The sequence below is a fragment of the Hyperolius riggenbachi genome, chromosome 4 (genome assembly GCF_040937935.1).
Source record: "Hyperolius riggenbachi isolate aHypRig1 chromosome 4, aHypRig1.pri, whole genome shotgun sequence".
NCBI lineage: Eukaryota > Metazoa > Chordata > Amphibia > Anura > Hyperoliidae > Hyperolius > Hyperolius riggenbachi.
In genome coordinates this window covers 13,108,725-13,179,073 of record NC_090649.1, presented here as the reverse complement: position 1 = coordinate 13,179,073, position 70,349 = coordinate 13,108,725, and the positions used below count along the sequence as shown (strand labels likewise).

The following is a 70,349-nucleotide window of genomic DNA, read 5'->3' as shown; positions in this document are numbered from 1 at the left end:
CTATAGCAACCATAGCGTTGCTATGAGGCCCGGATCCCTTCGCTTCAACTGGGGGGCCCGTCTGTCCTGCAGCCTATTTTTGTTTTGTGCTTTTTTTTTGTTTAATCATGGGCCCAGGGCCCATTCAGGATTGCTGGAGTGAGCACCCTCGCCCCCCCCCCCCCCCCCCCCCCTTGCAGCATTGCAAAGAGGCTGGCAGGTGAAATGGGACTATTTTCCACCTGCCGCCTCTCTGCATATCCCTCCGACTGCCGACACTTACTTTATAGTTCCGGCCTGGCCGGAACACAGAAGAGCAGCGCTGGCCATAGCTCCGCCCCTCCCGCGAGTAGCTCCGCCCCTCCCGCGAGTAGCTCTGCCCCCTTCCTGTCTGCCCGGTCACAGCATCGGAAGACTGCATGAAAGGACTGTCAAGTCAAGTGGCACTGTAACTGTGTGTGTGTGTATGGTGTGTGTGTGTATGCATGGTGTGTGTGTGTGTGTGTGTGTGTGTGTGTGTGTGTGTGTGTGTGTGTGTGTGTGTGTGTGTGCATGGTGTGTGTGTGTATGCATGGTGTGTGTGTGTGTGTGTGTGTGTGTGTGTGTGTGTGTGTGTGCATGGTGTGTGTGTGTATGCATGGTGTGTGTGTGTGTGTGTGTGTGTGTGTACAGTGTGTGTGTGTGTGTGTGTGTGTGTGTGTGTGTGTGTGTGTGTGTGTGTGTGTGTGTGTGTGTGTGTGTGTGTATATGCATGGTGTGTGGCATGTGTGTGTATGCATGGTGTGTGTATGTGTGCATGGTGTGTGTGTATGTATGGTGTGTGTGTGTGCAGGGGTGCCGCCAGGGGCCTCACGTTTTTAGGGGCCTCAGAGGCTCCTTGACATCATCGTGACGTCACACTGTTGCCCGCAGGCCCCGCACTGATGCTGCGCCAGCCAGTTCACAGAGCAGGGCTACGGGAAGATGGCTGCCGCCGAAGCCCTGCTCTGGAGACTATTTGTGTCTCCAGTACAGGGCTTCGGGGCGTCATCTTCCCGTAGCCCTGCTCTGCCTGACTGCCAGTGCGGGTCCGTGGGAGACTGCAGGAGGAGGAGGAGGAGCAAGATCTCCGGGGGAGCTGCTAGTTGCACTCCAGAAGCCGGCTGGAAGAGAAGACTTCTGTCAGGTGAGTACATTCTTTTTTTTTTTTTTTTTGGCTGAAATGTGGCCCAAACTGCGTTTATTATCTGATGAAATGTCGCCTGAACTGCGTTTATTATCTGATGAAATGACGCCTGAACTGCGTTTATTATCTGATGAAATGACGCCTGAACTGCGTTTATTATCTGATGAAATGTCGCCTGAACTGCGTTTATTATCTGATGAAATGTCGCCTGAACTGCGTTTATTATCTGATGAAATGTGGCCCGAACTGCGTTTTATTATCTGATGAAATGTCGCCCGAACTGCGTTTATTATCTGATGAAATGTCGCCTGAACTGCGTTTATTATCTGATGAAATGTCGCCCGAACTGCGTTTATTATCTGATGAAATGTCGCCTGAATCGTGTTTATTATCTGATGAAATGTTGCCTGAATTGCGTTTGTTTTCTGCTGAAATGAGGCTCAAATTGCGTTTGTTTACTGTTGAAATGTCGCCCGAATTGCGTTTGTTTTCTGCTGAAATGTGGGCCGAATTGCGTTTATTTTCTGCTGAAATGTGGGCCGAATTGCGTTTATTTTCTGGTGTCTGGGGTAACTGTTGCTGCATTTATTATTTAATGGTCATAGTTGGCTATATTTGCTGCTTTGGGGTTATGGACGGTTACGCTCCACCCATACAATGTCATGGCCACACCAGTTTTTCAGCGTGGCCCCACGCCAATTTTTTGATGCGCTAACTCCCCTCCCCAATCTGTAACCTACTTTGTGTTTTTATCTTGCTGTGTGTGTGTAGAAGAGGGAAGAGTGTAAATTACTGTGTGAGGAGAAGGGGTGTGTGTGCGTGTGTGCATAGTATAATGTTGCAAGACGGAAGTGATTTTTAAAATTAAAAAAGGATACTTACCTATGGAGAGGGAAGGCTCTGGGACCTATAGAGCCTCCCCGTTCCTCTTACAGTCCCCTTGTTCCAGCGCTGTAACCCCATTTAAGGCCATGGAAGTCTTCGGGAGCATGAGTGCTCCCGAAGACGGATGGCTCTGTACTGCACTTGTGCGCAGGAGAGCGTGCTCACACATGCGCAGTACAGAGCCGCCCATCTTCGGGAACACTCAGGCTACTGAACACTTCCATAGCCTCAAACGGGGGTGACAGCGCTGGAACGAGGGGACTGTAAGAGGAACGGGGAGGCTCTATAGGTCCCAGAGCCTTCCCTCACCATAGGTAAGTATCTGGTTTTTTTATTCACTTCAAGGGCAACTGAAGTGAGAGAGATGTGGAGGCTGCCATATTTATTTACTTTTAAGCAATACCAGTTGCCTGGCTGTCTTGCTGATCCTCTGCCTCTAATACTTTTAGCCATAGACCCCGAACAAGCATGCAGCAGATCAGATGTTTCTGACATTATTGTCAGATCTGACAACTTTAGCTGCATGCTTGTTTCTGGTGTGATTCAGACACTGTTGTAGCCAAATAGATCAGCAGGACAGCCGGGCAACTGGTATTGTTTAAAAGGAGAGAAATATGGCAGCCACCATATACCTCTCACTTCAGTTCCCTTTTTCAGTATTGCTTGAAGGAAATATTAATGTGTCCACTTACTTACCTGATGCTTCTTTCAGCCCTTGAAGTCCTCCTGCTCCCTCGCCACCATTCCACGCTGCTTTATTCCTCCGCTGTCCCGCTCTGAAATCTGGGTGACTCAGCCAGTCGCCGTCTACGTGGCCGTACACCCCTTTTATCCTCCCCTTGTTGCCGGGACCATTCAGAGCATGTGCAGTTGCAATTTTTTACTTGCGTAAAAGCAGAATACCCCTGGCCAAGGGGGCCAGGCATGCGACAGTTGGAGGGGGACAACAAGGGAATAGAGCAGAGCAGTATGACAGTGTGGGCCCAGGAGGACTTCAGGGGGCAGGAAGAAGCCCCAGGTAAGTAACTGGCCACAACAATATTCCCGTAATATTTCCTGTAATGTGTTTGTGTTGGGGGAGGGAGAATTTACCCCGGGGGTGAGGGGGGCCCATGAAAAAAAATTGCTATGGGGCCCAGTGATTTCTAGCTACGCCCCTGGACTGAATTTCATCATAATTAGCCGGGATGTACAGGAATATTTACTGGAACACACACTGACTCCCTAACTTCATTCTCACTGTACCCAGAATTCTGTGTGGCAGTCAAACTAGCTTGTAACTCCAAAACTGCAGAAAAACAGGTGAGTATAGTGGCAATACCTAGACAAGCCTCTAGGGACACTGCAGGGGATTCTAAGCAAGGCCACATTGACTCATCCAGAGTACAGGGTGCAGAATCAGCACTTCCCTCAGAGCAAGAAAGGGGCTCACAAACGTCAGTGTGAAAGGAAAACATGTTTTCATTCATGGTACAGGGCAGGTTTAGAGAAAGCGTCTCTGAACAAGGCAAAGAAGCTTCAGCATCAGATTCGCAAAACCGAAGCGCTGTCTCACTCTTAGATTCGGCTAACAATGTCAAATCCGAGGAGTCAGAGCGCAAAACCTGCGAATCAAAAATCACTTTAGGTTGTGAAACTGGCGCTTCCATAGTGCAAACCTCCGCGATCTGCGGAGCAGACTGCAAGGCATCTAGGACTGAAACACTGGAGCAACTGTCTCCAGGCAACGGGCCCTTACAGGTGTGAACAGGGTGAGACAGAGACTCATTTGCAGAAGAAATAGCGACATCAACAGGATAAACTTTATTAGGCATAATAATTTTACTTTTGACGCTGCATAGTCGAGAAATTTTCCCCATAGCAGGGTCACAGACGGAAGATCTCAAAGATCTGTTTCTAATGAAAAAGGATCCCACACATCCTTGAGGAAACCAGCAGACTCATGCCGATCACAATCTGCAGGAACATCCGAGAAACAGGCATCAGATCGCACAGATTCAAACTGCACACTGTCAGGAGCGAATCCTTCAGGATTCACACAGGAATCAACCACAGTGGCATACTCATTCATTTCAGATTGCACAAAGTCAAGACTCTCATGCTTTACCCCAGAAAGGCAGGAACAATCATCCGACAACGATGTCTCTTTATTGGAATCAATTGGTTGGTGTGTGTGCAACTCATCCAAAATCGTTTGCCATACATAGATCACCAGATCCACATCATCCTTGTCACATTCATCGGAATCAATCAGAAGGTACATAGAATCGAGACAAGCATTCAAGACATCTTCGCTTTTTGCGATGTAAAAATCGCAAAAGGCTTTCCAATCAAAATCAAATTCCTCCAATAAGGCCCCGACATCCCAGGAAGCAAATGGAGGTTCAAACAAGCCAGTATCTAGATAATCTCCATAGGAGTGGAGATCATAAACAAGAACAGATTTTTTAACTGCTGTAATATAGTGTGCGATCCTACCTATAATAGGATCCGCATAAGCTTTGGATTGGGGCAACGAAACCTGAGACTGAGAAGTCTCTCTGAAATCATCACATTCAAGTGCTTTCCCTACTTCAGAGTTTACAAAACTAATTTCTTTATTTGTAGTTGCTATGGGCAACGGATTTCTCCGCTGGGAAGTCTTCCTAGATCTTTTACGTTTAGACTTAGCAGCTCTGGATGGCTGCTTTTTGGATGCAAGAGTAGATGGAACAGCTGATTGAGCTGCTGACAACAACTCATTAAGGGGGTATGGTAATTGAGGTCATCTTAGCCAATTGTGAATTATAAAGGCCAAGAATTCCAGGGGTCTTTGACTCAGGGTGGTATGATCTAACACATCATAAGCCCACATTGACATTTCGCCCCCCAACAGAATGTAGACCATTTGGGGGGCCCAGGTAGACACTGGGGTGCATTGGAATTCAGGGTTCGCTAACAGTTTCGTGCACTCAGACAAAAACTCGTCTGCTGATTCAGGTTCAAGATTTTTAAATCTCTTAAAGGTACAAGAGCCATATTCGACAAAATCGTCAAATCGGAAATTCCGTCTACACTGGGGTTTTGGGTTGGGCTGGTCATACTGTAACAATTGTGGAACTTCCTCCGTGATCAGCGCACAACGCGTGCGCAGATACGGCGGAAATCCTCCACAAGCGTATGATTGCAGGAACCCAGCAAAAGGTGCTACGCACCCGTAGAGGGAAATTCCTGTCGGCAGATGGCGTTGTGGAGCGCAGAGGAACCAATCCTCTGTACCTCCACAAATGCCAGACAGGAATTGTACGAAGCGCAGAACGCACTCGCAAGAGAAGCGATTGCGAATGAGAACGAGCAAAGGGACAGGTTGTATGTGTGTGCACCAAACTAGTCGTCAACCCGCGACGGTGCACACACCACAGCAGATAAGAAGTAGGAACGCGATCGCGAGAGGTGCGATCGCCAGATGTGACACAAGGTTATAGCAAGGCAGAGCACGAGAGTAGCAAAGGCACAGCAAATCATACAATGAGGAGATACGGAAAATAACAAACGCTAGCTAAACGCGAACACCGCACTCATTCGCAACAGTGCACGCATTTATGCGCAGCCTCCACGTGATAAGCACAATAGAGACAAGCACGCCTAACTAACCATCGACAGACAAACATGAAACAGAGGACGCGAACGCTTGCTTAACGGTTACCTCACCGAGCCTCCAGCAAGCGTTCGTAGCAGACAAGACAGACACACGAAAACAGGGACAAGCGAGAGATAGGATCCACAGCACTAGCGAAAGTGGCTAGCGCGATCCAGGAGGACAGAACAGAAGGATCCACAGCACTAGCGCAGGATGCCAGTGCGATCCAGGTAGACAGAACAGAGTAGCAGACCAGAAGGATCCACAGCACTAGCGCAAGGCGAGTGCGATCCAGGAAGGCAGAACAGAAGGATCCACAGCACTAGCACAAGGCGAGTGCGATCCAGGAAGACAGAACAGAAGGATCCACAGCACTAGCACAAGGCGAGTGCGATCCAGGAAGACAGAACAGAAGGATCCACAGCACTAGCGCAGGATGCTAGTGCGATCCAGGTACAGATCAGAAGGGGCTACCAGTAACAACCGCTGTTCCGGTTAGCACCCAGACACACAGAACGATTTCCTGTCGACCACCGCTGGGACAGGACAATCGCAACAGACAAACAAAACAGATAAGCAATCCTAACTGCACAAAGGAAACATGCCCAGTGCAGTTTCCAGGGATAACTCTAAGCTGATCTTCAAACAAAGAGCAAGGCTGACACTCCTCCAGGAGTGTTACACAGGACTAAATCCTTATGACCAGCCAAGCATTGTGGGAAACACATAGTACTTATAGTACACGCCTCCAATGAATGTGGCCAGGCAATTTGCATGACAACGTATGCAAATTCCTCAGCAAGCACAAGCTGCAAAACTGACAGAAGCTCTCCTTTCCAGAGTCCTGCAGCATGCAAACCCAAACAATGGTCAAAAAGCTGCCTGCCTGCACAGGCAGCTGAGCAAATCATTACAATAGCGGAGATGCCGCCGCATGGGCAAGTGGCAGGGCGGCCATCTCCGTGTTCCAGCCGGCGGGTTCTGCCGCGCAGCTACATGCTGCTGGTTCACCTGGTCCTTCTAGTGCACACAGATTAAGAGCTACGCGCGTGCCAGGCGACAGGACCTTTATGCAAGTAGAAGGGGAGTCAGCTGATCAGGCCGATCAGCTGACTCCAGCTATGCTCCGGATTGGCTGAGTGACTGGGGTTGTGCTGTGGAGCACTCTGGGTATTTATAGGGCTTGCCTGTCAGTTGCAAGTTGTCTGCTGTTGCGAATGCTAACGTGTGGGTGCTCAGACCCTAGTCAGATCTTACAGTGTGTTAGAACCAGCCGGAGCTGGGAATTCACACTTAGTCAGATTCTGTAGATAGCTTTAAGTACTATTATATTGTTAGACTTGTGTACCATTCTTTAGTCTAGTTCCCAGGTGTAGAAACCAAGAATTTCACACCTAGACTAGGTTATTGCTATATCGCTATTGTACATCTGTTAGTCTAGTTCCCAGGTGTTGAAACCAAGGACTTCACACCTAGACTAGGATTGCTATATTACTACTGTATTATCTGTTATGATCTCTCACTCTCCTGACTACTCTCTTGGTTGCTCGGTACTTCTACCTATCTGTATACTGTTGCGAACTCTGCCTGTACCTGGATACTGAATCAGTCTTCCGCCTCTGTACTGTATCTGTCCGTTCGTTGCTGACCTTGCTTGTCTGACCTTTCTATCCCCACTAGTGGGTCTACCACTAGTAAGGGAAATCTTAAGCGCTGTCACCTAACCCTTAGGTGATCAATCTTACTGTACTATCTGTGACACTTGTTCCTCAGGTGTCTCATAGTTGCAAATAGTGTCTGTTGATCACCTGCCCCTCAAGAGATCATCTTGCAGCACAGTCAGTGGTCCCTGCTCCTCTGGGGTCCACTGGCTGCAGTACAGTCTGGTTCCCTGCGCCTCAGGGAATCCTTGGCTGCAGTACAGTCTTAATCACTCATTCCACCTGTGACCTCACTTGCAGCAGAGTCAGTAGTCCCTGCTCCTCAGGTGTCCACTGGCTGCAGTACTATCTGAATTCCCTGCTCCTCAGGGAATTCTTGGCTGCAGTATAGTCTGTATTCCCTGCTCCTCAGGGAATCCTAGGCTATTGTTTAGTCTTGGTCACCTGCCCTTCAGGTGATCATACTCTCTATCACCGCCAGTGGTCCCTGCTGCTCAGGCGTCCACTGGCTGCAGTGCAGTCTGGATCCCCTGCCCCTCAGGGGATCCTTGGCTGCAATATTGTCTGTGTCTCCCGCTCCTCGGGAGATAACTTCTCTTATTACTGTTGCACCAAACACAATACCACATTAGGTGTCCTGTGTCTAGCTATACTTGTATTATTGGTGATTCTGCAGATCACCACATAACCAGGTATAGCATCTGTATTATTGGTGATACTGCAGATCACCAATAATCAGAAAAATCTGTGTTGCTGACACCAATCGTTACAAATTAACTTTAAATCCTTTAACGAGAATCTGTTATGGAGGACAAGTCTGATGGTGTCTTCCTTGCGATTCACCAGGTTGGTCTCCTCCTCAAGGAGGCGAGTATCTTTTATGGAGAGCAAGTCTGCCATTGTGAGTGATCACAGGTAACGGCTGGGGAATCCTGGTTGTATTCCGGTCCGGAGTTGGAGCCTAAGAAATGGCTACCACCACACATCCAGGCAAGGAAGGCAGCAGGCATGGCATGTCCACCCCGAGGTAGTGACTAGTGTTGGGCGAACACCTAGATGTTCGGGTTCGCGAACGTTCGCCGAACATCGCCGCGATGTTCGGGTGTTCGCGCCGAACTCCGAACATAATGGAAGTCAATGGGGACCCGAACTTTCGTGCTTTGTAAAGCTTCCTTACATGCTACATACCCCAAATTTACAGGGTATGTGCACCTTGGGAGTGGGTACAAGAGGGAAAAAAATATTTGAAAAAGAGTTTATAGTTTTTGAGAAAATTGATTGTAAAGTTTCAAAGGAAAAACTGTCTTTTAAATGTGGAAAATGTCATGTTTCTTTGCACAGGTAACATGCTTTTTGCCGCCATGCAGTCATAAATGTAATACAGAGAAGAGGTTCCAGGAAAAGGGACCGGTAACGCTAACCCAGCACCAGCAGCAGCCCACGTGATGGAACAGGAGGAGGCGCAGGAGGAGAAGGCCACGCTTTCAGGCGCAACTCAGGCCTTGCATGAGGACAAAAAAAATGCGTGCGCAAAGCAATGCAATGAGTAGTTTTCAGGACACAATGGGCTATTCGGAGGAGCTATTCCCACCCCCACAATCTTCTACCTTTGAAAGGTCAATGGAACAGCCACAAATGTTGTGCCCGGATTCACAACCTTTTTCTGTGGAAAATGCACCTCGCACTGAAATGCAAGGCGAGGCCGAGGATGAACATGACGTCAACAACTCAACATGACGCAAAATGGGGGCGGAACAGAAAGCTGCTTTCAATGTTTTGAAGGCCTTAATTGCCTCCGGTGGCCAGTTAGATGCATCATTCATCACACCCAAATCCCAGAGCAATGTGTGCAGGAATTTGAATCGCAGGAGGTGTACCGAGATCATCTGGACAAGTGACCAAGTGACCAAGTGACAAGTGACCAAGTAACAAGTGACAAAGTGAAAAGTGACAAAGTGAAAAGTGACAAAGTGACCAGTGACAAAGTGACAAAGTGACAAAGTGACTGACAAAGTGACAAAATGACAAAGTGACAAGTGACAAGTGACAAAGTGACAAGTGACAAGTGACAAAGTGACAAGTGACAAAGTGACAAGTGACAAAGTGACAAAATGACAAAGTGACAAAGTGACCAGTGACAAAGTGACAAGTGAGAGGTTGTTCTGGGGAGCTCTACTCCACTGCACACAGTCACATATGAGGAGAGGTCTCGTCGGGACTGCTGATCCTCCTCAGCTTGCTCAAAGCCTTGAGGGTTCCTGAAGATCCTCTGCTTGGAGTTCGCCGGGGTTCAGCTTGGTGTCGGGCTCGGCGGCGTCCTCCTCACTCCAACGTGGCAGATCTTCTGTTGAAGGAAAAAAAACAAAACATTTTTTAAAGTCCAGTACCGCTTCTGAAGGACTCACCAAGAGAGGCAGGAGCGCTTCAATCTAGCGCACCATCGCTCGCTGGGTGATGTCCCTCCCTACGCCCTGGAATTCTACGCTGCACATGCTAGCACGCTTTTGCGCAGTGCCGAGGTGCATTCCAGCAGCTAGCTACCAAGCTTCTGTGGATCTGATTGGGCCACCATGTTGGATCTCTGCCAAGTCCTCCAAAATTTTGAGCAATCCACGTTGCTTGTGACTGAGCAGTGACAATTCTACAGTCAGCATTACAATACCACTGCTGTGTTTACTGAAGAAATCAATGTTGAAGATGGAAACCGCTGGCATGATGCAAGTGGGGGAATCTGAAGATGAAAACGATCAGCGTGATGATACCAACATCAGGCAACCTGCCTCAGGAAACGCTGGTCCCAGCTATGACAAAGAACAGGACGAGGAACAGCTGGAGTTGGAGCAGGAATTGGATGCCCCCACTGCCGAGGGACAGAGCGGTGCACGTTGGACTTCCACAATTTAGCGGGAATGGACAGCAGAAGAGGAAGAAAGTGATGCTGGTGACGAATATGGTGCATCACAACAATCACAACGCTCACAAGAACATGAAGACAGAGGAGTCTGGCAGGACTCTCTGGCACACATGGCTCAATTCATGCTAGACTGCATTGAACGCGGCCCGCGCATTATTCACTATTCATTATTATTCATTATTCTGGACAACACCAATTACTGGGTTTATACCCAGTTTATACCAACACAATGTTAAAAAACTGATTGAAGAAAGTGTCAGACAGGTCAAAAATGGAACAATTCCAGCAGGCCCTTGAGGATGGAGACTTTAGAGAGGAGATTGACATCCTCCTCCTTCTCTAGCCAGTTGTACGCCGACAGACTGACTTCAGCAAACCCAGGAGGACCAGGAGGGCAGCAAAGAACACAAGCTGCTGCTAGTGCCGAAAAGGGAATGGTATTGGCAGTGTCCTTGGAGTGGGAACATTTTCTGACACCCATGCAGCAGCCCACAGAACAGCAATCGGGCAGTTCCACGTCCTCCAACACCAATCGCCTGGAGAAGATGGTCAAGGACTACATGTCACATGGCGTAGCTGTGTTGAACAATCCATCTGCAGACAGACGGTGAGTGTGACAGCACAGAAGGACCATGGCAACTCACTCATAGTACCACAGTTTGATAGTGCTGCCCAAAAAATTATATGGATCCGTGGACCCGGGCAGTACTGGGAAGTGGGAACGCAGATTTTAGTACCTAAACACACGATACAACATGTTTTCCGGGGTCGGACTCTGAGGCACATACAGATGGTCCCGGTCATCATCCTCATCATACAACTCTTCTCCTGAGTCTGACCCACCCACCACCTCTGCCACCCCAACATCCCCAGACACAGACCCCTCATCGTCCTCAACATTAACTTGGGATGCTGGCCTGAGCCCGACCTCCTCCTCCACATCAGGCCCCATCATCTCCTCAATGGCAGCCCTCAATAATCGCTCTGGCGCCGGACCGATGGACACAACGTTCTCCTCCGGGGAGGGCTGCTGCTGACCACTGGCTGCTGGGGTGGATGTTATAGCTTGCGTGGGGCGTTGGCTGTTGCTGTTGTTGGGAGTGCTGCTCACAGCGGAGGTCTCTGAGGAACTCATGGTGAGCTCATATAGTGGTTGACGTTGAGTGGAGTATTACTGATCCCAGCAATATACACACTGACTGGCAGAGTACACAATGCTATATAGTGTGCTGGGTGAGCGGTGTACACAGAGTGGCAGTAAACACAATGCTATATTGTGTGGCTGAGCGAGCGGTGTACTACTGTTCCCAGCAGACACAGATTTGCAGTAAACACAATGCTATATAGTGTGCTGGGTGAGCGGTGTACACAGAGTGGCAGTAAACACAATGCTATATAGTGTGGCTGAGCGAGCGGTGTACTACTGTTCCCAGCAGACACAGAGTGGCAGTAAACACAATGCTATATAGTGTGCTGGGTGAGCAGTGTACACAGAGTGGCAGTAAACACAATGCTATATAGTGTGGCTGAGCGAGCGGTGTACTACTGTTCCCAGCAGACACAGAGTGGCAGTAAACACAATGCTATATAGAGTGCTGGGTGAGCGGTGTACACAGAGTGGCAGTAAACACAATGCTATATAGTGTGGCTGAGCGAGCGGTGTACTACTGTCCCCAGCAGACACAGAGTGGCAGTAAACACAATGCTATATAGTGTGGCTGAGCGAGCGGTGTACTACTATTCCCAGCAGACACAAAGTGTCAGTAAACACAATAATGCTATATAGTGTGGCTGAGCGAGGTACACAGAGTGGCAGTAAACAGAATGCTATATAGTGTGGCTGAGCGAGCGGTGTACTACTATTCCCAGCAGACACAGAGTGGCAGTAAACACAATAATGCTATATAGTGTGGCTGAGCGAGGTACACAGAGTGGCAGTAAACAGAATGCTATATAGTGTGGCTGAGCGAGCGGTGTAATACTTTTCCCAGCAGACACAGAGTGGCAGTAAACAGAATGCTATATAGTGTGGCTGAGCGAGCGGTGTACTACTATTCCCAGCAGACACAGAGTGGCAGTAAACACAATAATGCTATATAGTGTGGCTGAGCGAGGTACACAGAGTGGCAGTAAACAAAATGCTATATAGTGTGGCTGAGCGAGCGGTGTACTACTATTCCCAGCAGACACAGAGTGGCAGTAAACACAATAATGCTATATAGTGTGGCTGAGTGAGGTACACAGAAGGCAGTAAACAAAATGCTATATAGTGTGGCTGAGCGAGCGGTGTACTACGATTCCCAGCAGACACAGAGTAGCAGTAAACAGAATGCTATATAGTGTGGCTGAGCGAGCGGTGTACTACTATTCCCAGCAGACACAGAGTGGCAGTAAACACAATAATTCTATATAGTGTGGCTGAGCGAGGTACACAGAGTGGCAGTAAACAGAATGCTATATAGTGTGGCTGAGCGAGCGGTGTACTACTATTCCCAGCAGACACAGAGTGGCAGTAAACACAATAATGCTATATAGTGTGGCTGAGCGAGGTACACAGAGTGGCAGTAAACAGAATGCTATATAGTGTGGCTGAGCGAGCGGTGTACTACTATTCCCAGCAGTGACACAATGACTGGGGGGACCCTGGCTAGCGTGGCTGGAGCGCGAACTACCCTGCCTGCCTATCCAAAGCTAAACCCACAGACAAATGGCGGAGATATGACGTGGTTCGGGTATTTATTTACCCGAACCACGTGACAGTTCGGCCAATCAGAGCGCGTTCGGGTCCGAACCACGTGACCCGTTCGGCCAATCACAGCGCTAGCTGAACGTTCGGGGAACGTTCGGCCATGCGCTCTTAGTTCGGCCATGTGGCCGAACGGTTTGGCCGAACACCATCAGGTGTTCGGCCGAACTCGAACATCACCCGAACAGGGTGATGTTCTGCAGAACCCGAACAGTGGTGAACACTGTTCGCCCAACACTAGTAGTGACCAAAAATAACAATACGGGAGGACTTTCGAGATCCTGCTGCTTTTTAAATGAATTCACTTTAAATCCTTTAACGAGAATCTGTTATGGCGGACAAAGATGACACCACTTGCCTTTCACGAGAATCTGTTCTGGAGGGCAAGTCTGCCATCCATTCAAGTGAAAGGTATGCACTGACTGTCAGGTATAATACAATGTGCAGTCACAGATGCAGTGACACTGCACACTGTATGAATTAAAAAAGCTGTCTATACAACACAAGTGCAGTAATAATGGGTATTACACAATGTGCAGCTGATACAGTTAGTCACTGTATGTGGTGGGCCTGGCTGGCAGTGACACTGCACACTGTATGAATTAAAAAAGCTGTCTATACAACACAAGTGCAGTAATAATGGGTATTACACAATGTGCAGCTGATACAGTTAGTCACTGAATGTGCTGAGCCTGGCTGGCAGTGACACTGCACACAATATGAATTACAAAATCTGCCGCCGCAACCCAAGTGCAGTAATAATGGGTATTGCACAATGTGCAGCTGACACAGGTGTGTGATTGTGATTGGCCAGGGCTGGCACTGGCAGTGGCACACAGTATGAATTATAAAAGCTGTCTATACAACACAAGTGTAGTGACACGCTGTTGCTGGGTGCTATTATAGCAATAACATTCAGCCAGTAGCAAGCTAACAAGCCAAGAGCCTAACTAATCTTTCCCTAGGAGAAACAGTCTGCAGCAGCTCGTCCTAGTCTCACTATTGCAGGCACACGAATGAGTGTAATGGCTGGCGGAGCCTGCCTTATATACAGGGGAGGAGTGGCTCCAGGAGAGAGTATAGCCTAATTGGCTACAATGTGCCTGCTGACTGTGATGTAAAGGGTCAAAGTTGACCCTAATGGAGCATTATGGGGCAAATTGAACTTCCGGGAAAGTCCGCCTTCGCTTGCGAAGGCGAACCAGCCAAAGTTCGCCTGGAACCGTTCGCTGGTGAACCGTTCGGCCCATCTCTAATAATGGTTAGGATAGCAGCCTACCAAACAGTAGGCTTGGCTTTGATTCCTGGCCAATGTATGTGAGTTGGCTTTTGACATCCTACAAATACCTAAGCAAGCTCATTTTTCTCTTGGATATATCATAATGGTACATGCTAAGCTGGCTTCAGCATGTAGCATTGTAGTGTGCTGTGTTGGTGGTATAATGGTTAGGATAGCAGCCTACCAAGCGATAGGCCTGGCTTCGATTCCTGGCCAATATATGTGAGTTGGCTTTTGACATCCTACAAATCCCTAAGCAAGCTCATTTTTCTCTTGGATATATCATAATGGTACATGCTAGGCTGGCTTCAGCATGTAGCATCGTAGTGTGTTGTGTTGGTGGTATAATGGTTAGGATAGCAACCTACCAAGCGATAGGCCTGGTTTTGATTCCCGGCCAATATAAGTGAGTTGGCTTTTGACATCCTACAAATCCCTAAGGAAGCTAATTTTTCTCTTGGATATATCATAATGGTACATGCTAGGCTGGCTTCAGCATGCAGCATTGTAGTGTGTTGTGTTGGTGGTATAATGGTTAGGATAGCAGCCTTCCAAGCGATAGGCCTGGGTTCGATTCCTGTCCAATGTATGTGAGTTGGCTTTTGACATCCTACAAATCCCTAAGGAAGCTATTTTTTCTCTTGGATATATCATAGTGGTACATGCTAGGCTGGCTTCAGCATGTAGCATTGTAGTAATTTGTGTTGGTGGTATAATGGTTAGGATAGCAGCCTACCAAGCTGTAGGCCTGGGTTCGATTCCTAGCCAATGTATGTGAGTTGGCTTTTGACATCCTACAAATTCCTAAGCAAGCTCATTTTTCTCTTGGATATATCATAATGGTACATGCTAGGCTGGCTTCAGCATGTAGCATCGTAGTGTGTTGTGTTGGTGGTATAATGGTTAGGCTAGCAGCCTACCAAACAGTAGGCCTGGTTTCGATTCCTGGCCAATGTATGTGAGTTGGCTTTTGACATCCTACAAATCCCTAAGCAAGCTCATTTTTCTCTTGGATATATCATAATGGTACATGCTAGGCTGGCTTCAGCATGTAGCATTGTAGTGTGTAGTGTTGGTGGTATAATGGTTAGGATAGCAGCCTACAGAGCGGTAAGCCTGGGTTCGATTCCTGGGCAATGTATGTGAGTTGGCTTTTGACAGCCTACAATCCCTAAGCAAGCTCAGTTTTCTCTTGGATATATCATAATGGTACATGCTAGGCTGGCTTCAGCATGTAGTGTTGCTGGTGGTATAGCAGTGAGGAGAGCTGTCTAAGTACCAAGCACAAGACTTGGGTTCGATTCCCAGCCAATGTATGCAAGATGTCTTTTGAAATCCTACAATTCCTTGGAAGACAAGACCCTCCTCCTCTGGAGAAGGAGGAAGAGAAAAAGGACCGAGGGAACAGTCAATAGGCTCTATGGGCTACCATTTAGCATAAAGAAGGTTCCATTTGTGGTTAGTTTATTTTTTCCGCTAGAATCTGGAATTCTGCGGAATTTCTCAAAAATCCAGCGGAATTTTCATAGCGACAGAATTATGCGCTGGCGGAATCCACAAATTCCGGTGGAACGGAATTTGCTCTTTCCGATCATCCCTATATTAGACGGTGGTTTTGCCATCGAATAGTCCCTAGTGGCGATCACCGCCGTGAGACTGATGACGGAGTTACGCTCTGTCATTCAAGCGGGGATGCGCGCGCATTGGTGCGCGGTCCCTTTCTATCCCTATTCCCAGCCACTCTCGCCAATCGGCATGGAGCAGTCGTTAGGCAGTTAAAAGGTAAGAATCACCTACCTCAAATATGACACAAAAATAATTCATTTGGAATAAAAAATATATTTTTTTTTGTCATACTGTTTGTGAGGTAAGTGATTTTTACCCTTTAGACTGATTTTAATATTTGTATAAATTTTGGGGAGCCCCCTCTAACTTCAGTTTACCACGGACTCCCAAGGGTTATTGTGTACTACTTTCTAAATCTCCAACTTTTTCTTGATAATCGCAAATTTACGATGACACAAAAATTTGCATACATTCTCGCAATTATGGCCATATATAATTACGATTTAGACATCAAATGATTTAGTGCAATCCATTTGTAATTTTGTGTAATTTTTGTGTAATTTTGTGCAATTTTGTACCAATTTAAGCAGTTAACAACAATGCCCCCATACACGCTATTGCCACCAAAATTGCTATGTTAAGGAGAATGGTGGGAATAAATGAAAAAAAATAACTAAATAAAAAAGGCTTTGTAGTTTTGTACTTTTTAAAAAAATCGATTATAAAAATGCAAAGGAAAAAGGAGTTTTAAAAGCATTTTTCCTTTGCATTTTTAAAATTGATTTTCTCAAAAACTACAAGGTCTTTTTGACTCGTTCCCACTCTTCTCCATAACAAACGTAGTAATTTTCGGAACAATTGCATATATGGGGGGTTTTGCTATTAACCGCTAAAGTCAGCCCAAAATGACATGAAATTGCAAAATTACGGTTCCTGTTTACATTTACAAACCAAATTAATGACGATTTACCCAAATTTTGCATTCGAATTTTGCATCGAAATTGTGAGTTACGATGCAAAAATTGCAAAATTACCATTACGCTAAATTTGTGCTCATCACTATTGGAAAGCGGCAGAACCAGAGGAAACCTGCACACTCCAGAAGGTGGTTGGACCTGCCACACTGAAAGCTTTTTACTATGGATGCCATTCTACAACCCGGGTGTGGAAGTTTCACACTCATCTGTTAATACACCCTTTCCATGGACTTATTGTACCATGAGTAGAGATGGCCCGAACGGTTCGCTGGCGAACGGTTCCAGGCGAACTTTGGGTGGTCCACGATCGCATGCGAATGCGAACTTTCCCAGAAGTTTAGTTCGCCCCCATAGTGCACCATTATGGTCAACTTTTACCCTCTACATCACAGGCAGCAGGCCCATTGTAGCCAATCAGGCTGCACTATCTCCTGGAGCCACCCCACCCCTTATATAAGGCAGGCAGCACCGGCCATTATAGTCGTTCGTGTCCCTGTAGTAATTAGTGAAGGGAAAGCTGCTGGCAGACTCTCATAGGGAAAGATTAGTTATGCTCTTGTAAGCTTGTTAGCTGGCTGAGTTTTATTCCTAAAATAGCACCCCACAACAGCTCTTTTGAGAGCTAATCTTGTTCTTATGGGTTTTTTTTTCCCCTGCACCTTCCTCCTCCTCCCTCCTCGTCTTTTCTTCCAGGGATTTGTAGGATGTGAAAAGCCAGCTTACATACATTGGCCAGGAATCTGACCCAGGTCAACTGCTTTAAAGGCAGCTATGCTCACCACTATACCACCAACACTACCTGCTGAAGCCAGTCTAGCATGTACCATTGTGATATACCCAAGAGAAAAATGAGCTTGCTTAGAAATTTGTAGGATGTCAAAAGCAACCTCACATACATTGGCCAGGAATCAAACACAGGTCAACTGCTTTGAAGGCAGCTATGTTCACCACTATACCACCAACACTACATGCTGAAGCTAGCCTAGCATGTACCATTGTGATATACCCAAGAGAAAAATGAGCTTGCTTAGGGATTTGTAGGATGTCAAAAGCAACCTCACATACATTGGCCAGGAATCAAGCCCGGGTCAACTGCTTTTAAGGCAGCTATGCTCACCACTATACCACCAACTCTACATGCTGAGACTTCTTGGAGCAGACTTACTTCCTCCCTCCAAAAGACGCACATACATCCCCATAAAATAATTCAACAGCATCTGCATGCACAGTCTCTGTGGCACAATCAGCTGTTAACTGAAAGGTTGGTAGCTCAAGCCCACCCAGGGACAGCCTCGCCTTTTGCATTCAACAGTTGTCCAAAGAGAACCACAAATAGCCATGCAGAATCATCTCTTTATCTCTCTGGGCTTGAACCACCAACCTTTTGGTTAACAGCCGAACACGCTAACTGATTGCACCACAGGGACTGTGCACACAGTTGTTGCTAAATGATTTTATGTGGATGCATGTGTGTCTTGTAGAGGGAGGTAAAAAGTCTGCTCCAAGAAGTATAACGACACTTTAAACAAAAACCATATATATCAAATTTCTACGGTTTCCACAGCCCTGTAAGAGAAAGTGTAATAAGGGCCCTGCCGTAACATAGATATTACGGTAGCTAATGTATGTGAGTTGGCTTTTGACATCCTACAAATCCCTAATCAAGCTCACTTTTCTCTTGGGTATATCACAATGGTACATGCTAGGCTGGCTTCAGCATGTAGTGTTGGTGGTATAGTGGTGAGCATAGCTGCCTTCAAAGCAGTTGACCTGGGTTTTATTCCCGGCCAATGTATGTGAGGTTGCTTTTGGCACCCTACAATTCCATGGAAGACAAGACAAGAGGAGGAGGAGGGATTATACTGCCTGATTGATGTATACACATGCAAGATGTGTGAAAGCACTTAAGGCCTGCAATTTAGCATTCAATGTGATTTCTGCCCTTAAAACGCTGCTTTGCTTTGAATTTTCACCAGGACTTTTAGCATGTATTCCACTCCGCCATGCCCCCCTCCAGGTGTTAGACCCCTTGATACATCTTTTCCATCACTTTTGTGGCTAGTATAATTTTTTCTAGTTTTCCAAGTTTGCCTCCCCATTGAAGTCTATTGCGGCTCGCGACAGTTCGCGCGAACCAAGTTCGCAAACCGAAAATCGGAGGTTCGGGCCATATCTAACCATGGGGGCTTCCTGTTCTCTTCTGCATTTTTACATATTCTGAAGAATCTGTTGACTTTCCAGACCTCCGTGGGGGGGATTATGCATATGATTCTGTCGGCGTACTCTGCCGCAGTGTCACATGATGGGGATTTTGGGCAGTGCAATGCTGTGGGGGCGGGGCATCAGACTGCCAATAGACATCTCAAGTGTAAAACTGGTTGCATCTGAAAGAAGCCAATAGGAGCCAGACTTGAGTCAGAACACCGGATCTGCAATATTGTTCTGGGTCTGTGTTTCACACAGAGGATCAACATAGTAGATAGTCCAACAGCCTTTTTACAGGATTTATGATGGCTGCCTGCAGTTCCCTCTAATTACATTCCCTCAACACTTTGTGAAGGCATTTACCAGCCTGCTAATTGTCTACTTTCCTGCACATAGTCTGGTCAAGTACTTAAAGGATACCCGAAGTGACATGTAACATAATGAGATAGACTTGTGTATGTACAGTGCCTAGCACACAAATAACTATGCTGTGTTCCTTTTTTCTTTCTCTGCATGAAAGAGTTAAATATCAGGTATGTATTCACAATTACAAAAAAGATGGCTCCAAATACTCTTGTTTTGAAAAGTGGAAGAAACAGTGCCAAAAAGGGGAGGGGTAGGGAGAGGGGTGGGAATGGTTTTAGGGTTAAACGGGAGGGGGTTAAAGGGGTGCTGTTAAGGTGGGAGGGTAGGGATGTTTTTCGTAGATTACAACTGGCAAAGTAACCTGTTTTATGTGTGCAGCGGATGTGATTTTCAAATAACCTCTGTAACTATTTTATATCGTTAAGAATATTGTACCACACATAATTTTGATCTCAAGCAAAAACAAGTGAGCTGTACGTCATGTAAAATTCAAAATGCTGTAATCGTATGAAAACTTTTAAAACCAAATAAAACATTTAAAAAAAATATATATCAGGTATGTAAGTGGCTGACTCAGTCCTGACTCAGACAGGAAGTGACTACAGTGTGACCCTCATTGATAGAAAATTCCAACTATAAATCACTTTCCTAGCAGAAAATGGCTTCTGAGAGCAAAAAAGAGGTAAAAAGAGGAATTTCTTATCAGTGAGGGTCACACTGCAGTGTTGCTTGCGAAAATTTGCCTAAGTCATTTTCGCATCGAACATTCCGTTTTCGAATTCGGTGAATTTTTGCGAAAATCTTCAGAAATATTTGCGTTTTCAACCAGCATCAAAAATTGTATGCGGACGCTTATGCGGAAAAATGTCTGCAATAATCCGCATGTAAATTCATTCTATGCGGACGCTTATGCCTTTATGCGGAAAAATGTCCACAATAATACGCAAGAAACTTCTCTGTATGCGGACGCTAATGCCCTTATGTGGAAAAAAATGTCCGCAATAATACACAAGTAGTGTGAAAATAACGGGCATTAGGCGAAAATTAACGCAAAAAAATTCAAAGGAAAATTTGCCTGTCGAAACGAAATTAGGCGAAAATTTAGCAAAAATTCAGCAAAACAAATTTTTTGCATTTTCGCTCATCACTGTCACACTGTAGTCACTTCCTGTCTGAGTCAGGACTGAGACAGCCACTTACATACCTGATATTTAACTCTTTCAGGCAGAAAAAAAAAGGAACACAGCATAGCTATTTGTGTGCTTGGCACTGTACATACCATTGTCTATCTCATCATATCACATGTCACCTCAGGTATCCTTTAAATTCAACCAGCTGAAGGTAGAGGTAGTAGAGGAGCCATCCTTGAAATGACAATATTTATCCGGCTAAAACATTAATACAAATTGTACGTTTCTATCCGAAGCAGAAAAGCACACTCACATTGGTGATAGTGAGGGAGAAGTCAGTGCGGACTCGGAGGTTGATCACCGTTTCGCTCAGTCAAGCATTTCATCAGGACATTGGACCAGACTATGTGAACTAAATAAGGTACTGCAATGTCTGACGAGCACTAACTCTAGTAAAGACTAGTTAGAGTCAGAACAAACCACGATTTCCTGTCTCATTCTAACTTATTATTTTGTTGAACATGCTGCAATTACTTGGTACAAAGATGTACTTTTTAATTTAAAAGTCTATGTAAACTAGCATGGGATTGTGCATTTTGTTTTTTACTTTAGAGTTTGCTTCACCTGTTCTTGCGTCATCAAATTAGACTTAATGTTCAGTTCTGGTCTCAGGAGAATGATGTAACATTTGGGGATGAAGATGCAGCCCAGGAGTCCAGCACTGGAGGCCAAGATGGAGAAGACCTCCACAGCCACCATGTACTTCCCTTTGGTGCTGAGGTAGGCTGGGATGAAGGAGATCCAAACACTGCAGAAGACCAGCATGCCGAAGGTGATGTACTGAGCTTCATTGAAGGCGTCCGGAAGTTTCCTGGCCAAATATGCTACAATAAAGCTCAACACAGCTAAACATCCCATGTAGCCGATCACAGCATAGAAAGCAGTAACAGAGGCCTCGTTACACTGAAATATCATCTTTCCAATTTCTACCTCGGTGTTATATTCCAGATACGGTGGAGAGATGGTCAACCAGAAGATGCAGATCATAACCTCCCCAGAAGAACACACCATCAGAAGAGATACAGAAAAATGTCTACCCAGGCATCTCCTTAGTGTCCAGCCTGGTCTGGTAGCTCTAAAAGCCAAGACAACAGTGACTGTTTTAGAGAAAACCGAAGACACTGAAATGGTACAAAGAACCCCCATAGCCACTTGTCGTAAAAGACAAGACTCCTTGGTGGGAAGTCCAATGAACAGCAGAGGACACAAGAAGGACAAGATCAGTGAGAGGAGAAGGACCATACTGACATTTCGATTATTGGCTTTTACAACAGCTGTCTCTTTGTGTTTGGCAAACAGACCAACCACAACACAAGTCAAGAAACATAGAAAAAGTGCAGCAAGAACAAAACACGATCCAAGTGTATCTCCATAAGATAGGAACACAATAGTCCTTGGAACACACGTGTCTCTTCTCTCATTAGACCAGCTGTACTCCGGGCACTTCAAGCATCTCTCCATATCTACAAAACAAAAACTATCAGTAAAAAATAAAGAAAAAATATTCTTGAGAATTAAAGAAGATCAAAGCAGTGTCATGAGAATATTACATGATGTGCTCCTGCTTCCTCATGCATGCCTGAATGTGCTGCTGCAGTGTCTGATGCAACTACTAGCATATTCCTGTATCCACTCTTACCTGTCTGGACTTTACTTCAGTGTCTCCTACTCCCATACTAACTCCTCTCCAGGCCTGCTGTGTGTTGTATTGTGTACCTCAAGGCTCTGTCCTTGGACCTTTCATCTCCATTTACATTCATGGTCTGGGAAAGTTAGTAAGCTCTTTTGGTTTTCAATATCACCCCAAGCTGATGACACCCAAATCTATTTATCAGCTTCTGACCTATCTACAATCAGGGATGCTCATCCGGATTTAGGGTATCTGAACTACCCAGAAAATCCGAACTTTTTCCGCTATCCGAACTCGGATTCGGATCCTGGATAGCTGTGTAAATACGAATAGCACTATCCGAGTTAACTCAGACATCTATCTGAATTCCGGAATCCGGTCGGATACTTAGGTTGGATATCCAAATCCGGATACGGTAACCATGGAGATGACTCCATGACTTAATTGAGCCAATCAGAGGGCTCCCAGCCTAAGCCCTAGCAACCAATCACAGAAGAGAACCCCGCAAGCCCCTCCTGTACAGTATATAAGGAGGGGTGCTACGATGATAAATCTTATCCTTGCTTGTGACTGCTCACTGAGAGACATCTCCAGTGCTGCTGGCCTAGCAAGTGCTGTATACAGAAATAAACCTAACGTTTTGAGTGCTAAACACCTTCACTAGACTATTGTTCTATTGATTTTTAGTTAGCTAGCTTGTGTAATTGTTTGATTTTATTCAGTGACAGTCAGACTCTGTGCAGCAGCAGCTGCTAGTTAGGTCCTGTGTCTGTGTGTGTGCTGCGCACAGGCCAGGCCTGCTGCTGGCCTGATATTAGCCTTAGCTACAGTATAGGTTAGGGAATTGGATTACTGTGTTATTGTGTAGTTAGTACTGCAGTGCTAGTTAGTTGTTAGAATAGTACTGTGTTAGCTTACTACAGAGTACTGCAGTGCTGCTGTGCTGAGCAGTGTCAGTGTGACAGTTAGACAGTTAGTGTGCACTGTCTTCTACTCTGCTGTCTGTCACTCCGTGCTGATTTTCTTTAAAGTCCAACCCCGATTTTAATAAAGTACAAGTACCCCACATCATCTGGTGACATCATCACATATAAGTTGTACTATGTTTACTGGCACAGGCAGCTGAAGGAGGGGCAGCAAGGCCAAGAGGAGAGGGAGCAACATTGTGGTCACCATCAGCAGTTCTGCCACGTCAGTGTCCATTCTGCCGCTACCCACTGGCCATCCAGCTGTTAGGGGGAGTCACGCTGCAGAGACGCAGCAGCGTGTAGTGGCCATTTTCCAGCTGATGGTGGATGAGCAGGCCACCATCAGCTCTACAACTGAGACCTCCACCCCCACCAGCACTCATGTTCGCAGCAAGTTGGCAGTGGTCAGACTCGGAGCACCAGAACCCCCTCTGCCACTCCTGCCGACAATGAGGCCTGTTCAGCCAGCCAGTCCTCAGTGGCCTCCTCTGCTCCCTCCGCCGCTTTCCTTGCAAGGAAAAAACGCTGCCAGAGACTGTTGGGCAAGTCTTTCCCTGTTGTTGGCAAGAGGGGAACATGAAGTGGCTGGGAATCACTATGCCTGCCTTACCACCCTTTACCACCACCACAACCTCCTGGCTCCTCCTGATTGTTAACTATTACTAACTAAGCCGCCTGGTTCAAAAATTTTTTACAGCCGTGGTACCAACGGTAGGTGCCACAGACTTAGTACAATCTCTTGCATGCTCATGGCACATGTTACACCTGCTGCTGCTGCATTGCCCTGCTCCTGCTGCCTGTGCTGCTCCCACCACTGCTGCTGTGCTAATACCACCTATATTTAACCCAAAACACAATTGCTGTGTAATTTTTTTGAGGTGTCTGGGCTGAAAACTGTCATGTCCCAGTTGTGTGGTTGGACTTTGGACACAATGTGAGCTGCATGACCGCTGTCTGGAACCTAGTCCTGATGTTAATTTACAGCCATTTTTTGTTGTATTTTACCTCCCCACATAATCAATTGGTGTTTCTCTTAAAAAAAAAAAAAAAAAAAAAAAAAAACATGATGCTTCATGCATCATTTACTTTAAAAAAACGTTTTGGAAGCAATTCAAAGGCCACTTCCGGTTTTCTATACAGATATCCAAATTAATTTGGGTTTACCCGGATAATGGGTTCGGATATCAGATTCTATTTGGATACCAGAACGTTCAGATTCGGATATCCGATTCAGATCTGGATTTCTAGCTATCCGGATCCGAATCAATTCGGATTTTAAAAAGGGGTATCCGAGCATCCCTGTGTAAAGAATAGCGGAGATGCCGCCGCATGGGCAAGCGGCATCGTGGCCATCTCCACGTTCCAGCCGGCGGCTTCTGCCACACAGCAACATGCTGCTGGTTCGCCTGGTCCTTCTAGTGCACACAGATTGAGAGCTACGCGCGCGTTAGGTGACAGGACCTTTATGCAAGTAAAAGGGGAGCTAATCAAGCCGGTCAGCTGACTCCAGCTATGCTCCGGATTGGCTGAGTGACTGGGGCGGCACTGTGGAGCGCTCTGGGTATTTATAGGACTTGCCTGTCTGTTGCAAGTTGTCTGCTGTTGTGAATGCTTACGTGTGAGCGCTCAGACCCTAGTCAGATCTTACAGTGTGTTAGAACCAGCCGGAGCTGGGAATTCACACTGAGTCAGATTCCGTTGATAGCTTTAAGTACTATTGTATTGTAAGACTTGTGTACAATTCTTTAGTCTAGTTCCCAGGTGTTGAAACCAAGGACTTCACACCTAGACTAGGATATTGCTATATTGCTACTGTTCATCTGTTAGTCTAGTTCCCAGGTGTTGAAACCAAGGACTTCACACCTAGACTAGGATATTGCTATATTGCTACTGTTCATCTGTTTGTCTAGTTCCCAGGTGTTGAAACCAAGGACTTCACACCTAGACTAGGATATTGCTATATTACTACTGTTTATCTGCTATGATATCTCACCTTTCTGACTACTCTCTTGCTTACTGATTCGGTACTTCTGCCTATCTGATAACTGTTGCCAACACTGCCTGTAACTGGATACTGAATCAGTCTTCTGCCTCTGTACTATATCTGTCCGTTCGTTGCTGACCTTGCTTGTCTAACCTTTCTGCCCTCACTAGTGGGTCTTGCCACTAGTGAGGGAATTCTTTAGGGCTGTCACCTCACCCTTAGGTGATCAGCCTTGCTGTACTGTCTGCGACACTTGCTCCTCAGGTGCCTGTTAGCTGCAAGCAAAGTCTGTTGATCACCTGCTCCTCAGGAGATCATCTTGCAGCACAGTCAGTGGCTCCTGCTCCTCCGGAGTCCACTGGCTGCAGTACAGTCCGATTCCCTTGCTCCTCAGGGAATCCTTGCCTGTAGTACAGTCATAATCACTCATTCTATCTGTGACCACCCTTGCAGCACAGTCAGTGGGCCCTGCTCCTCAGGTGTCCACTGGCTGCAGTACAATCTGAATTCCCTGCTCCTCAGGGAATTCTTGGCTGCAGTACAGTCTGTATTCCCTGCTCCTCAGGGGATCCTAGGCTATAGCCTAGTCTTGATCACCTGCTCTTCAGGTGATCATACTCTCAAGCACCGTCAGTGTTCCCTGCTTCTCAGGTGTCCACTGGCTGTAGTGCAGTCTGAATACCCTGCCCCTCAGGGGATCCTTGGCTGCAGTATTGTCTGTATCTCCCGCTCCTCGGGAGATAAGTTCTCCAATTACTGTTGCATCAAACACAATACCACATTAGGTGTCCTGTGTCTAGCTATACTAGTATTATTGGTAATTCTGCAGATCACCACATAATCAGGTATAGCATCTGTATTATTGGTGATACTGCAGATCACCAATAATCAGAAAAATCTGACACCAATCGTTACACCCAGTCTACAAAATTAGCTTGAGTCCCTGACTGTCTATCTGCTGTCTCTACATTCATATCATATTGTTCTCATATCATCTCAAGAACAATTCCAGAATCTATCCCTTCCTTTCACAGGAGGCATCTAAATTCTTGTACATGTTCCAATCATACAGTATCCCTCTGGACTATTGTAGCACCCTACTCTGCAGTATACTAAAACCAGACTGGCCCCTCTCCAGTCCCTACAGTACTCTTCTGCCCTTCTTATCCACTTCTCCTCTCATCCTCTGACGCAGTTCCTTCCTGTAAATCTCTCTCGCTACATATTACCAAAGGATCCAGTTTAATCTCCTCATCCTATCATACAAAACTCTACATAAGTGGTCACCTCCTTACATTTCCACACTAACCTCCAGATACCTCATGCCTGAAACCTTTACTCGTCCCAGGAGACTCTCTTGTCTGCTACTAGCTGCATCACTCATGTCCTCTCACTCCTGCATCTGGTGGGAATCACCTCTCAGGAGCATCACCTCTCCTTTAGAATGCTCTCCCTCAAGGCTGTTGGTCATGCTCCGAGAATGAAAAACTTCAAACACTCTCTCAAAACACACCTGGTCAGACAAGCCTATAATTTGCTATAGGTAGCCTTGGAGGTATACTGCCTCATCCATTAACCCCAAACTTCAAAGGCTGTAGTATGAATCAGGCTTGCACCAATCTCCCTGCTCTGCTGCCTCACATTATATTGCCTGGCCTGGTGCTGCCATTTTGGTGTCTAGCTGCAAGCCTGTCAAATAGGCCTAAAGTTAGGATTCATCGGGGTGTAGACTATCATGAATGAGAGGTTCTACCTCTAAAGGGGCCCATACACCTAACGATTTTAGCAGCAGCTTCACAGATTGTGATCGGTTTCATGCTGAAATTGATTCACAATCTGTTTGCATTAAAGGTGGCCATACAATCCCTCTCTGATCAGATTCGATCAGAGAGGGATCTATATGTTGGTCGATCTGATGGCAAATCGACCAGTGTATGGCTACCTTAAAAGGGACATCAGTGAGCCGTAGGCACTGAGTTACTGTTTATTTCTGTATTTTTGAGGCACCATGTTTAGCTAACCCAACTTTTAGCCTTCTTATCCAAGGTGGCACTGCACCCTCCCCCCTCTCTTGAACAATTTTAACCATAAGGTTATGGATCTAATATTGCCAAGAGCTATATTCAATGTTCTGTTGGAGGTTCCCCAAGACCTGGCAATCAGCAGTTTATCAGAGATGGAGAAATCACGTAGATGTTCATCTCGTTTTTTTTTGTCAAGATTCTGTCAAGAGACATCAGAAGATCAAACTTGTTTTTGTTTTAAATTAGATTATTCCCTGCCTTGTGTAAGCCTTGAGAAAATGGGAAATTTCCTCAAAAGGTGGATTTCATTCATCACCTAGCATCTGCTTTAGACACTAAAGGTCAGGCCCTGATTCATATTACAGGATCCTATAGGCACAGATGTCCTTGCTCCCTAGACTTCACCTTCCATGAACCTACAAACTCCCGCCGCATCGCATGTGTGCTGGCTGTCCCAGCTGTCACTTTTCCCTTACTTCTCTTCCCCAACATAGGTAGCTACAGGTGCCCCTTAATATTAGGTAGCCGGAGGTACCCTCAGTATAAAGTAGCTAGTGGTCCCCCCTACTGAAGGGAGATCTTGTCAGTGAAATCCCAAGAGCTGGGTGAGTAACCTTTCATTCACTCTCTCATAAGGAGTCTGCATAGATAAGGCAGGAGGGAGGCACTTGGGGAGGAGAGTGAGCCACCTTAACATCATCATACGCCTTTAGGTTCATGCCTACAGTGCCTTACGGTAAGGTTTATCTCCACCCTTACTGCTTCCCTGCCAGAGGATTGTGGACACTAAAAGGTATAAGCAGTATGAAGTATGCAGGTACGATATTCCTTCTTTCTGAAGAGCGTTATGAATGAGGTAGACCCGTAGGATTATACAGTGATATTTACGCTCTCACCAGTGGCGTTAGTGATCTCTCCTTCTGGGCACGGGGCACAGTCATAGCAGCACCTGTGGAATCCTTCCTTAGGATTTCTGTGATATCCCGGGAGGCAGCTCACACTGCAAACAGAGCTGGGCGGAGTCTGGCAGGGAATGAAGAACTCGTCATTTATCATTGAAAGCAGCATAACATGGGATCCGTTAAAAAGGGAGCCTGAGCTGCCTGTATGAAAAGGGCACCTCCATAGACATCAATGCTATTTCTGCAAATATGGGCTACAAGGTGGTGAAAAGGGCACCAAAGTTTCGATATAGGTTACAAGTGGGCGCCCCTTTGTAGCCCTTAATTTTTATTCAGCTACAAGGTTTTCGGCTACAAGGTTTTTTATTCTGCTACAAAAGGGCACCCTTTTACAGGCAAGATTTTTGATTTGGTGGTGCAGGGGGGGTTAGCAATAGGCATCACAAGTGGTGGTGGTGGGGGGGGGTCTTATGGTTAGGCACCACTAGGGGGGTAAGGGTTAGGCACCACCGGGGGACATAGGGTTAGGCACCACCAGGGGAGTCTTAGGGTTGGCACCACCAGGGGAGTCTTAGGGTTAGGCGCCACCTGGGGGGTCTTAGGGTTAGGCACCACCTGGGGGGGGTCTTATGGTTAGGCACCACCTGGGGTTCTTAGGGTTAGACACCACCAGCAGAGTGTCAGGAACCCGCCCCGCGGCAAGCCTGAAGATACGGTTCCCAACTGCGGGTTTGACCAGATCGAGAGGGGAGCAGCCTTAGTTAAGCTACAACAAGGCTGTCTCCCCTCAAAGCACTTCTTACTGCCACCACTAGCTGCTGCTAGACACTTCCACTCTGCTGTCAAGTGATCTGCACGCAATCCGTGTTTTCAGCTTTGCGCTTTAGGCCGAATACGGGAACGCAACGCACACACACACAGTACAATCGTACAGTAGCACGGCACAATCAGGCACGGACTTTGTAACGTAAATTACACTTAGTGATGGGCCGAACCTCCGATTTTCGTTTTGCAAACCCTGTTCGTGAACTTCCGCGGAAGGTTCGGTTCGCACGAACTTCCGTAAACCGCAATAGACTTCAATGGGGAGGCAAACTTTGAAAACTAGAAACATTTATGCTGGCCAGAAAAGTGATGGAAAATATGTTCCAAGGTGTCTAACACCTGAGATCTTTCAGTGACTACAAGAGGGGAAAAACATTTTTCAAAAAGACCTTATAGTTTTTGAGAAAATCATTTTAAAATAACTCCTTCTGACCGTGGGAAAATTAAACGCCCGCCGACTTTAGCAGTTAATAGCAAAGCCCCTTTGAAAGCTAGAAACACCAAACTTGTAGGAAATGTTAAAGGGGCACTATGGCGAAAAATTGTAAAATTTAAAATATGTGCAAACATATACAAATAAGAAGTCTGTGTTGCTGTCACAGTAGCTAGTAGAAATGTGACAGAAGCGACAGGTTTTGGACTAGTCCATCTCTTCATGGGGGGATTTTCAGGGATTTATTTATTTTCAAAAGCACTTAGTGAATGGCAGTTGCTCTGTCTAACTGCCAAAAAACTGTGTAGCGAGCAGGGAGGCTGGCCAGCATCATTGTTTAAATCCTTTTTCTGGAATATCTTTACAAAGAATAAAAGCCATGCTGAGAATCCCCTATGAAGAGATCGACTAGTCCAAAACCTGTCGCTTCTGTCACATTTCTACTGCCTACTGTAAGTGACAGCAACATAGGAGAAAAGTAATTTATGGCTCATTTTACTCTGGAAAAAATGTATTTCTTATTTGTCTATGTTTGCACATATTTCAAATTTTACAATTGTTCGCTATACTGCCCCTTTAACAAGAACAGTGGGAACAAAAGGGACATTTTTTTTTTCAAAAAGACCTTATAGTTTTTGAGAAAATCAATTTTAAAGTTTCAATGTAAATTCTCCTTCTGACCGTGGGAAAATATACCCCCGCCGGCTTTAACGGTTAATAGCAAAGCCCCTTTAAAAGCTAGCAACACCAAAATACTGGGAATGTTAAGAAGAACAGTGGGAACAAGAGGAAAACATTTTTTTTTCAAAAAGACCTTATAGTTCTTGAGAAAATCGATTTTAAAGTAAAAAAAGAGTCGGTTCATTAAAAAAGAACCGATTCATTAAAAAGATCTGGCTCATTCCTGAGCCGTTAGTATAGCAGAGAATGCATCTTAGGCAGGACGTGAAGCTGCTGGCTCCCGCTACTGTCTCTCCCCACCTGCCTGCACCTGTCAACCCCCACCTAGGCTGGCACCCACCTTGGGTGAAAAGTAAAATAGGGAGCCCAATGAAAGCGGAAAAGTGAAATAGGGAGCCCGATAAAAGCCTATGGGGGATTTGACCACATTTGCACCCCTGTAATTCTAGTTTGCAGAGATGTAGGGAACCCAACTTTGGAGTAAAAGTATAACAATATGCCTTCTACATGAGACATGTCGTGAGATTCAGACGTTGCTAACGGCCATGGCTGCGATTTATGTTCATCAGAATCTCCACAATTGATATTGCCCAAATAAACAGGTTTTTGTGACCCTAGGCTATGACCTCTTTGGTCTAGGGGCCCGAAACTCACCAGTTATGATCCCCCTAACAGTTCCTACACTGCTAGAAAATGTGCCACTGCTGAGCAATTGCCCTTTGAAATGGTGTGAGATTTTGGAAAGTTAAATAGGAGGCCCAATGAAAGCCTATAGGGGATTTGACCACTTTTGCACCCCGGTTACTCTGGTTTGCAGAGATGTAGGGAACCCAACTTTGGAGTCAAAGTATGCCTTCTACCTGCATGAGACATGTCATGAGATTCAGACGTTTCTAACGGCCATGGCTGCAATTTATCTTCGTCAGAATCTCCACCATTGAAATTGCCCAAAAAACAGGTTTTTGTGACCCTAGGCTATGACCTCTTTGGCCTAGGGGCCCGCAACTCACCAGTTATGATCCCCCTAACAGTTCCTACAATGCTAGAAAATGTGCCACTGCTGAGCCATTGCCCTTTGAAATGGTGTGAGATTTCCCACGCCAATATCCACGGTAAATGATCCAATGAACAATGTATCCTCTTATGTTCCGATCTTCAATTAAGTTGATTGAAGATCTCCGACGCTTCCCACATAGTAGAGAATGCATCCTTTCAGATGCATAGCTGCCGGCTCCTGCTGTTTCTCCCCACCTCCTCACCTGTCACCCTCACCTAGCCTGGCACTCGGTGCACCCATGGGTGCCAGGCTAGGTGAGGGTGACAGGTGCAGGCAGGTGGGGAGATACAGCAGCTGAGCCAGCAGCTTCATGTCCTGCTCAGGACGTATTCTCTGCTATACTAACAGTTCATGAATCATCCGGTTCTTTTTTATGAATCAGTTCTTTTTTATGAATCGGCTCATTTTACTTTGAAACTTTAAAATTGATTTTCTCAAAAAGTATAAGGTCTTTTTGAAAAAAAATGTTTCCTCTTGTTCCCACTATTCCACTTAACATTTCCAACAATTTTGGTGCTTTTACTATGTAAGGGGACTTTGCTATTAACCGCTAAAGTCGGCGGCCATTAAAGTCTATGGGCGAACCGAACTTTGAAAAAAGGTTCCCGGTTCTCTGCGAAGGCGAACCACCCTAAGTTCGCCTGGAACTGTTCGCCGGCGAACCGTTCGGCCCATCTCTAATCACACTGCAGTCTCTCTAGGCTATGAGCGTTAGCTTAGTACAGCAGAAGTCACACTTATTAAATAACAATTTAATATTCCAGAAAAAAAAGTGGAACAATGCAGAAAATAATATATACAAAAGATTTACAAAAACAAAGTAAAAATTACAAAATAAAAATTACAAAGATACACACAAGACAGTTTGCATAAAATAACAGGGACATAAATGTTACCAGCATATACAGAGCGTTGTTTGCAGGAGAACGCAGCTTCTGACCAGTAGTCGGGGCAGCTCTAGCGTCTTTGCTATCTCTATAGGTTACAAGTGGGCGCCCCTTTGTAGCCCTTAATTTTTATTCAGCTACAAGGTTTTCGGCTACAAGGTTTTTTATTCTGCTACAAAAGGGCACCCTTTTACAGGCAAGATTTTTGATTTGGTGGTGCAGGGGGGGTTAGCAATAGGCATCACAAGTGGTGGTGGTGGGGGGGGGGGGGGTCTTAGGGTTAGGCACCACTAGGGGGGTAAGGGTTAGGCACCACCGGGGGACATAGGGTTAGGCACCACCAGGGGAGTCTTAGGGTTGGCACCACCAGGGGAGTCTTAGGGTTAGGCGCCACCTGGGGGGTCTTAGGGTTAGGCACCACCTGGGGGGGGTCTTATGGTTAGGCACCACCTGGGGTTCTTAGGGTTAGACACCACCAGCAGAGTGTCAGGAACCCGCCCCGCGGCAAGCCTGCAGATACGGTTCCCAACTGCGGGTTTGACCAGATCGAGAGGGGAGCAGCCTTAGTTAAGCTACAACAAGGCTGTCTCACCTCAAAGCACTTCTCACTGCCACCACTAGCTGCTGCTAGACACTTCCACTCTGCTGTCAAGTGATCTGCACGCAATCCGTGTTTTTGTAGTCGGGTCAGCTTTGCGCTTTTGGCCGAATACGGGAACGCAACGCACACACACACAGTACAATCGTACAGTAGCACGGCACAATCAGGCACGGACTTTGTAACGTAAATTACACTTAGTGATGGGCCGAACCTCCGATTTTCGTTTTGCAAACCCTGTTCGTGAACTTCCGCGGAAGGTTCGGTTCGCACGAACTTCCGCAAACCGCAATAGACTTCAATGGGGAGGCAAACTTTGAAAACTAGAAACATTTATGCTGGCCAGAAAAGTGATGGAAAATATGTTCCAAGGTGTCTAACACCTGAGATCTTTCAGTGACTACAAGAGGGGAAAAACATTTTTCAAAAAGACCTTATAGTTTTTGAGAAAATCATTTTAAAATAACTCCTTCTGACCGTGGGAAAATTAAACGCCCGCCGACTTTAGCAGTTAATAGCAAAGCCCCTTTGAAAGCTAGAAACACCAAACTTGTAGGAAATGTTAAAGGGGCACTATGGCGAAAAATTGTAAAATTTAAAATATGTGCAAACATATACAAATAAGAAGTCTGTTTTTTTCCATAGTAAAATGAGCCACAAATTACTTTTCTCCTATGTTGCTGTCACAGTAGCTAGTAGAAATGTGACAGAAGCGACAGGTTTTGGACTAGTCCATCTCTTCATGGGGGGATTTTCAGGGATTTATTTATTTTCAAAAGCACTTAGTGAATGGCAGTTGCTCTGTCTAACTGCCAAAAAACTGTGTAGCGAGCAGGGAGGCTGGCCAGCATCATTGTTTAAATCCTTTTTCTGGAATATCTTTACAAAGAATAAAAGCCATGCTGAGAATCCCCTATGAAGAGATCGACTAGTCCAAAACCTGTCGCTTCTGTCACATTTCTACTGCCTACTGTAAGTGACAGCAACATAGGAGAAAAGTAATTTATGGCTCATTTTACTCTGGAAAAAATGTATTTCTTATTTGTCTATGTTTGCACATATTTCAAATTTTACAATTGTTCGCTATACTGCCCCTTTAAGAAGAACAGTGGGAACAAAAGGGAATTTTTTTTTTCAAAAAGACCTTATAGTTTTTGAGAAAATCAATTTTAAAGTTTCAATGTAAATTCTCCTTCTGACCGTGGGAAAATATACCCCCGCCGGCTTTAACGGTTAATAGCAAAGCCCCTTTAAAAGCTAGCAACACCAAAATACTGGGAATGTTAAGAAGAACAGTGGGAACAAGAGGAAAACATTTTTTTTTCAAAAAGACCTTATAGTTCTTGAGAAAATCGATTTTAAAGTAAAAAAAGAGTTAGTTCATTAAAAAAGAACCGATTCATTAAAAAGATCCGGCTCATTCCTGAGCCGTTAGTATAGCAGAGAATGCATCTTAGGCAGGACGTGAAGCTGCTGGCTCCCGCTGCTGTCTCTCCCCACCTGCCTGCACCTGTCAACCCCCACCTAGGCTGGCATCCACCTTCGGTGAAAAGTAAAATAGGGAGCCCAATAAAAGCGGAAAAGTGAAATAGGGAGCCCGATAAAAGCCTATGGGGGATTTGACCACATTTGCACCCCTGTAATTCTAGTTTGCAGAGATGTAGGGAACCCAACTTTGGAGTAAAAGTATAACAATATGCCTTCTACATGAGACATGTCGTGAGATTCAGACGTTGCTAACGGCCATGGCTGCGATTTATGTTCATCAGAATCTCCACAATTGATATTGCCCAAATAAACAGGTTTTTGTGACCCTAGGCTATGACCTCTTTGGTCTAGGGGCCCGAAACTCACCAGTTATGATCCCCCTAACAGTTCCTACACTGCTAGAAAATGTGCCACTGCTGAGCAATTGCCCTTTGAAATGGTGTGAGATTTTGGAAAGTTAAATAGGAGGCCCAATGAAAGCCTATAGGGGATTTGACCACTTTTGCACCCCGGTTACTCTGGTTTGCAGAGATGTAGGGAACCCAACTTTGGAGTAAAAGTATGCCTTCTACCTGCATGAGACATGTCGTGAGATTCAGACGTTTCTAACGGCCATGGCTGCAATTTATCTTCGTCAGAATCTCCACCATTGAAATTGCCCAAAAAACAGGTTTTTGTGACCCTAGGCTATGACCTCTTTGGCCTAGGGGCCCGCAACTCACCAGTTATGATCCCCCTAACAGTTCCTACAATGCTAGAAAATGTGCCACTGCTGAGCCATTGCCCTTTGAAATGGTGTGAGATTTCCCACGCCAATATCCACGGTAAATGATCCAATGAACAATGTATCCTCTTATGTTCCGATCTTCAATTAAGTTGATTGAAGATCTCCGACGCTTCCCACATAGTAGAGAATGCGTCCTTTCAGACGCATAGCTGCCGGCTCCTGCTGTTTCTCCCCACCTCCTCACCTGTCACCCTCACCTAGCCTGGCACTCGGTGCACCCATGGGTGCCAGGCTAGGTGAGGGTGACAGGTGCAGGCAGGTGGGGAGATACAGCAGCTGAGCCAGCAGCTTCATGTCCTGCTCAGGACGTATTCTCTGCTATACTAACAGTTCATGAATCATCCGGTTCTTTTTAATGAATCGGTTCTTTTTTATGAATCGGCTCATTTTACTTTGAAACTTTAAAATTGATTTTCTCAAAAAGTATAAAGTCTTTTTGAAAAAAAATGTTTCCTCTTGTTCCCACTATTCCACTTAACATTTCCAACAATTTTGGTGCTTTTACTATGTAAGGGGACTTTGCTATTAACCGCTAAAGTCGGCGGCCATTAAAGTCTATGGGCGAACCGAACTTTGAAAAAAGGTTCCCGGTTCTCTGCGAAGGCGAACCACCCTAAGTTCGCCTGGAACTGTTTGCCGGCGAACCGTTCGGCCCATCTCTAATCACACTGCAGTCTCTCTAGGCTATGAGCGTTAGCTTAGTACAGCAGAAGTCACACTTATTAAATAACAATTTAATATTCCAGAAAAAAAAGTGGAACAATGCAGAAAATAATATATACAAAAGATTTACAAAAACAAAGTAAAAATTACAAAATAAAAATTACAAAGATACACACAAGACAGTTTGCATAAAATAACAGGGACATAAATGTTACCAGCATATACAGAGCGTTGTTTGCAGGAGAACGCAGCTTCTGACCAGTAGTCGGGGCAGCTCTAGCGTCTTTGCTATCTCCAAGGAGCTACCCGTTGTGACTATCCTAGGCCACTTATATAGTCCGCAGTGTGGCCCGGGGGTATTTAATGTTCAGTCCCAAAACTAATGCAATCTCTCAGATTGTCATATCCTTTCTGTGATATGCAACCTTCAAAGCTTTCCTGTTTTTACACATAGACTTCAAACCACCTCACACATTCCAGTAGGCTGTCATATGTAAACTTCAAACATTCTTGTGTTAGCTTCCACTGTCCAGACTCATTTTAGTCTGGATTGTATTTTGGCTTGTTTACATATACACAAAGTTCAAAGCAATGCAACACCTTTGCAGGATGCAGGACAAAAGAGGGGCCCATTATCTAATTACCTCTTTCCTTGCTGGGAGGATAGGTTACAGGTGACAAAGCAAAGTATACATATAAGACAGTATTCGGACCAAAGGGTAGCTTTTCAGACCAAAGGGTAGCCGATCACCTGTATATGCTTCAAAGTAACTGTCTGATTAAGTGTTTCCTAATTAGAAGCAGACAATGGTAGCTTCTCCTGCTGGACAATGAATGCAGAGTTAATTTACATTTACATACAGGAACTCACATGAAGCCCACTGGCAGACTGGTATACATACACACATCTGACAGAATACACAGCGGACATAAAAATGGAAAATATGGCTTCTGTATTATCCCAACACCAGAACTAGCTGCGATATCATGACACAGAGTCTTGGGGTTAGGCACCACCTGAGGGTCTTAGGGTTAGGCAGCACCAGTGGGGGTTAGGGTTATGGGGAGGGTTCTGTGGGAGAGTAGGGAGAAGGTAGGTCATAATAATCACCAGGTGGTGTCTTAGGGTTAGGCACCTCCAGGGAGGTGTTAGGGTTAGGCTCCACGAGGGAGGTTATGGTTAGGCAATATCAGGGGAGGGTTCTGTGTGAGAGTAGGGAGCAGTTAGGTCATAGTAATCACTTTTCTTAGCTATATCTAGAGCTATTTTACAGCCCGACAATTTTTGCCTATAACAGCATCCTTTTTATAAACTAAAACTAGATTTTTTGGCTACACCAGGCACCCTTTGTAGTCAAATTTAGCATATATGGGCTACACAGGACACCCTTTGTAGCTGAATTTGGCATATGGGCTACACCTGGTGCCCTTTGTAGCCAAATTTGGCATATGTGGGCTACAACAGGTGTCTATTGTAGCCGGATTTGACATATATGGGCTACACCAGGCACCCTTTGTAGCCAAAATTGGCATATATGGGCTACACCAGGCACCCTTTTTGTAGCCGAATTTGACATATATGGGCTACACCGGGAACTCTTTGTAGCTGAATTTGGCACTTGAAGATCACAGGAGCTATAGGTTTTAAACATTATATCCTTTGGATTTTTTAGAGACTAGCCCTGTTTGTGCAAGTCATTCAAAGTTATATCTTTATTAAGTCACTTTAAAAATGTACAGGATAGGTCAAGTGTATGTATATATGTATACATTACTCTCAATTGAACACCAATATGTCAAAAGTAAGTAAATCAGTTTTTCAACAGGAGTTGGGGGCTTACTGTGGGCTTTCTACAGGTCCATGAGAACTGTGGTCTCCCTCGCCAACCTCTCCGGCCGCTCTGTTCTCCCAGGATCACCTCCAGTATTTTCCAAATTCGGACCAGTTGCAGTGTTTTGTGCCTGTGCGGTAGTACTGCACTGGTGCAGAATTATCCCAGCCAAGGGAACATGATGGGGGCGTGGTGCAGCTGGGCAGTGCCATGCAAAATGATCCCAGCCACAGGAGCATGACGGGGGTGTGGTGCAGAAGGGCAGTGCAGGTGCAGAATGACCCCAGTCATGGGAGGATGACAGGGGCGTGGTGCTGCTGGACAGCGCAGGTGCAGAATGATTCCTGCCATGGGAACATGACGGGGGCGTGGCGCGGTTCGGCAGCACGGGTGCAGAATGATTCCAGCCACGGGAACATGACGGGGGCGTGGCGCGGTTGGGCAGCACGGGTGCAGAATGATTCCAGCCACGGGAACATGACGGGGCGTGGCGCGGTTGGGCAGCAAAGGTGCAGAATGATCCCAGCCACGGGAACATGACGGGGGCGTGGCGTGGTTGTGCAGCAAAGGTGGAGAATGATCCCAGCCACGGGAACATGACGGGGGCGTGGTGCGGTTGGGCAGCACAGGTGCAGAAAATTTCCAGCCACGGGAACATGACGGGGGCGTGATGCGGTTGGGCAGCACAGGTGCAGAATGATTCCAGCCACGGGAACATGACGGGGGCGTGGCGCGGTTGTGCAGCATAGGTGCAGAATGATTCCAGCCACGGGAACATGACGGGGGCGTGGAGCGGTTGGGCAGCAAAGGTGCAGAATGATTCCAGCCACGGGAACATGACGGGGGCGTGGCACGGTTGGGCAGCAAAGGTGCAGAATAATCCCAGCCACGGGAACATGACGGGGGCGTGGCGCGGTTGGGCAGCACGGGTGCAGAATGATTCCAGCCACGGGAACATGACGGGGGCGTGGAGCGGTTGGGCAGCAAAGGTGCAGAATGATCCCAGCCACGGGAACATGACGGGGGCGTGGAGCGGTTGGGCAGCACGGGTGCAGAATGATTCCAGCCACGGGAACATGACGGGGGCGTGGAGCGGTTGGGCAGCACGGGTGCAGAATGATTCCAGCCACGGGAACATGACGGGGGCGTGGAGCGGTTGGGCAGCAAAGGTGCAGAATGATCCCAGCCACGGGAACATGACGGGGGCGTGACGCAGTTGGGCAGCACAGGTGCAGAATGATTCCAGCCACGGGAACATGACGGGGGCGTGGCGCGGTTGGGCAGCACAGATGCAGAATGAGTCCAGCCACGGGAACATGACAGGGGCGTGGCGCGGTTGTGCAGCATAGGTGCAGAATTATCCCAGCCACGGGAACATGACGGGGGCGTGGCGCAGTTGGGCAGCACGGGTGCAGTAATGATTTCAGCCACGGGAACATGACGGGGGCATGGAGCGGTTGGGCAGCAAAGGTGCAGAATGATCCCAGCCACGGGAACATGACGGGGGCGTGGCGCGGTTGGGCAGCACAGGTGCAGAATGATTCCAGCCACGGGAACATGACGGGGGCGTGGCGCGGTTATGCAGCATAGGTGCAGAATGATTCCAGCCACGGGAACATGACGGGGGCGTGGCGCGGTTATGCAGCATAGGTGCAGAACACCACCACTGGAGAAGATACCAGAGGAAATCCCGGGACAATAGAGCAGCTGGGGAGCCACAAGGGTTTGCACGCAGCAGATCACATGATAATTGCTGTGATAGCAGTTATCACGCTTTAGTGAATCAAGCCCTATAGGCGTTTTTGGCAAATTTTAAGCGTGAGCATTTTTTTCAAAAACGTCCTGAAAGCGTTTACACCAATAATCTCTATGAGACAGTTCCCATCTGAGTGGTTTGTTCCCGATCTGCTCAGAAAAGCGGTACATGGGCCATTTTTGAGGTGATTTTGCTTCAATGGAGGGTACAGGAAAAACGCAAATGCTCACAAAATCGCTTTGACCACAGCATCTTATTGATGCTATTGGTCATTGATTGCAGGTACTTAGATTGGTTAATGGAAACTGTGTGCCAATACACTGATCTGTGTACTAACGGGTGGCGATGTGAACACACGTGAGAGCGCGCATAGAACGATTGTGGCAAGATATGCATATCTACACTCCTGAAGCTAAGATACAGTTTCCAGGGGTGTAGATATACTGTAACATTGTCACTAAGTGGTTAACCCATTCAGGTTCCGTGGTTTTCACGAGAGAAATGTTCACCTCCCATTCATTAGCCTATAACTTTATCACTACTTATCACAATGAACTGATCTATATCTTGTTTTTTCCGCCACCAATTAGGCTTTCTTTGGGGGGTACATTTTGCTAAGAGCCACTTTACTGTAAACGCATTTTAACAGGAAGAATAAGAAACAAATGGAAAAATTCATTATTTCTCAGTTTTCAGCCATTATAGTTTTAAAATAATACATGCCTCCATAATTAAAACGCACATATTGTATTTGCCCATATGTCTTGGTAATTACACCGTTAAAATTATGTCCCTATCACAATGTATGGCGACAATATTTTATTTGGAAATAAAGGTGCATTTTTTCCATCTATCACTATTAACAAGGTGCATCTATCACTATTAACAAGTTTAAAATAAAAAAAATATAGAAATATTTCATCTTTACATTGATATTTAAAAAGTTTAGACCCTTAGGTAAATATTTACATGTTTTTTTTATTATTGTAATGTTTTTTTTTTATAGTAAACATTTTATTTGGGTAGTTTTGGGAGGGTGGGGGGTAAACAATAGATTTATAATGTAAATGTGTGTTCATTTTAATGTATTTTTATTTTCAGTTGTAGTATTACTTTTTGGCCACAAGATGGCAGCCATGAGTTTGTTTACATGACGTCACTCTAAGCGTAGCACACGCTTAGAGTGACGCATCGGGGAGAGAACAGCCAGAAAAAGCACAGCTTCCGAGAGAAGCTGTTGCTTTTTCAGCGGGGGAGAGGAATCAGTGATCGGGCACCATAGCCCGATACATTGATTCCCTGGCTACCGAATCCGCGGCCGGGAGTGCACGTGCACGCGTGCGATCGGCCGCGGGGGGCGCGCGGTAGCGCACATGGTTCCTGGATGTAGTTTCTACGTCCAGGAACCAAAATAGGTTAAATAAGTGATTTGGCAGGGGCGGCGGTGTACAGAGTTCAGCCGGCCCATAGGTGAAGTTGCAGGCTGAGCTACTGACTGTCACAAGCAGCAAGCGCCGCCCACAAAATGGCAGCTGTTGTATTAAGCATCCAGAGGCCGCGGCTAGACAAGATTTGGGGCACTTATGCTGGGCATCTGGGGCATCCCAAAACATATCCGTGGCACGAGCTCTGGATATAAGAGACGCGCCTGCGTCCTAATCTAAAAACAAAGGTATACTGTATATTATCCAGGAATTATTCATTCCACAAAAAGGGGATACAATAACAATTCCCTAGGTGAAAATCTTTCAGTATCACAAAAAATTCCTCTCCCTGATTTACATTCTGAAATGTATCACTGGTGGCGACCTCTTTAGTTCTGCCAGGTGATCTGTACGGAATGTTCGCTACTGAGAGTTCTATGCACAGAGGGAGATGCTGCTTGCCTGGCAGTTGGAAACTACTGTTATTTCCCACAATACAACAGACAGAAAACTGTCAGGGGCCATGGCTTATGACATCACATGGTGGGAGGGGTTTCACCACAATATCAGCCACACAGACCTTTGATGCTCTAGTTGAGAAAAAGATAAAGATTTCTCATAGGAAAAGGGGTATCGGCTACTGACTGAGAGGTACAGACTAACCAGCAAGCTCATGGTGACCCAGAACTCATTGGAGTGTGTAAGGGACTACAATGGTCCTAAAAAACCCCTTACTAAGATGTTAAGAAAAACAAAAGTTTGCTTTCCTAAAACAGAAAGAATTTGGGATAATTCAGGTTGGAGTGAGCTTGAGATGTCTCCCAGTGCATCACTGCTGAATATATGCAAATTAACCATTCTACCCTTAGAAGCTAAACACACCTCCAGAACCGCTGGAAAGCAATGATGTGTCAGCTTGTTAATTTGTACAGAGCCATAATAACCCAACATGCATACATACTGTTTCAGATTGTTTGATCCTCATCAGTGCATGGCATGGATTAATTTGGCTCTATGGAGTAGGGCTTGTAACACCGAGAGGGACAGACTAACCAGCGAACTCATGGTGACCCAGAACTCATTGGAGTGTGTAAGGGACTACAATGGTCCTAAAAGGCTACTGACTGAGATGGAGTTCAATCCTTGGATAAAGTTCCTCTTTAAACCATGGCAGCTTTTTCCTGGTCCTCTCTTTCCTGCTTCGGTTTGGACATGAAGTGCATCAGCTTCTGTAGAGATAATATTTGTTGTTTGCAGGCAGAACATACCTGAGTGAAAGCTGGATTCCACATTACCGCGCTGTCATCAATCTGTATCTGGGAAGCTCCACCTCTCTGGGAATAATATCCAGCTGTCTTTGTCTCTTTTGTTGAATTTGGCCACATCACTAAGTTTAAAATGTCAAACTTTGCTAGATAATTCCCCTCCTCATCAAAGGTCACCTCTTCTCCCCCGAGGGTCATCATCTGCATGTTCTTCAGATAATAATTCATCTGGAGGTAAGAATAGCAATAATACTTTCACCATTCATTCACCTGTTTAGACTTTTTCATATGACTAATTCACAGATGCGTCATTTAGTGTCCAATAAGTAATTTTGCCAAAAGGCATTTGTGATAATTCAGCTGTAATTGAGCAACTGTGGTTTCCCATAATGCACCACTCCTGAATGTGCAAATCATCTCTTTATGCCAGGCTTACATGCAGACCCGCTGGGGTATAGCAGGAAGCGGGGAAAAAAGGGCGCCGCCATTCACTCTCATAATAAATAACGTTTAATGGGCGCAGAGCAGGAAAAAAGGGCGCTGGAGCTAAATAAAGTTTACAAACGGCGCCTGGAGATTTTTAATGATTTATAACTGAACTTGTGGTGATTTAAGTTTATAAAATGCACCCGTGCCGAATAACGTTTATAAAATACTAAACATATTTATCTTATTTAACTAATTAAAACATTATTTAAAGTTTTAACCCTTACTGTTTGTAAAACATTATTATTCACAAAATAAAGCGATCAGAACGTAACGTAAATTGCAATATATTTTTTGTAGCCACAATTAGTAAAATATTATTATCCACATAATAAAGCGATCAGTAAGGGGGATGGTTAGGGTTAGGCACCACCAGGGGGGTCTTAGGGTTAGGCACCACCAGGGGGGTCTTAGGTTTAGGCACCACCAGGGGGGTCTTAGGTTTAGGCAACACCAGGGGGGTCTTAGGGTTAGGCACCACCAGGGGGGTCTTAGGTTTAGGCAACACCAGGGGGGTCTTAGGGTTAGGCACCACCAGGGGGGTCTTAGGTTTAGGCACCACCAGGGGGGTCTTAGGGTTAGGCACCACCAGGGGGGGTCTTAGGGTTAGGCACCACCAGGGGGGTCTTAGGGTTAGGCACCACCAGGGGGGTCTTAGGGTTAGGCACCACCAGTGGGGTCTTAGGGTTAGGCACCACCAGGGGGGTCTTAGGGTTAGGCACCACCAGGGGGGTCTTAGGTTTAGGCACCACCAGGGGGGTCTTAGGGTTAGGCACCACCAGGGGGGGTCTTAGGGTTAGGCACCACCAGGGGGGTCTTAGGGTTAGGCACCACCAGGGGGGTCTTAGGTTTAGGCACCACCAGGGGGGGTCTTAGGTTTAGGCACCACCAGGGGGGTCTTAGGGTTAGGCACCACCAGGGGGGGTCTTAGGTTTAGGCACCACCAGGGGGGTCTTAGGTTTAGGCACCACCAGGGGGGTCTTAGGGTTAGGCACCACCAGGGGGGTCTTAGGTTTAGGCACCACCAGTGGGGTCTTAGGGTTAGGCACCACCAGGGGGGTCTTAGGGTTAGGCACCACCAGGGGAGTCTTAGAGTTAGGCACCACCATAGGGGTCTTAGGTTTAGGCACCACCAGGGGGGTCTTAGGTTTAGGCACCACCAGGGGAGTCTTAGAGTTAGGCACCACCATGGGGGTCTTAGGTTTAGGCACCACCAGGGGGGTCTTAGGTTTAGGCACCACCAGGGGGGTCTTAGGGTTAGGCACCACCAGGGGGGTCTTAGGTTTAGGCACCACCAGGGGGGTGGTTAGGGTTAGGCACCACCAGGGGGGTCTAGGGGTTAGGGATAGGTACAGGGAGGGTTCTGTGTGAGAGTAGGGTTAGGTATAGTTTTAGTAAAATTTTAGTAATACTTACTAATGTTTTACAACACTTATTACAAATGTAGTTGTATTTATATCATCGTTATAAAGAATATTTTCAGATTTTATCATAAGAACAAATCATAAATGAAGGTTATTCACAATAATATACAATTATAACAATTAAACACATATTATTGTTTTTTCAATAAACATAATTATAAGTTTAACTTTTGAAACAGGGAAGATTAACGTTTTCACAATTGCCGATTTCATAAACATTATTTAGTGATTTATAATTTTGTTAAACATTATTTGTAAACGAAATATAGCACACTATTTTTATAAACGCTATTAATGATTAACCACTTCACCACTGAGGGGTTTTACCCCCTGACCACCAGAGCAATTTTCACCTTTCAGCGCTCCTTTCATTCATTCGTCTATAACTTTATCATTACTTATCACAATTAAACGATCTATATCTTGTTTTTTCCACCACTAATTAGGCTTTCTTTAGGTGGGACATTATGCCAAGAATTATTTTATTCTAAATGTGTTTTAATGGGAAAATAGGAAAAATCTGGGAAAAAAATAATTATTTTTCAGTTTTCGGCCATTATAGTTTTTAATTAATGCATGCTACTGTAATTAAAACCCATGAAATGTATTTGCCCTTTTGTCCCGGTAATAAAACTGTTATAAAATTGTCCCTATCACAATGTTTGGCACCAATATTTTATTTGGAAATAAAGGTGCATTTTTTTCAGTTTTGCGTCCATCCCTAATTACAAGCCCATAGTTTATAAAGTAACAGTGTTGTACCCTCCTGACATAAATATTTAAAAAGTTCAGTCCCTAAGGTAACTATTTATGTATTTTTTTTATTGTACATTTTTTAATTTTTTTTTTTAAAAATAAAAAAAATTGGGAGTGTGGGAGGTAATGAGTTAATTTTTTGTGTAAAAGTAATTTATTTGTATGTGAAAAATGTGTAGGGTGTAGTTTACTATTTGGCCACAAGATGGCCACAGTAACTTTTTGTTTCAATGCGATCTCCAAGCGTCCTTCCGGAAGCTTGGAGGAAGTACTTGGAGGCTGGGTAAGATCACAATGATCGCGCTGCCCATCGGAGAGCAGCGGATCATTGCGGGGCTTAGATCAACAAACGGGAATGGATTTTCCCATTCATTGATCTCCGGGCGAGCGGGCGGCGGCGTGTTTACTAGCGGCGGGCGACGTGTTTATGAGCGGGAGCGCGGACAGCGGCGGGAGTGCGCAAAGTACGGATTTCTCCGTCCCTGGGGGTTAAAGGATGGAAAAAGGGACGGAGAAATTCGTACGGGCGGGGGGAAAGTGGTTAATTATTAATTAGCGTTTACACCCCGCGCCCTTTTTGTCCGGGCGTCCTTTTTGTACGTACGTGGTATAGCAAGCCTATAGCTTATACATTGATGCATCACTCCCGAATATGCAGATCACTTTACACCTTCTCGTTTACAAGCTTACATTTAGCATTGCTTTTTAATAAAGGGCTTTTTAGTCTCTTTTAGCAATTTATACTTTCTTAGTGGAAAGCAATCTGGGTATTACTTAGTGTAATTTGCCTTCCTCAAACAGAAGGTATTTGAGTGAGCAACTGTGGGCTCCCACAATGCACTGCTATTTAATATTCAAATTATCTCTTTATGCCCCCGAAGTCAGGCTTACATCCAGAACCACTGATGTATAGCAAACCTACAGCTTATAAAATGTATACAGCCAGAGGGGGCGTGTCCTGCGCATCTAGCTGGATGGACGCATAGCGCTGCAGCTCCGCTCTTCAGCTCTCCCTCCTCCCCCTCTAACTTCACCTCATTAGAAACTTATCCAGCAACAGATCAGACAGCCTCACAGGCCTTCATCAAAGACATGTTTATGACATTTAAAACAGCTTTTATGTCAGAAATGCTTACTGCTACACGCCAGCTGCAATTCTCAATAGACTCATTAGGCGATAGGATATCTCTTCCAGAAGACAGAGTCTCTGCACTAACAGAGGGCCACAACAACATGATTGACACTGTAGAAAATCATTCCAATGATCTAGCATGGCTCAAAGCAAAAGCCACTGATCTTGAAGACAGGAACAGAAGATGCAACATAAAGCTGAGGGGGATAGGAGAGGAGATTTTCTCCTTATTAAAAGCTACACTACCACGGTTCTCTGACGTGGAATTGATCATAGCCAGAGCCCACAGGCTACCGAAACCTAAACATCTCCCTGACTCGATTCCTAGAGATGTAATCATATGCTTTCAATTTTATCACGTCAAAGAGGAACTAATGCACTACCTAAGAAACAAGGGAAAACTCCCAGAGCCCTTTGACAAAATTCAAATTTTCTCCGACCTTTCCCAAGCTACACTGGCTTTGCGCAAATCACTGAGTCCTGTTACTAAGATCCTACGTGAGAATCACATCATATACAAGTGGGGATTCCCGACTAAGGTAATCCTTTCTAAAAATGGGAAATCTTATGTCATCCAATCTGCTGAGGATGGAGAACGTTTACTACGTGTTTGGAACCTCCTACAGAAAGGCGTACCGTTACCCCTACCAACTCCGCCAAATAAATAACTATGCTATTCCACGGCAATCTAAACGTCACCAGCATACTGAGCTGAAGAGCCCAGACTGCCTTTAAAATCCTACTACTTGGTGGACCCACCTATCACTTCAACTGAGCTTAGCTCTGACTCTGTCAGGGCCACTTGCTCATGCCTCCACAACCTGAACTGGCTTTAAGTGAAGTCACCTTCATTTACCTTTTATAGGACATGTTAAAGTTTCTATACAGGTTTTTTCTTGTTTACCTTCATGTAGTTACCTTTTTATTGTATATAAGCATGAAGAATCTGCATCTACAGGGGATACTTTCTTTTTTTCTCTCACTTTTCTACAATGCTGATCGTATGTGGATGAATATTGGTGATTTTATTCATAACCAAGCTGGTATACTGTTGAATTATGACTATAGACCTTAAGCTTCTATCTGTAAACGCACATGGGTTAAACTCTCCATATAAAAGGAGATCTCTATGGAAGGAGACGCTAGACAATAAAGCGAATGTACTATTTGCACAGGAGACGCATTTCGCTGAGGGGAGGGCTCCTAAGTGCTCCCATCCTTCATTTTCTAAAATTTTCTATGCAAATTGCAGAAAAAAGAAGAGGGGAGTACTTATAGCTTTCCACGATTGTATCCAAACGGAAATCCACAAGGTAATAAGAGTCCCTCAAGGTTGTTATCTGGTTTTGGTCTGCTTCCTGATCAGTGAACTTTTCACTTTAGTCAACCTATATGCCCCTAATTCAGGTCAACTCAACTTCCTTCGATCTCTATTTAACAAAATCCAAGATATTAAAAAAGGAGCATTAATTGCAGGAGGAGATTATAATGCTATTGTGGACTCAAAGTTAGACACATCATGTCTAGACTCCAAACGCAAAAACTCCATTGCTAAAATCCTTGCCTCAGAAAATCTATATGACCCATGGAGATCATTGCATGCAGAAGAAAAAGATTTTTCATTCTTCTAGCAAGTTCACAAATCATACTCACGTATTGACAAGCTAACACTTCAAAAAATCTCTGAGGCAAAGATAAACACCATTTCCTGGTCTGATCATGCTTCTATAACATTAACAATCAAGGTATCAGGGACCAGACCAGACCGCCCCTTATGGAGGCTAAATAACTCCCTACTAAACTCCACTACCAACCGAACACATATTTTGCAAAAAAACGATGACTACTTTGATCTTAACTCAAGCTCTGAAGTTGGCACAGAGTGTCTGTGGAATGCCCATAAAGCATTTGTTAGAGATTTCTTAATCCAACTAGGAGCACGCGCGAACAAAGCAAATAGATTCCATATTACTCAAGATTAGAACCTTAGAAACACAAAATAAAGCCAAGGCCTGCGATATAGCTAACAAGGAACTATCCTCGCTAAGACATGAACTAAGATTACTCCTATGCGCAGACATGGACCACCAAATCTATAAAATGAAGCTTTTACACTACTCCAGTAGTAATAAAGCAGGAAAATGTCTAGCTAGAAAACTCAAACATATACAAGCAAAGACTAGAATCCCCAAATTAGTCCATTCAGTTACCAAATCTACCCTTTATAACCCAAAAGACATAGCTAATGCTTTCTGTGACTACTATAAAACTCTATACAACTTAAAAGACGACCCTAGCACCACTCAACCTGCTCCTGAAAAGATTAAACAATTCTTAGATCAAATTAAACTCCCGTCCCTCACCCCTAAACAGTTAACTACGCATAACGCCCCAATCTGTCCTCAGGAGATTCTTAACAATATAAAAACCCTCAAGAGTAATAAATCACCAGGCCCTGATGGCTTCACAAACGAATATTATAAGTACTATGGCACCTCCCTTGCCCCCAAACTAGCAACATTATTCAACCATTTCATCAAAAAAGGCTCTATGCAGGAACAGTTCACGCAAGCAATCATATCCGTTATCCCAAAACCGGGCAAAGCCACGGACACTCCCTCCAACTTCCAACTCCCTCCAATTTCACTTTTAAACTCGGACACCAAGCTATTTGCAAAAATTATAGCCACTAGACTCCTCCACATTCTACCCTCATTAATAAACTGGGATCAAGTGGGGTTCACGAAACATAGACAAGCCACGGATGGCACTCGCAGGGTCCTGAACCTTCTTAGGTTTACGGAGCTCTGTCGAAGGCCTTCCCTGTTTCTAGCTCTTGATGCCGAGAAGGCCTTCGACAGAGTTCACTGGGGATTTCTTGGGGAGATACTACATAGATTTGGGTTTGAGGGTCCTATATACTCTGCAATATTGTCACTATACTCCACTCCATCAGCAATAGTAAATGTTGCAGGCTTTTACTCGCATAAATTCTATATCACTAACAGCACAAGACAGGGGTGCCCTCTTTCCCCCCTGATATTCACCTTAGTTATAGAAGCTCTAGCGGAAACCATCAGAAGCAACAAAGACATCAATGGAATAACAATAAAAGGTGTATCACACAAAATAGGTCTTTTTGCGGACCATGTGTTGATCACTGTTGAGAACCCTTTAAACTCACTTATGCATATAACTAAGACACTCCGAGAATATTCAGAGGTATCATGCTACAAAGTGAACGAGAGAAAATCATTGATGCTAGGGATCAACACCCCTCCACTTCTCAGGAAACAGATATCAAATTCCTACCCATTTCATTGGGCAAAGACCCACATTCCATACTTGGGAGTCAACATCCCCTCTTCATCTAAGAAAATCTATGAACTAAACTATGTTCCTCTATTAAAAAATCTAACAAGGGAATTGGAAGCCTTAGCCAAATTCGAGCTCTCTTGGGTGGGCAAGATAGCAGCATTCCAAATGAAATCCCTTCCGAAATTGATGTATCTATTTCGCACACTGCAGATTCCACTGCCGAATACTTTCTTCAACCAAGTACAAAGAATTATTGCAAACTACATTTGTAATAAAAAAAGACACAGAATTGCTTATCATAACCTATCCATATTGAAGGAATTTGGAGGGGTAGGGGTCCCATGTATCAAATCATATTATTACGCATGTATACTAGACACCGCCTCAGAGTGGTGGAAAACAGACAGTCCGAAGAAATGGTGCCAGATTGAAAACTCAATCGAGACGTATTCCCCTGTACAATACCTGGCTCTGGCATTATTAGGCTTATCTAAATATAAATCAGAATTCCCAACAATACAGGCAACAAACTCGGCTTGGGCCCACTACCTAACACAAAATAATAACGATAACCCAACTAGACCACTAAAACTTCCCTTGAACTCTTTACCGTGTAGCACCCCAGATCTAGACCTTAAGACATGGTATGACAAAGGTATCCTCTATATCTCAGATATAGTCTGCCCCATCACCAGAACTGTACATAATTTTCAATTTCTAAAAGATAAGTTCTCCTTATCCCCTAAGGAGATTTTTAAATATCTTAGAGTTAAACACCTTCTCAGCCTTAGTCATAATCTCATCACCACTATACCACCCCACATACACACCCTCATTCATTCCCGATTTCTCTTAACCACTTGCCAACGGCTACACGCCGATAGGCGTGGCCGCGGCGGCAGCCCCAGGACCGCCTAACGCCGATTGGCGTAAAGTCCTGGGGCTTGCATTTGCAGGAGATCGCGCGCACGCTGCGCACACATCTCCTACTTGGTGGGCGGAGCTGAGCTCCGCCTTCAGTCTCCGAGCGGCGATTGCCGCTTGGGAGACTGTAACGGCGAAACCGCCGCTTAATTGCATTTTACAGCGCTGCGATCAGCAGCAGCGCTGTACTGGGGACAGCCGTGTGACACGGCTGTCCCCCTGGAGGGCAAGAGAGCGATCGGCTCTCATAGGCTGAAGCCTATGACAGCCGATCGCCGTTATTGGCTGCCTGGGGGGTGGGAGGGATGGAGGGAATAAAATACATTAAAAAATACAGAAATTTAATTAAAAAAAATAACATAAATATTTATATAAAAAAACCAAACACTGCAGGGGCGATCAGACCCCACCAATAGAGAGCTCTATTGGTGGGGACAAAAGGGGGGGGGGGGGGGGAATCATTTGTGTGCTGTGTTGTGCGGTCCTGCAGCTTGGCCTTAAAGCTGCAGTGGCCAATTTTGAACAAAATTGCCTGGTCACTAGGGGGGTTTAAGCCCACGGTCCTCAAGAGGTTAAAGGAGGAATATCAGTGTGGTACAAAACATTAATGGCAAGGACCCAATCGCTTCTCCATAAATATACCCGTGCATGGTCTGAAGATCTCAACTGCTCTTTTACCCCCTCTGATATCTCGTTAGCATTTCGCAACCTTTACAAATTCTCTGCCTGCACAAATCATAAAGAATCTATACATAAAATACTCCTTAAGTGGTATTATACCTCACAAAAAAATAACTAAATTTGACAACTCGGCCTCGGCTCTATGTTGGAGGCAATGTGGTAACGTTGGTTCACTATCCCACATCTTATGGCACTGCCCAAAAATTAAAGTATTCTGGAACTCAATAGCTAAATTAATAGGCAAAAGACTCTCCAAACCAATAAGGATACCAGCTGAGTTGGCTCTGTTCCACATCGGGCTAGAAAATTACCCACCTAGATTCAGACTAATCATAACCCACATCGTTGCATCAGCTAGATCCCTCATACTACAAAACTGGGGCACCACGGACATTTCTTTCTTGAACCAGTTGAGAAACACAGTAGACTTAAATCTACGCATGGAACGTAACTTGAGAGACCATAAAACCCTACTTATGCCGCCTCCCTCTATACTTGAATTTACAATTGACTGGCCAGCAGATTTCCCCGCAGAGTAAATGATCTCCAACAACATAAATAAATAAATAATCAAGACGCAAAAGTTACCCCATCAATAAATCCAGTAATAAACCACCAATAAATAAATACCCACCAATACCACTAACTCCCCTATCGTTATTTTAGATCAATCAACATTGTCTTATCGCCCCCAAGATGCAGATGTTAATGTAGCTAAGTTTCCTCAACTTAGTACTAGTTGGTAGCTATTAGTTATCATTTGGATAGTTCTGATAGTTTTGATTGTTATTTCTCCCTCCCCTCTCGATTTCAGGGCATGAAGACCACTCTATGATTGCCCTATAACAGACAACCCCTCTCTTGACATGATGTGTTTCGACACCTAGAGAGGCGGCTAGTCTTGGGCAACACAACACCCAACAGGACTATGCCCTAAGTAGAGAAATACTAGATATTATTATTGATATTATTGATATTGATGTTGATCTTGAAACCTTTCAATGTTATACAGATATCTATGTTGCATTATTTCTCACCATATTTCATAATTTAAGTATGTCATATGCTTATATACTTAATATTAGTACATATATATCAATGTTCACCCAACTGTACTGACATTGATGTGTTGCATAACCTTGTTATAACTGCTTCAACAAAATAATAAAAACTTATTGATATAAAAAAATGTATACAGCCACATAAACCCCTCATGCAGACAGCCTGTTTCAGACTTTTGTTCCTCCTTAGTGCATGGCAGGAATTTATATGGCTGTATGGAATAGGGGCTTGGACCAGAACAACACAGCAACCAAGCAGGTCAGGATGACCCAAAACTACTTGGAAAGTATAGGGGACATTGTGGTATTTTCACTAAGCGCAAATTAAAAACCACTTCCGAGCACCTTGTGCGGTCATGCTGGGTATCGTGCGTTCCTTAGTAGAGATGTCGCAAACCTCCGATTTTCGGTTTGTGAACCCCGTTCGCGAACTTACGCGGAAGGTTCGGGTCGCACGAACTTTCGCGAACCGCAATAGACTTCAATGGGGAGGCGAACTTGGAAAACTGGAAACACTCATGCTGGCCAGAAAAGTGATGGAAAAGATGTTTCAAGGGGTCTAACACCTGGACCCTCAGGTGGCGAAGTGGGATACATGCCAAAAGTCCTAAGGAAAAATCTGGATTTGACGCAAAGCAGCGTTTTAAGGGCAGAAAACACAGTGAATGCTAAATTGCAGGCCTAAAAGACTTTCAAACATCTTGCATGTGTATACATCAATCAGGGAGTGTAATTAGGGTACTGCTTCACACTGACACACCAAACTCACTCTGTAACGCACCGCAAACAGATGTTTGCATAGTGACGGCCATGCTGGACTGGTGCGCAACATGGCCAGAGTGCAGGCCGTGGTGGTTTTCCAGCCCATATGGTCACCGGGCTGTGGTAGCTCAATGATAGAACAACAGTGAATGTCCAGCTGATCAAATTTAGTCTGACCACAATGAAGCAACAACCTTAATATCTTTGGTGTGCCACCCCCACCCGAGACACTCGGCGGTCATTGCTTCATTGTGATACGCAAGCCCCTTCACCGCGGCAAGGTAATGATCACGAAGGGGAATAGGCACATGTACATGCCTTTTGTTTTGTTGTTGCAGCCACCCGCAGTGCAGGCAGAAAAATTAGGCAGGCATGTACACGCACCAGAAAAATTACTATAGCGGGCGCTGCTAGCAGCGGCCTTAAAAATTCAGGAATCCGCCTGGAGTCCTGGAACCTGTTGGTGGTGGCGGAGAAGGCAAGCAGCCTGCAGGCAGAGATGCTGTGTGTGAGGACTGACTTACTCTTGGGGCAGGCAGTATCCCTCCGGGATCCAGGCCTCATTCATTTTGATAAAGGTCAGGTACTGAACACTTTTGTGACTTAGGCGACTTCTCTTCTCAGTGACAATGCCTCCAGCTGCACTGAAGGTCCTTTCTGACAGGACGCTTGCGGCAGGGCAAGAGAGAAGTTGGATGGCAAATTCGGACAGCTCAGGCCACAGGTCAAGTCTGCACACCCAGTAGTCCAAGGGTTCATTGTCGCTGCTCGCAGTGTCTACATCCACAGTTAAGGCCAGGTAGTCGGATACCTGCCGGTCCAGGCGTTGGTGGAGGGTGGATCCCGAAGGGCTATGGCGAGGCGTTGGACTAAAGAATGTCCGCATGTCCGACATTACCATGAGATCGATGGAGCGTCCTGTCCTTGCCTGGGTGGACATGGGAGAAGGAGGATTACTGGCAGTGGTATTTTTATTGCTTTCTGCTGTCACATCACCCTTAAACGCATTGTAAAGCATCATTGCCAGCGTGTTCTGCAAATGCTGCATCCTTTCCACCTTCTGTTGAGTTGGTAACAGGTCTGCCACTTTGTGCCTGTACCGAGGGTCTAGTAGCGTGGCCACCCAGTACAGGTCATTCCCCTTAAGTTTTTTTATACGGGGGTCCCTCAACAGGCTGGACAACATGAAGGAGGCCATCTGCACAAAGTTGGATCCAGACGTACTATCCATCTCCTCTTGCTCTTCCTGAGTGATGATGTTACGTAAGTTCTCTTCCTCCCCCCAATCACGAACAATACCACGGGAACGTGGAGCAGCACAAGCCCCCTGTGATGGCTGCTGCGGTTGTTCTTCTGCCGCCGCCTCTTCCTCCTCCACAGAAACACCTTCCTCATCATCCGAGTCTGACTCCTCTTCTTCCCCACACGACTCCTCTTCTTCCTCCTCCTCCCCCTCTGTGCTGCCGCAGGTGTTGAGGAAACATCTGGTTCGGATGAAAATTGCTCCCACGACTCCTCCTGCCGTAACTGTTCTTCTTCACACTACTCCACAGCTTGATCCGCCACTCTACGCATGGCACGCTCCAGGAAGTAAGCGTAGGTGATCAAGCCGCTGATGGTGCCTTCAGCGTGACTCACCAGGTTGGTCACCTCCTCAAATGGCCACATGATCCTGCATGCATTTTGCATCAGTGTCCAGTTGTTGGGCCACAACATCCCCATCTTCCCAGATTGTGTCCTTCTTCTGTAATTGTACAGGTACTGGTTGACGGCTTTCTCCTGGTCTAGCAGGCGAGAGAACATGAGCAGGGTCGAATTCCAGCGAGTCGGGCTATCGCATATCAAGCGTCTCACCGGCAAGTTGTTTCTCTACTGAATGTCCGCAAAGCGTGCCATGGCTGTGTAAGACCGCCTAAAATACCCACACAACTTCCTGGGCTGCTTCAGGACGTCCTATAAGCCTGGGTACTTTGACACAAATCTTTGAACGACCAGATTCAGCACATGTGCTATGCAGGGTACATGTGTCAGCTTTCCAAAATTCAAAGCGGAAAGGAGATTGCTGCTGTTGTCACACACCACGTTTCCGATCTCCAGCTGGTGCGGGTCAGCCATTGCTCCACCTCTTTGTTAAGAGCAGCCAGGAGAGCTGGTCCAGTGTGACTCTCCGCTTTGAGGCAAGACATGTCTAAGATGGCGTGACACTGTCGTACCTGGAATGCAGCGTAGGCTCTGGGGAGATGGGGCTGTGTAGCTGGAGAGGAGATGGCAGCACCACTAGAGTTGAACTGCAACTCAGGCAAGGAGGAGGAGGATGATGATAGCGAAGAGGATGTAGCAGGAGGAGAAGGAGAGGTGGTGTCAGGAGGCCTGCCTGCAAGCCGTGGAGGTGTCACAAGTTGGTCCGCTGCGCAGCCACATACTCCCTGCTTGCCATCGTTCACCAAGTTGACCCATTGGGCTGTGTACATAATGTAGCGGCCCTGCCTGTGCTTGGCAGACCAAGCCTCCATGGTCAGGTGGACCCTTGACCCAACGCTCTTCGCCAGAGATGACACCACTTGCCTCTCAACTGCACGGTACAGTTTGGGTATGGCCTTTTTAGAAAAATAGTTGCAGCCTGGTATCTTCCACTGTGGTGTCCCAAATTTACGGAAAGCCTCAGACTCCACCAGTTTGTATGCTATAGCTGGCAAGCTGATAGTTCCACCACGCCAGCTGTGAGACGCCGGGAAAGAGGGTGACTGGCAGAAATTGGCTTCCTACGCTCAAAGACTTCCTTCACGGACACCTGGCTGCTGTGGACAGAGAAGCAGGAACCGCTCAAGGGCAGAGGCGGTGTGGAGGAGGGTGGCTGTGAAGGTGCAAGGGAGAAAGTGGCTGAAGATGCTGCACCTGAAGGAGGACGAGGAGGAGGAGGGTGGCTTGTCTTTTGGGTGCTGCTTTTCCTCAGGTGTTCTTTCCATTGCTGTTTATGCCTTTTCTCCATGTGCCTTCATAAGGCACTTGTCCCTACGTGAGAGTTGGCCTTTCCACGGCTCAATTTTTGGAGGTTTTGTATGCATTTATTAATAAATTGAGATTGTTATTGTGAGACTTCAGTGGATTTTTTGGTGTATTGTGGATATAATTACCACTGTGAGGCTCCCCTTTTTTAGGGTTAACACAATCCATAATATGGCCTAGCGCTTGGTACTGTTTGGTTTTGGTCAATTTTTGGAGGCAGAGACAACAGATGGCTTTGCTCTGATCTGAGGCACACACGTTAAAAAATTTCCAAACCGCTGAGCCCTCCTGGGGTGATGGCACTATGGTGGCATCAGCAGCTGACGTTGAAGGGCATGTTGGCTGGCTGTCCATAGCTGGTGATACATGGCGCCAGACACTGCCCCCAGCTGTTTCTGAGGACGAGCTCCCTCTGCTTCTTTCATGGACTCGTCTCCTCCTACTCCTCTTTGCCTCCCCCTCTGAACTGTCCCCCTGGTCATCCACTCTATTGGAAACATACGTGGCATCCGTATAATCGTCATCATAATCCTCCTGCCCAGCTTCGCTTTCCTCAGACACCTCCAAAACTGCACCAACATCAGGTACTTCACCATCCCCCTCCTCACATGTTACATCCATACTATCGCCACCTAACTCAGACGTATGAGGTGGTGTAACTTGCTTAGTGCCTTCACCTTGTTGTAACAGTGTTGGCTGTGAATCAGTGATTTCCCCACCAAATAACTCCTATATGCAGTGAGGTGGCAGAAGCCCTAGCAACCAATCACAGAGGGGAACCCTGGCCAGCCCCACCTGACCTCATTGAGCCAATCAGAGGCCTCCCAGCCTAAACCCTGGCACCCAATCACAGAAAGGAACACTGGCCAGCCCCCCTGTATAATAAGGAGGGCTGCCATGATGAGACATATCGTCTTAGCTTGCTGAATGCTCACTGAGAGACATGCTCCAGTGCTGGTGGCCTAGCAAGGGCTGTACATAGTAATAAACCTAAAGCTGTTCAGTGATTAACCCCTTCACTACTATCACTACACTTGTAATGATTGGTGTCAGCACACAGAGTGTATCTGATTATTGATGATCTGCAGTATCACCAATAATACAGATGTTATACCTGATTATATGGTGATCTGCAGAATCACCAATAATACAAGTATAGCTTGACACAAGACACCTAATGTAATGTGAGTGTTTGGTGCAACAGTAAGAAAGGTTATCTCCCGAGGAGTGGGAGATACAGACACTACTGCAGCCAATGATTCCCTGAAGAGCTGGGAATTGAACTGAGCTGCAGCCAGTGAACACCTGAGGTGCAGGCGACCTCTGACTGTGTAGACACTAACCTCCCTAAGAGGAGGAGAGGGAGAGTGTACTGCAGCCAGGGGTTCCCTGATGGATCGGGAATAGACTGTATTGCAGCCAGCGGACTCCAATGGGTAAAGTCCCCTGACTGCACAGTGAGAAGGACTTCCTGAGGAGCAGGCAGTCTACAGCAAATGGACACCTACAGGGTTGGTGTCACAAGGAGGACAGAATGGCTGTTCACCCAAGGGACGGGTGGCAGCCAGAAGGGTCATACAAGCCAGGTCGGCAACACACGAGCAGATAAGGTACAAAGACAGGAGACTGATTCGGTGTCAGGGTACAGGCAAGGTTGGCAACAGGTAGACAGATATGCGAGGTACCGAATCAGAATGCAGGAGAGAGGTCAGCAAAGCCAGAGATCATAACAGATAACAATATAGCACAATCCTAGTCTGGGTGTGAGGTCCTTGGTCTCAACACCTGGGAACTAGTCTGAAGTATAACACAGTAATATCCTAGACTTAGGTGTGAGGTCCTTGGTCTCAACACCCTGGAACTAGTCTGAAGTATAACACAGTAATATCCTAGACTTAGGTGTGAGGTCCTTGGTCTCAACACCCAGGAACTAGTCTGAAGTATAACACAGTAATAACACAGTAATCTCCTAAAGCGGAATCTGGCTAAGTGTGAATTCCCAGTTCCAACTGGTTCTAACACACTGTAGGATCTGACTGAGGTCTGAGTGCTCACACGTGAGTATTCGCAACGGCAGACAACCAGCAACTGACAAACAAGTCCTATATATAGTTACAGCGCTCCGCAGCGCCGCCCCAGCCATTCAGCCAATCCGGAGTCCAGCTGGGATCAGCTGATCGGCCTGATCAGCTGATTCCCCTTCTGCTGGCATAAAGGTCCTGTCGCCTGGCGCGCGCGCGTATCTCTCCATCTGTGTGCACTAGAAGGACCAGGCAAACTAGAGACATGTTGCTGCATGGAAACGGTCGCCGGCCTGAACGCGGAGACAGCCGCCTTGCCGCTTGTCCGCGCGGCGGCATCTCCGCTATTCATTACAACACTATTGTTAAACATTAATTAGCTTGATTGATGTCATAGTGTGACAGTCAGAGTGTGTGCTCCAGTGCTGCTGGGCCTAGTAGCAAGGGCTGTACACAGTGATAAGCTGTTCAGTGATTAACCCCTTCACTACTATCACTATACTATTGTTAAATCATTAATTAGCTTGATGTCATTTGTGTGACAGCCAGAGCGTGTGCTGCAGGCAGCTGCTATGTGCCTATGTGGGTGCTGTGCACAGACCAGGCCAGCTGCTGCCTGCTGGCCAGCTATTAGCCTTAGGTATAGGTTAGGTTCGGGATTAGGGGATAGAATTACTGTGTTATTGTGTAGTTAGTACTGTAGTACTGCAGTCATTGCTAGTAGTTGTTAGAGTAGTAGTACTACTGTGTTAGGTTTGTACAGAACTGCTATGCTGTGAGCAGTGGCAGTGTGACAGTTAGTGTGCACTAGTCTCTTCTCCTCTGCTGTCTGACTGTCACTCGGCACTTGGCACGTGTCACGTGTCACTTGGCACGTGTCACGTTTCACTTGCCACGTGTCACCTGGCACTTGCCACGGGGCACTTGCCACGTTTCACATGCCACTTGCCAAGTGCCACGTGACACGTGGCAAGTTCCACGGGAAACGTGACAAGTGACAAGTGGCAAGTGGCATGTGACACTTGGCAAGTGCCATGTGACACGTAGCAAGTGCCACGTCATAGGTGGCAAGTGCCCCTTGACACGTGCCAAGTACCACGTGAAACGTGACACCTGCCAAGTGACACGTGACATGTGGCAAGTGCCACGTGACACATGCTAAGTGCCAATTGCAATGTGCCACGTCCGGCATGCTCCTGGCAAACATTACACCTGCTGCTGCTGCATTGCCCTGCTCCTGCTGCCTGTGCAGCTCCTACCGCCAGGCCAGGGTACCACAGGCCACTGATACCACCTATATTTAACCCAAAACACAATTGCTGCGTAATTTTTTGGAGGTGTCTTGGCTGAAAACTGTCATGTCCCAGTTGTGCGGTTGAACTTTGGACACAACGTGGGCCGCTGCACAACCGCTGTCTGGAACAGCCTTTTTTTTTTGGGGGGGGGGGGGTTAAGTCCCCACATCATCAATTAGTGTTCCCCTTTACATAATAATGATGCTACATGCCTCATATACCCTAAAAAAAATTTTTTAAAGCAATTTAAAGGCCACTTCTGTTTTTCCTATCCGGATATCCGAATTTTCCCAGATACCCGGGATACTGGGCTCGGATATCCAATTCGGATTTGGATCAGAAAATTTTGAACTCGGATATCCAACCCGGATCGGATATCTGGGTATCTGGATCCGAATCGGATCCGGATTTTGAAAAGGGGTATCCGAGCAGCACTGCTCCTCAGTGCATGGCAGGGATTGATGTGGTTCTATGGGATATGACTTTCACCTTTACAATAGAATACCAAAGAAGCTGTAGGCTTGCTATAGACCAGCGGTTCTGGATGCTAGCCTGGCTTCAGGGGCATAGAGAGATAATTTGCACATTCAGCAGTGGTGCATTGTGGGTAACCACGGTCACTCACTTAAAACGGAATTATTGCAAATACCTTCCGTTTTAAGAGGGAAAATTACACTGAGTATTGCTATTTAGTAGGAGGACTTTTCAGTCTTGTTTAGTCCCCTTTACTTTACTAGTGGTTTTGGGTCACTCCGAGCTGCTTTGGTATTCTGTTTATAACTGCTTATTGGCCAGCACTAGGACATGTAGGTGCCCATAGTATTCCAATATTTAAATAATAGAGGAAAGAATAGCATTCATGAATAGCATGAAATGTTTCAGAATGTGGTTTTCTGACTGCTGTGGATGATAAGGGTCTGGCTCGCTCACCTGGTAGAGCATTAAATATAAGATGTATATTACCTTCCAGGTTGCCTGTGATGTTGAGTCTCTCGATCTATGGGAATACATATCATTCAGGGCGTGTGCCAGAGCATGGACTGCCGCATACACCTGGAATGCTATTCGGAAATCCTCCGCATCATACCGTGACTTCTCCAAGGTTCTGAAGCTTTCGGACCCATTGCAGACTCCTAGCCAGCAGTCAAATGTGTCCTTCCAAACACTTTCCAGAAAAGGCACGTCTGGGTACTTCTGAGGGCTGGCACTTAGCAGGAAGTCTTTCAAGCCTGGAATCTCCACTTTGTGCAAGCTCAACAGCAAAGATCCATTTAGCGTAAAAGAAGCCAGGGGATGGAAGTAGTGTGGGAGGTTGAGAGGAAAAATGAAAACTTTCCTGTAGTTTTTTATATCTATCAGAGTGCTCAGCAAATTAGGGTCCTCAAAATTACCAGCAAAGATAACCACCCGACAACTGGAATGAGCTAGGGTGCCCCTGAAATGGCTTCCCCATCTAAGTATCTTGTGGAATAGGGTAAGTTTGAATTCTATGCAGATTCCGTTTTGTGTGATGGCTTCCTGGAGCTCCATGCTGGACCTCTCGCTGCTCTCATCATCTGCAGACACAATTCCCACCCAGGTCCAGCCAAAGTGCCTCAGAACCTGGACAACAGCTCTGGACTCACTCTTCCCACCGGGAAACATATGGTATGATGAGGGGAACTTTCTTTGTTCGCTACAGGAAGAATCTTTTGGTCCATAACTGATCTGTATGTATAGAAAATAAAACAAAGATGCAAAACACCATTTGTAAAACACTTTTCTTTCATAGGACTCAAAGCTCATTAATAGATAAGTCTCAGATCTATAGTTGCAAAATGGACTGTGTTACAGAGGAAATAGTCAGGTGTTCATAAATGGCAGACTAAACAGGTGACTTTTCAGTTTGAACTTGAATGGTGTGGCAATGCATTCCAAAGGATTGGGGCTGCATAACAGAACGTTCTGGTGCCAAGGGTTTTAAGTTGGACTCAGTCCTATTGATCAAATACAAGTTAGAATGCAGACATTAAGAACAACAGCAAAAAAAACACCTTTTTTCAGAATATTTTTTTTATTGAGCAGTTTGCTGAATATTTGCTGGTCATACACGGGTCCCCAACTCGTCCCCGCGCGTGCACCTGGAACGATTTCCGCTTGTCCCCACTGGCGCTTCTTATCTTCCGCTCGATTCGCCGCTATTGTCCGCCCGCGGGTATTGAGCGCGGAATTGATCCCCACGGTGATCGGACACGTCGGATATTATCAATCGAGCTATCAGCGGCTCGATTGATAAGGAACAAGCTGACCGTGTATGCCCAGCATTAGACAATAGAGGGTGATTCACTAAATGGTTGTAACCCAAAATGGAACTGGCAATTGTAATTCAGCAAGCCAAAAACATTGGTGCACTGAGCATGTAGCTCACTAGCAGTGGCTTTACAGAAATACATTTAGGGCTGGAGCGGTTTACGTGCCGAATCCGCAGAGTTTCCCCGCACACAAATCGCATGGGGAAACTCTGCCATAGGAAGCTATGGTGCCCGCCGGCCGAATCACTTGCGCTAGCGATTCGGCCGAAACTGCTCACAGTTTTCATGCGAAAGGCTGCGAATCCCATAACCGTGCATAGCACAACTTCTGGGATTCGCCTGCGATCGCGCACACCTGGAAGTGCCGCCGCGCGTCTCACTGACTTTTGCGGCACAAGTGGAAACAGGTCCTTAGTGATTTGCAGCCATTGTCGGGCTGTTGGCAAAGGCAGTAGTGCTCTACTACTAAAGAGAAGGTCGGCTGTTACAAAGACCTTCTCATAGGGTATTGCCACATAATCCTGGTGTGGTCACTTTCTAGAAAATAACAGGGTTCTGGCTGCAGGCTGTGCAGCTTTGGGCCAAGGTCCCTCAAATGGAAAACTTAGTAAAAAACAACTAAAATATAAAGGGAAGAAAGTCCTTCACATTGTACACAACTCACCAGTATATATCCCAGTGTCTTAAGAATCTCAGGTCTGTGGTTGTATCTATACTATAGCACAAATCTAGAGCCAAACTCAGATACCAGGTATTATAAAGACTTCCGGGCTTAGGCGGTGCAGCACTGCCATTTTACTCCTCTTTGGCAGAATCCATTGTTCCCGGAACTCTGTAAAGCTGCAAAACGCCACTCTTTGGGGAGTACATATTAGGTGGGCGCCGCTCAGTTCAGCGCGGGGAAGAGCTGAATGACGGCTCTCACTGATGCCACTAAACTAGTCCCCTTCATTACTCTTCAGACACAAAATAACACTGCCTAATATCTATCCATATATGTACCTTCAACTACAACACACCCTGATAGTTCAGTTTCCTCAAGGCTTCCCACACGCTGGTACCTCCCCAGTTCTTGAACTTTTAAAAGATGGGATGGTGAAACACAATGGGCTTGATTCACAAAAGAGTGCTAACTGATAGCACGGCCGTTTTCGTGCAAATTGTCGCGTTGCGCACGATCAAATTTTTTTGCGCAAAACGATAACGTTTTTGCAAGCTAACACTAATTTTTGCCTGAAATCGATATTGTTTGCGTGGAAAAATTCACGTCTGTGCACAAAAACATTATTGTTTCACGCGAAAAGAAAATTTGCGTGAAACTGGCCGTGCTATCAGTCTTTTGTGAATCAAGCCCAATATGGGAACCCTCTACTAATTGAACATATGTCTGAACCCATCCCCGCAAACCTTTATGTCTAAGTGGACGCAACTGGGATCAACTATAGATGAAGAGGAATGGGAGGAATGTTTGCCTATCTCACGCCAAGTCTCACCCTGCATGAGGGAATGTTTAACCCAACTACATACCATCCACCAATGCTATTCAACCTCTCCCCATGTCTCCCCCTCCACTCCTAACCAATGCCCTAAATCTAATGCCCACAACCCTTCCTTTATTAACTTGCTATGGCAATGTCCTCCAGTAGCAGACTTCTGGGGACAAGTTGTTGTCTTCTTACTCCTTGTGGAAACCCTGTTTGTGGCCAAACAATGTGTCACCTTCAGATGGTCGTCACAGAATTGTTCCGCAGTCGATGACTGGAAAACGCTCTCTGCCTTGTAAAAAACTTGTGTACCAAAATCGGAGTTCCAAAATCAGAGTTGCCCAGACAAATACTCAAAGTTTGGGAATGTTGGCTATCGAACCCCAACCTATGAATGTTAGTGTCATGTAATATGTCCATACTAATGTTTGCTGGTTCCTGTGGTATATATTGCTTGTGTGCATGAAGTAGAGGTGCAAGGAAAAATAGGCACGGGTGGATAAAAATATCATAATAAACTGGGCGTGAAGGGAAGCCCAAAACATGTAAATGATAAGCAGGGGTGCTCGGACACCCCTTTTTAAAATCTGAATTGAATTTGGATCCGGATACCCAGATATCCGGATCCGAATCGGATATCCGAATCTGAACATTCTGGTACCCGAATAGAATTGGATATCTGAACCCAGTATCCGGGATATCTGATTGGATTCAAATTGCTTCCAAAACGGTTTTTAGGGTAAATTATGCATGTAGCATCATGGTTTTTTTTGTTTGTTTTTTTAAAGATAAGCACTTATTAATTGTGTGAGGAGTTAAAATACAAACAAATAAAAAATGGCTGTAAATTAACATCAGGATTAGGTTACACAGACAGCGTTCATGCATTGTGACGAAAGTCCAACCGCACAACTGGGACATCACAGTTTTCAGCCCAGACACCTCCATGAAATTATGCAGCAATTATGTTTTGGGTTAAATATAGGTGGTATCAGCACAACAGTAGAGATGGCCCGAACCTCCGATTTTAGGTTCACGAACACGATTTGCGAACCTACCGTGAAAGTTTGGTTCGCAAGAACTTTCGCAAACCGCAATAGACTTCAATGGGGATGCGAACTTTGAAAACTAGAAACATTTATGCTGGCCAGAAAAATGATGGAAAAGATCTTTCAAGGTGTCTAACTAGAGTTGAGCTGAAATTTTCGTAATTTCGCATTACTATAATTACGCATGCGAAATTTGCGATTACGATGCGAAATTAGCGTAGCGAAATTGCCATTAAAATCGTAATTGAAAATACCGTAAGCGTAATTTTCAACGCGAAATTTCGCGTTTCGTTCACGCCGTAATTTCGCATTAAACGCTACCGTAATTTCGCGTTAAACCGTAACGCTCCGTATAATATAAAAAAGCCGCCGACTTTAAGGGTTAATAGCAAAGCCCCCTTAAATGCTAAGAGCCTCAAATTTGGAGAATATATTAAGGAGATCAGGAGGAATAAGAGGAAAAAAATTTTTTTTCAAAAAGACCTTATAGTTTTTGAGAAAATCGATGTTAAAGTTTCAAAGTAAAAATGTATACATTTAAAAACCCGCCGACTTTAACGGTTAATAGCAAAGCCTGCTTAAAGTTTAGGAACACCAAATTCCTAGGGTCTATTAAGGGGATCAGTGGGAATAAGAGGAAAATTTTTTTTTTCAAAAAGACCTTATAGTTTTTGAGAAAATCGATTTTTAAGTTTCAAGGGCAAAAATGTCTTTTAAAATGCGGAAAATGTCAGTTTTTTTTGCACAGGTAACAATAGTGTATTATTTTCATAGATTCCCCCAAGTGGGAAGAGTTTTACTTACTTCGTTCTGAGTGTGGGAAATATTAAAAAAAAACGACGTGGGGTCCCCCCTCCCAGACCTCTTTAACCCCTTGTCCCCCATGCAGGGTGGGATAGCCAGAATGCGGAGCACCGGCCGCGTGGGGCTCCGCACCCTGACTATACCAGCCCGCATGGTCCATGGATTGGGGGGTCTCGGAAGGGGAGGGGCAGCCAAGCTTTCCCCTCCCCCTCCGAGCCCTTGTCCAATCCAAGGACAAGGGGCTCTTCTCCACCTCCGATGGGCGGTGGAGGTGGAGGCCGCGATTTCCTGGGTGGGGGGTTCATGGTGGAATCTGGGAGTCCCCTTTAAAAAGGGGTCCCCCAGATGCCCACCCCCCCTCCCAGGAGAAATGAGTTTAGAGGTACTTGTACCCCTTACCCATTTCCTTTAAGAGTTAAAAGTAAATAAACACACAAACACATAGAAAAAGTATTTTAATTGAACAAAAAACATAACCACGAAAAAAGTCCTTTAATATTCTTAATTAACCATTAATACTTACCTGTCCCTTTAAATAAATGATCCCACGCAATATCCTCGGAAATGTTCTATCAGTTACAATGTAACAAAGTTATTACAATGTAACAACTTTGTTACATTGTAACTACGCCGCACCCGACGTCACTCACCACCGCCGCCGCCGCCGCATCTGCGCTGCAGGACCCGACAGAGCTCTGAGCTATAGCTCAGAGCTCTCGAAAGCATCTTTGTATTTGGGCTCCAAGGAGCCCCATTGGTCCTTAGCAGACCAATGGGGTTCCTTCTGATTTGAAGGAACCCCATTGGTCTGCTAAGGACCAATGGGGCTCCTTGGAGCCCAAATACAAAGATGCTTCTCAGAGCTCTGAGCTATATAGCTCAGAGCTCTGTCGGGTCCGTGCAGGACGCTAAGTCCCCGCCGGCTCCGCTGCCCTCCCCGCCTCTCCCACATGTCACCCACATGTCACCCACATGTGGGTGACATGTGGGTGACAGATGTGGGCGGGGTGGACAGCGGGAGCTGCGGGGACTTAGCGTCCTGCACGGACGCGTATGCGGCGGCTGAGCGGCGAGTGGCGTCGGGTGCGGCGTAGTTACAATGTAACAAAGTTGTTACATTGTAATAACTTTGTTACATTGTAACTGATAGAACATTTCCGAGGATATTGCGAGGGATCATTTATTTAAAGGGACAGGTAAGTATTAATGGTTAATTAAGAATATTAAAGGACTTTTTTCGTGGTTATGTTTTTTGTTCAATTAAAATACTTTTTCTAAGTGTCTGTGTGTTTATTTACTTTAACTCTTAAAGGAAATGGGTATGGGGTACAAGTACCTCTATACTCATTTCTCCTGGGAGGGGGGGTGGGCATCTGGGGGACCCCTTTTTAAAGGGGACTCCCAGATTCCACCATGAACCTCCCCCCCAGGAAATTGCGGCCTCCACCTCCACCGCCCATCGGAGGTGGAGAAGAGCCCCTTGTCCTTGGATTGGACAAGGGCTCGGAGGGGGAGGGGAAAGCTTGGCTGCCCCTCCCCTTCCGAGACCCCCCAATCCATGGACCATGCGGGCTGGTATAGTCAGGGTGCGGAGCCCCACGCGGCCGGTGCTCCGCATTCTGGCTATCCCAGCCTGCATGGGGGACAAGGGGTTAAAGAGGTCTGGGAGGGGGGACCCCACGTCGTTTTTTTTTATATTTCCCACACTCAGAACGAAGTAAGTAAAACTCTTCCCACTTGGGGGAATCTATGAAAATAATACACTATTGTTACCTGTGCAAAAAAAACTGACATTTTCCGCATTTAAAAGACATTTTCGCCCTTGAAACTTAAAAATCGATTTTCTCAAAAACTATAAGGTCTTTTTGAAAAAATTTTTTTCCTCTTATTCCCACTGATCCCCTTAATAGACCCTGGGAATTTGGTGTCCCTAAACTTTAAGCAGGCTTTGCTATTAACCGTTAAAGTCGGCGGGTTTTTAAATGTTTACATTTTTCCTTTGAAACTTTAACATCGATTTTCTCAAAAACTATAAGGTCTTTTTGAAAAAAAAAATTTTCCTCTTATTCCTCCTGATCTCCTTAATATATTCTCCAAATTTGAGGCTCTTAGCATTTAAGGGGGCTTTGCTATTAACCCTTAAAGTCGGCGGCTTTTTTATATTATACGGAGCGTTACGGTTTAACGCGAAATTACGGTAGCGTTTATTGCGAAATTACGGCATGATACGACTGTAATGCGAAAATTACGCGAAAATTACGCTTACGCGAAATTTCGCGAAATCCTTCTTCATTACGATTATGTACTTACGGCCATAATCGTAATTACACTAATTACGCGAAATTTCGCAAAATCGTAATTAGGTCATTACGCTCATCTCTATGTCTAACACCTGAGCTCTTTCAGTGACTAAAAGAGGGGAATTTTTTTTTTTTTTTTTAAAAAGACCTTATAGTTTTTGAGAAAATCATTTTAAAATAACTCCTTCTGACCGTGGGAAAATTAAACACCCGCCGACTTTAGCAGTTAGGGCTGGTTCAGACGGACGTTTGGAGGCGTCGCGTTCGTTGGCGTTGCGTTTGTGATGCGTTCAGGCTTTCAGCAGCGTTCGCATTGCGTTCGGATGCGGTCGCGTTTTTTCTTCCCCTAGGGGGACATTACCCGTCGCGGTTAACCGCCCCTGGAAGCAACATGTAGCTTCCAGGGGCTCCTTGAACGCCAGTGAAAATCGGGACCCGAACGCCGCGTTTGTGCAAACGCTCGTAAAAGCTTGGTACAAACGCTCCCATTCACTTGAATGGGAGCGTTTAACGCCAAGCCCCGAACGCTGGCAGTAAAAGCTCTGCAAACGTCCGTCTGAACCAGCCCTTAATAGCAAAGCCGCTTTAAGGCTCCCTGCACACTGCAAATCCGTTTTCCGATTCCGATTCCGATTCCGATTCCGTTTCCGATTCCGATTTTCCTTGAATACATTCAACAGAAAAACGGATCAAAAAACGCAGCATGCAGTTAAGATTAAAAATCTGAATCGGAATCGGATGTAAAAACAGATTAAAAATCTGAATCTGAATCTGATTTGCTTGCAGTGTGCAAGAGGCCTAAAAGCTAGAAACACCAAACTTGCAGGAAATGTTAAGAAGAACAGTGGGAACAAGAGGGAAAAAAAATTCAAAAAGACCTTATAGTTTTTGAGAAAATCAATTTTAAAGTTTCAATGTAAATTCTCCTTCTGACCGTGGGAAAATTTACCCCCGCCAACTTTAACAGTTAATAGCAAAGCCCCTTTAAAAGCTAGCAACAACAAATTTACTGGGAATGTTAAAGAGAATCTGTATTGTTAAAATCGCACAAAAGTAAACATATGAGTGCGTTAGGGGACATCTCCTATTACCCTCTGTTACAATTTCGCCGCTCCTCGCCGCTTTAAAAGTGGTTAAAAACAGTTTTAAAAAGTTTGTTTATAAACAAACAAAATGGCCACCAAAACAGGAAGTAGGTTGATGTACAGTATGTCCACATAAAGAAAATACATCCATACACAAGCAGGCTGTATACAGCCTTCCTTTTGAATCTCAAGAGATCATTTGTGTGTTTCTTTCCCCCTGCAGCTATCTTCCACTGAAGTGTCAGGCTGTTTCTTCCTGCAGACTGCAGACAGCTCTGCCTGTATGTAATTCCTCAGTTTGTGAAAGCCCAGACAGCTCAGAGGAGGATTTATCCAGCTTGTAAAAGATAATAGAGCAGAGAGAAGCTGCACTAATCTAAATAACACACAGCAGTGTGCAGAGAGGGGCCAGGAGGGGGGAGATGCATCACAGAACCACAACACTGAAGAACTTGGCAGCCTTCCAGACACAGGCTGACAAGTCTGACAAGAGAGAGATAAGTTGATTTATTACAGAGATGGCGATAGTAGAACGTGCTGCAGTAAGCCAGAACACATTAGAATAGCTTTTGGAACTTGTAGGATGATAAAAAACAGGATGCAATTTTTGTTACGGAGTCTCTTTAAGAAGAACAGTGGGAAGAAGAGGAAAACATTTTTTTCAAAAAGACCTTATAGTTTTTGAAAAAATTGATTTTAAATAAGAGTCAATTCATTAAAAAAACACCGATTCATTAAAAAGATCCGGCTCATTCATGAGCCGTTAGTATAGCAGAGAATGCGTCCTCGGAAGGACGTGAAGCTGCTGGCTCCCGCTGCTGTCTCTCCCCACCTGCCTGCACCTGTCAACCCCCACCTAGGCTGGCACCCAGTGCACCCATGGGTGCATTGGGTGCCAGCCTAGGTGGGGGTTGACAGGTGCAGGCAGGCAGGTGGGGAGAGACAGCGGGAGCTAGCAGCTATGCGTAGGAAAGGACGCATTCTCTGCTATGTGGGTGGGGGCTTCAGAGATCTTCAATCAACTTAATTGAAGATCGCAACATAAAAGGATACTGTAATTCGTCGGATCGTTTACCGAGGATATTGGCGTGGGAATTTTTTTTAAAGGTACAGGTAAGTATTTCTGGTTAATTAAGAAAATTAAAGGACTTTTTTCGTGGTTGTGTTTTTATTTCAGTTAATCCTTTGTGGAAATGGGTAAGGGGTACTTCATACCCCTATACTAATTTCTCCTGGGAGGGGGTGGACATCTGGGGTCCCCTTTTTAAAGGGGACTCACAGATGCCACCATGAACCCCCCCAGGGAGTCATCGCCCCCACCTCCTCCTGGGGCACCGGAGGTGGGGAAGAGCCCCTTGTCCATGGATTGGACAAGGACTCGGGGGGAGGGGAAGGCTTGGCCACCCCTCCCCCCCCCAGAGCCCCCCATGCCATGGACCATGCGGGCTGGTATAGCTCAGGGTGTGAAGCCCCAGTCGGCCGGGGCTCCGCATTCTGGCTATCCCAGCCTGCATGGGGGACAAGGGGTTACAGAGGCTCGGGAGGGAGGACCCCACGTCATTTTTTTTTCAGATTTCCCACACTCAGCACATAAAAATAATTAAAAAAAAAAATTTTTTTAAAGGACTTACGAGGCCACAAGTATGAAAAAAGGTAAATACCATTTTATAATCCAGATCCATGGAGGACACCATCTGCGCCCTCCCGTTCATTCCGTCATGGCACCTGCAGTAATACAGACCCCGGTCAGGCCCCGACTACTCCAAACGGGGCGGGTTCTCATTCCCCCTCTCAATATAACCACCACAGATTGCCGCGGCTGCGCAGTCCGCATAGACGCAATTGCGGCTGCGCAGCTCTAGGGCCTCCTACCGATGCATCCGATGTATGCACGCATATTGATGATGCGGCGGGAGAAGGCCCTAGAGCTGCGCAGCCGCAATCGCGTCTATGCGGACTGCGCCACAGCGGCAATCTGTGGCGGCCATATTGAGGGGGAATGAGAACCCGCCCCATTTGGAGGGGTCGGGACCCGACCGGGGCCGGTATTACTGCGGGTGCCATGGCGGAATGAATGGGAGGGCGCGGATGGCGTCCTCCATGGATCTGGATTATGAAAAGGTATTTAACTTTTTTCATATTTGTGGCCTCGGAAGTCGTTTAAATATTGTTTCCTGCTATCTTTTTAACATATGCTGCAAATCTGGTGTTGTTATGGTTATGGGGGTGCACTGCAAAAGTGCTGAATTTTGCCATTTGCTTTCATTGGGCTCCCTATTTCCCTTTCAAAAATCTCAAATCTTTTCAAAGGGCAATGGCTCAGCAGTGGAAAATTTTCTAGCATTGTAGGGACTTTTAGGGGGCTCAGGACTGGAGAGTTTGGGGCTCCTAGGCCAAAGAGGTCATAGCCTAGGGTCACAAAAACCTGTTTATTTTGGCAATGGTAATGGTGGCGATTCTAACGTACATAAGTCACAGCCATGGCCGTTAGCAACGTCTGAATCTCACGACATGTCTCATGCAGGTAGAAGGCATATTCTTATACTTGTACTCCAATGTTGGGCTTCCTATATCTCTGCAAACCAGAGTTACAGGGGTGCAAAAGTGGTAAAATCCCCCATAGGCTTTCATTGGGCATCCTATTTCACTTTCCAAAATCTCACACCATTTCAAAGGGCAATGGCTCAGCAGTGGCAAATTTTCTAGCATTGTAG

At 45.8% G+C, this 70,349-nt stretch overlaps 1 protein-coding gene and 1 non-coding gene across 2 annotated transcripts; one reads left to right on the top strand and one right to left on the bottom strand.

Annotated features, from left to right (window-relative positions):
• The first annotated feature begins 14,949 nt into the window (after positions 1-14,949).
• On the top strand, positions 14,950-15,021 carry TRNAG-ACC (transfer RNA glycine (anticodon ACC)). The gene has a single exon. It is a non-coding gene; the product is annotated as a tRNA-Gly (tRNA).
• A 6,074-nt stretch (positions 15,022-21,095) lies between these two features.
• LOC137571096 (vomeronasal type-2 receptor 26-like) lies at positions 21,096-60,266 on the bottom strand. The gene is made up of 5 exons (XM_068279777.1): positions 59,586-60,266; positions 41,760-41,984; positions 37,068-37,075; positions 28,055-28,170; positions 21,096-22,015 (listed from the first exon to the last, which is right to left on the bottom strand). Exons 1-5 carry the CDS (start codon positions 60,264-60,266, stop codon positions 21,096-21,098), a joined length of 1,950 nt encoding a protein of 649 aa, XP_068135878.1.
• Between the last annotated feature and the right edge of the window lie 10,083 nt (positions 60,267-70,349).

What these genes read in the sequence shown, in the direction of transcription:
- LOC137571096 (XM_068279777.1), bottom strand. Translation starts at nt 60,266, where the DNA reads ATGTTTCCCGGTGGGAAGAGTGAGTCCAGAGCTGTTGTCCAGGTTCTG. An exon ending in CATCACAGGCAACCTGGAAG is followed by an intron (nt 41,985 to 59,585) that starts GTAATATACATC and finishes TCTTACCTCCAG; the next exon opens with ATGAATTATTATCTGAAGAA. An exon ending in AGAGATCACTAACGCCACTG is followed by an intron (nt 22,016 to 28,054) that starts GTGAGAGCGTAA and finishes TTTGTTTTGTAG; the next exon opens with ATATGGAGAGATGCTTGAAG.